The 72,089-nt window shown below is 38.9% G+C and overlaps 2 protein-coding genes across 2 annotated transcripts; both read right to left on the reverse strand.

Moving 5' to 3' along the window:
* Positions 1 to 9,135: 9,135 nt before the first annotated feature.
* Positions 9,136 to 17,902, reverse strand: LOC110302325 (olfactory receptor 1M1). Its single transcript, XM_021173180.2, has 2 exons — positions 17,871 to 17,902; positions 9,136 to 10,087 (listed from the first exon to the last, which is right to left on the reverse strand). Exons 1-2 carry the CDS (start codon positions 17,900 to 17,902, stop codon positions 9,136 to 9,138), a joined length of 984 nt encoding a protein of 327 aa, XP_021028839.2.
* A 50,588-nt stretch (positions 17,903 to 68,490) lies between these two features.
* On the reverse strand, positions 68,491 to 69,438 carry LOC110301844 (olfactory receptor 7G2-like). The gene has a single exon (XM_021172520.1). The coding sequence runs from the start codon at positions 69,427 to 69,429 to the stop codon at positions 68,491 to 68,493; it is 939 nt and encodes a 312-aa protein (XP_021028179.1). The 5' UTR covers positions 69,430 to 69,438.
* Positions 69,439 to 72,089: the final 2,651 nt, after the last annotated feature.

A 72,089-nucleotide genomic window follows, 5' to 3' on the forward strand; every position in this document is an offset into this window, starting at 1 on the left:
CTCTGGGGCATGCCTACTACAGGCATCCATAGCTGCTGTGAGGACAGGGCTGTATTGGCCTTGTTATGCCCTGAACACAACATCTCAAAGTTCTTCTGCCTATCTTTTGTCCTTTACTTTTTTTTTTTTTTTTTTTTTTTTTTGTAGAAGCATGAATTCTGGGGGTACTGGTTAGTTCATATTGTTGTTCCACCTATAGGGTTGCAGACCCCTTCAGCTCCTTGAGTACTTTCTCTAGCTCCTCCATTGGGGGCCCTGTGTTCTATCCAATAGATAAGTGTGAGCATCCACTTCTGTATTTGCCAGGCACTGGCATACACAACTCAACTCTCAACTAGAGGGTGTGTGTGTGTGTGTGTGTGTGTGTGTGTATTTCTTCTTCTGAGACTGTTTTCTTTAGTTCCATGACCCAATTTTCAATTAGAGTGTTTGGTATTTATGTCTGTGTGTGTATGTGTGATAGACACCAATTCTCTGAGAGATTTTAGTATGTCATCCTGTTTGGCTTGGAACTCTCTACATAGACTATCCTTAAACAGACAGAGATCTTTCTGCTTTTGCTTCCTGGGTGCTGGTGTCTATGTATCACCATCTGTGATTTAAGAAATATCTGGAATTGTAGTTTTGAAAATCAGCAATCAGGAGGCAGAGGCAGGCGGATTTCTGAGTTCGAGGCCAGCCTGGTCTACATAGAGTGAGTTCCAGGACAGCCAGGGCTACAAAGAGAAACCCTGTCTCGAAAAAACAAAAAAAAGAAAAGAAAAGAAAATCAGTATAAGTAAAACTGATTTTTTGATATAACTATACCATTCTTATAATTTTATCTTTTATAGACACTTGCAGAATCCAGGCAACATGAACAACATGTAAATATTCATCCACTCAAAGTTGATATTTTGCAATCAGCACACAGAAAAGTATCATCATTCTGTCTTTGATTTCCCCAGACTTACCCCTTTTATAGATATAAGAAACAGCTTTGTATCACCCCCATTAACAATTCCACTGCCTAGAGTAAGAGCTGGTGGAATACATGTTTGTTGAATGAATAAATGAATAAAAATGTATCGATGCTAACAATGGAATTTGATATGGGAGTTCTAATACACACACACACACACACACACACACACACACCCTGTAGTTGAGAGTTGAGTTGTGTTTTTTATTTATTAAAGCAGAATTAGAGAATCTATGGCTGGTAAAATCCCAAGGAAATTTACTATCTCCTATAGCATTTCTTCTTTCACAAGTGTGGAAAGTGTGACTGTTAGGTTTCTCTTTATTTTATTTTTTATTAGATATTTTCTTCATTTACAATTCCAATGCTATCCCAAAAGTCCCCTATATCCTTTCCCCGAACTGCTCCCCAATCCACCCTCTCCCATTCCTGGCCCTGGCATTCCCCTGTACTGGGGCATATAATCTTTGCAAGACCAAAGGCCGTTCCTCCAAATGATGGCCAATTAGGCCAACTTCTGCTGCATATGCAGCTAGAAGCATGAATTCTGGGGGTACTGGTTAGTTCATATTGTTGTTCCACCTATAGGGTTGCAGACCCCTTCAGCTCCTTTAGTACTTTCTCTAGCTCCTCCATTGGGGGCCCTGTGTTCTATCCAATAGATAAGTGTGAGCATCCACTTCTGTATTTGCCAGGCACTGGCATAGCCTCACAAGAGATAGCTATATCAGGGTCACGTCAGCAAAATCTTGCTGGCATATGAGGTTTTTTTTATGCAAGTTCTTAAATGTCTATATTAAATGACCCAGAATCACCTGAAAAGTGCCTTAATTGAGTATCCTGTGGGCATGTCATGGAGGGATTTTCTTGATTGTTAATTTACACACACACACACACACACACACACACACACACACACACACACAAACCAGTCCATTGTGGGTAGCACCATTCTCTGTGCACAAAGTCTTTAAAGGATCTATGTATTTATTTTCTCTGCTCTTGATTGTAGGTCAAGATTGTAGGTAAGAGTTCTGTCCTGACTTTTCTACAATGGTGGACTGTAACATGGAACCCTAGAGGCAAGTCAACTCCTTTTTAAACAGGATATTTTTGTGGGGCTAGCAAGGAGACAGAAAGGGTACACATCACTCTGAATAACTGAACTTGGGGCTTGTCTTAGTTTTTAAATCAATGTTCTATAGATCTGTGTGTGCACACAATAAAACTACTTCCTAGCTTTCAGCCTTGGGTACTGCTACACTTGATCATTTTCAGCAGCACTGTAATGATTTATATTGTCCACTTGACAGAATTTAGAATCACCTATGAATCATGCTTTCTGGGAGATCTGTGAAAGATTATCTGGACTAGATTATCTGAGGTGGAAAAAGGTTACTCCAAAGAGAAAAGTGTGCTAAGTCCAAACACTCGCTGCTACTGCCAGCTTTCTTACTGTGACCAGCTGCCTCAAGCTCCTCCTGAAATGACTTACCTGATGTCATAGACTGTACCCTTAAAATGTGAGCCAAGATAAGCCTTCTCTGCATTAAGTAGACCTTGTGTATTTGTCCCAGCAACAGAAGTAACTAACACCTACTCCAGAAACCTACATAGTAATATAGACACGCCTCTACTTCTGCTTTTAAGAATTCAGACTCAATGGACTGACACTGCAGATATAGAGGGTGAGTCCTCATTCCTTCAGTGTGGCATCTGAATCTAGTATTTTTATTACTTGATTCTTCTACAAGTTTTCTTTCAGACATCTCATTCTAGTCATTTAGGATACATGGGAGGGTTATGTATTTTTTGCACAGGCTTACTTGGTGTCAGATTTGTGTCCCTAGAACCTTGGTGTCAAGTTCTTAGTAAAAGAAAAAAAAATCTATCAACTTCTTCATGGGTCAATATCTTAGGTTGATTTTATTGTTGTTGTTTGTTTTGTTTTGCTTTACTTTTTTTGAAAAAGGTTATCTTGTAATTTGGGTTGGACTTGAAATTACTATACAGTAAAGAAGGGTGGCTCTGAACTTCTACTCTGCTTTTACTTTCTAAGTTTTGGGCCTGTGTAGGTTTAAGTTGTTTTTTAAATAATTTTTATCTTGTGCATTATTATTATTATAGTGTCAGGGGAGGGATGCATACATGTAATCATATATGTTACAGGACGATTTCTTGGGAATCAATTCTCTTTTCACCTTGTTGAGGCAGGATTTCTTCTATTTCTGCCATGTTTTGTGGACATGTCACTTCATGTGATACTACTGTCTCTGCCTTCCATCTTGCTCAGTAGTGCTGGAATTATAACTGTGTGCTGTTGTACCTGGATTTTTAAACATGGATTTTGATGATTAAATTAAGGTTTCTAGGCTTCCTATGAAAGGGGTTTTACCTACTGATCCATATTGCCAACCTATTTTCATTTAAACTAAAGATTTTATTTTGTCAGAAGTGATTTAAGAAAGACTAAGGAAAGCAAGTGAGCTTTTCTCAAGATGGCCTTTCATGGTCTACAATGGGAGAGCTCTGAGGTAAGGCTCCACAAGACTTCCTTCCAGGATTGCTTCTTGTTATTTTTATAGCTTTTCTGTCACTATTATATAGTCTAATGATTCCTGAACATTAGCCCACCCTATTGGGCATATTTTCTGAAGATCACTTAAAATGTTCTTTCATATATAATGCTATGTAGACAAATTGATGATTTCATAATCCTAATAGTGATTCTATAGAATTCCTAAATTTATACAAGTAATTTTGAGCTCTCTATTGTATGAAAGCTGCAATTGGAGCTCAATAAAACTTCATGTATAATGGGATAATGATGCTAGGATAAGAAAGCAGGCTTGGAACAAATTTATACTCTGGGAAAACATTTGTCCTATGTTAGCTGTGAAGCCATTATGTGATAACTAAAGTTTGTAAACTGGGTATAGACAATTTATTGTAGATGCAAGAAGAGAAAATAAAATATTGACTGGCTTATCTATATAGAACTTCAAAATAATAAGACAGTGGACAAATGATTTGTCTCCTGGCAAAACTGTGCTATAAGAATCATTGTTTTAAACTTTTAATGAACTTATGGAGCTCATAACAGATAATGATTTTTTTTTTCAGGTACAAGTCTTAATGGAAATATATGCAAATATTTCTGCTGTACTTCCCTATTGTTTTATGACGAATTAGTGTCTTAAACTTTCTATGAAGTTATGGAATATAAAGATTCTTGAAAAATTATGTGATCAATTAGTGTAAAAGTGTAAGAACGAAGAAAAATAAGGGAGAAGTTTTTTCTTTTTTCAGCAATAAAGGATGGAGCTTCCTTTTCATGCAGAATGAGTGAGGTTTTATTTTTGTGATGATGCTTGCTCATTGGAACTTCTGCTCCATCCACCAAATGTATATATGCATATGTAACTATAGGTGCATATATACAGATATGCACAACACTTGTGAATGATAAGACAGGTGGTCAAGTGGCCAGGCATGAGCAAAATGTGTGTGTGCATGAATGTATGTGTGTGTCTGTGTGAGGTACTTGGGGAAGATACTTTCTTTCTCTTTTTTTCTTTTCTCTCTGGTTCACAAAGAGTTAATGAGTGTCATGCCTCTTTCCTGGCCACTGAGGGGCATTTGAGCCTGGTAACTCAGCTTTGTATCCTAATCCCCTGATACTAACAGAAGGGGTTTATTACTAGAAATCACTGGCATATAGCCATAGAATACTAAGAAACTAGCACTTATTAAAGTACAAAATAGTAAGATAAAGGAAATCAGAACTTATAGCACAAATAGTAAGATTATAAGGCCAGATCATCAGTCTTTAACCTTCATCCAACTCTGTGTCCTGTTTCAGTACCAATTAATAATCTCCAGGCTGGAGCTGAACTCCAGCATTGGTGTTTTATTTCAATTATGTGTATATGTGTATGTCTGCCTTAACCACTATCCACTGCAAAAAGAACCTTCTCTGGCTAAGGCTGAACTAATTTCAAACCTATGGGCATAAAGATAAATACCCATCACATAATAGAACTTAATAAAGAGAGACAGGCAAAGAATATATGACAGTGGAACTATAAACTCATAATGCAGCTAAACTCTTTCTGTAAACTAGGTATAACGTCAGAGTGCAATTATCACTCATAATTAAACAAAACTAAATCCTGCCAGTCATATAAAAGTGCAGCAATACATAGTGAGTGAGACTTTTCTTGAGGATATACAACACGTACCCACTGATCCTCGATAGGGAACTGAGATCAAAGTAATGATTGCTCCAATGATCAAATTCAATGAGCCAATGAGTTTTTATTGGGGTTATGTATAGGAGGAGATATGACTTAAAACAGCTGTGCATCAAAGCCCACCCCAGCAAGAGTGACAAGTCATGGAAACAAATATCCCAGAGCTCTCTCTATGACTTTAGGCACCTAGACAGGTTAGAGAATCTCCTCTTGGTAGTAAGGATGACTGGTCTCCCTTTCCAGCAGTTATTTTCTCTTTCTATATCCTTGGAAAAGGGTCTCCATGAACCTCCTAAGTTTCTGCTTTCTTAGACCTGTGAAGTTTGTTTAGTTCCCAAGCCTCATGAGCCTTTCACTCTTTCCTTGTGGGAATATTTCAGTTCAGCGTGAAACAGTCCACTTGGGACAATTATTAGCAACCATGCTGATTAAGCCAATTAAGAGAAAACAGGTCCTTTAATAATTGATAAACTAACAATAGGCTAATGCCTCCAAAATCTCTTTTGGTCCCAGAACCCAGGAATAAAGTGTTTTTAAAGACCCCCCCCACACACACACACAATTACATCAGTGTTGGAGGATTTACATCAATGAAGGGCTTGAAGTAACCTTGTAATATCTGTTTCTTTCTTTTTTTTTTTTTGAGCATAGCACTATTTCCCAGATACCATATGAGAATTATGAGAATTATTTATAATTTATGTGCCCCTTAGTTACTTTAGCTAAGTTTGCTTATTAATATTAACAAATATTAATTATGGTGATTAATACACCTGTCCCAACTATGGTCAAGGTCAGGTTCTGTCTCAAAGTCACTGCCATGTTGGATATGGCTACTGATGGATGAAAAGCTGAGTTCTGTTCAGTAGGACATAAAATAGAGTTAGGACAAGATAGTATTATCTTAGTGAACTAAAGAGGAAAATGGTATACAACAGTACATTGCACCCAGTACAGAATCTTGGCAATCTAAATAAATGTCCATGTTACTGATTTCTATATTTATTCTTTTTATTGCTATTTTACATTTCTCCTTTGCTGTGTGTATATGTATGATGGTGATGATGATGATGTTTATGTGTGTGTACGTGTGTATGTGTATATATAAATACATGTGTATGAGGAAGGGCACATGTATGCACAGTAAACATGTGAGAACAGAATGTTGGTCATCATTTCACACCTTGTTTAAGACAGGGTCCCTTGTTGTTAAATTGCTGCATATCACAGGCTGGCTGCCTAATGAGCTTGTGGAGATACTTTTGTTTGTAGCTTCCATATTGCTGCAGATATACTGGGATTACAGATGGGTGTTGCCATTTCAGTTCTGAGGAATCCAAATACTGGTCCTTAAGTTTGGGCAGCAAGTGCTTTATTTACCAAGTCCCACTTCCCCTGTCCTTATTTCTGTTTTAAGGATCTCTCTCTCTCTCTCTCTCTCTCTCTCTCTCTCTCTCTCTCTCTCTCTCTCTGTTTTACTATGATATAAAGAATGTTGATAATGTAGTGATATGTTTTATTATTCGTGTCTATCTCTGTCTCTTTATGTCATGCTGTGTTGGAGATGCAGCCCAAGGCATGGTGCATAGTAATCAAGCATGCAACTTATTGAACTACATCTTCAGACCCCTCTAAATGATCAAGATGCTATGTTGAGAAATTGACAAATATACCTTCTGAATATCTATGCTTATACATTATAGACAAAGTCTGCTCCCATCTTTGGTAAGAGAAGAGTCTTCCTAAAATAATGGCAGTGAATGAAGATATTCATGGGGTTATTACTGTAAGCAGTCCAAGATGGAAAAATTAGGAAAGTTTATATGCTTGGCATTAAACAAGACATTTATGTAAGCTCAGGGAACATTGCAGAAGAGAGGTGGTGGCAAGTATGTAAGATTTGGAGGATAAGGAGTGCATCTATGAACAATCATTTTATGGACTAGATATAACAATTACTATTATTAACTCATACTGATTGTAGTTATATTCACTGAATGTACACATCAGAATAACCTTATTAATAATAAATCAGTGGAGAGGGACTTAGTATGTGCAACCTTTTGTCTTAGAATCACTGGCTATTGATAGTCTCTGAGAGAGAGGGAACACTCGTTTTCATTTGTGTACCTGCTGTTCAACCCATCAGGCATCAACAGATAGCTTTGATCCAGTAGACATATAGATGGCCTTGGGTTACAGAAAAATGTCTTACATGAATGTGTGAGACAGATCTGTGTAGAGGATCAGGGCTTTCTCAGGAGTGGTAGGAAGGTGGGAGATAAGAATTGTTGGTATAAGTGTGAACCTTAGATGCTTAGTTGACTCGCGCATATTTGCTCTCGTCTTTAGAAAAGAAAGAAAGAGGTCTCATTCCAATGAAACATTTCTAGAAAGGTGTAATATAAACTTTCATTCCAGAAAGTGTGTCATAAGCAAATAACTCACCTGTCAGATTTTAAATGGTATTGAACACAAAAGAAAGCTGTTGTGTTTTGTTTTGTTTTCATGAAACTGTGATTTTTCAACTTATGAATGCTATAATGTCCCAGTGCAGGAAGCTAACGCTGTGTGAATATCAACTTGTATAAAACAAACCAACTGACCTATACACAAACATTTTTCATAGGCACTGTATAAAGAGAAATGTATGTTTATTGACTCAAATCAGTTTTTCAGAGAGGAAACTTTACTGAGATGAAGAAGCGGGTAAATTGGTTTGTTATTTAAAAAAAAACTTGCATGTTTAAAAAAATGTTGATTGCTTCAAATTTCTGCTATTAACTTCAAGCTATGGGAGTTTGGCGGTAGTCAATTGAGGATTTTTTTCCAATTCTTTTCTTTTTGTTGTTAAAGCTGTACTTCAGTGAACAGAAAAATTGCCAAGCAAACTAATGGCCGTAAAAGTGTAAATTGCATGTGTGGGCATAATTACCAAACCTCATTGCCATGAGGTATGTACAAAGTTTTAATACATTTTGTAAATAAAATTGTAAAGAAAAAAAAAAAGAATTGTTGGTATATCATGTGGAAATATATGAGACTATCTAAAACAAATATAATTAATAAAAACATTGAATTGAGTTATGTACTTATACTAAGTTTATGTAAATACAATATAATATCTCTACAATGCGAAAATCATCAGATGATACATTTCTCATAAGATATTATTGTTAAGCAACCCATGATTGCATTTTCTTTTTTTTTATGATTGCATTTTCTATTTGTTAAAAGGATATTGATGTAGGGAAAATCCAATCTATAATGATAGCCTTATTTTTCTGTGAGGACAATGTGAGACATAGTTAGAATTATTTACCAGGTGCCATATTTGGAGAATCTTCTAATTACCTTTTCTCTTACTGTGAGAAAACACTTTGACAAAACACATTTACTGGAGGAAAGAATCTAATTTGATTTAAAGGTTATTGTCAATCTTGAAAGGACACCAGGGAAGAAGTTCAGTACAAACTTGAAGCAACAATAGAGGACCCTGTTGGCTTGCTGGAAGCCTGCATTTTTATAGTGTTTACCTGGCTTCTTTACACAGCCCAGGATCACAGGCCTATGGATGGTACTAAGCAACATGGGCTGGGCTTTCTTACATCAATTAGTAATTAAGTTAATTCTCCATAACAAGCCCCCAGACCAATTAGAACCAGACAATTTTCCAGTTGAGATTCCTCATCTTCCCAGGTGATCCCAGGCTCTGCCAACCTGACCAAAAACAAACAAACAAACAAACCCACAACTGGAATGGGACGATGGTTAAAAGGCCATATAGAAATTGCCACTTGGATTTCTGTAACTCAGAATTTGAATTAGTTATTCTTTCATTGCAGTAAGTCCCAACTTAATTGAAGAACTCGGGTCTTTAGATTCTGCTGCCTTGAAGTTCCACAACATTCTGATTGATGATCAGGAGGATGTGCTGATCTTTCGGTTAATGATCTTCTTTAGGGCTCCCTTCAGGTCTCTGTTCCTCAGGCTATAGATAAAGGGGTTCAGCATGGGGGTGACTGCTGTGTACATTACTGCAGAAGCCTTCTCCTTCACAGCTGTACGGACAGAGGAAGGACACAGATAGACTCCAATGGTGGTACCATAGAAAAGGGCTACTACAGAGAGGTGGGAGCTACAGGTAGAAAAGGCTTTCTTTCTACCACCTGCAGAGGGGACCTTCATGATTGCCACGATGATGCGAGCATAGGAGGCCAGGATGCAGACAAAAGGTGTGGCTATCACCATTCCTGCCACAATGAGCACAAAGATCTTGTTTACTGTTGTGTCTGTGCAGGAAAGTCGGAGAAGTGGGGTGAGGTCACAGAAGTAGTGGGGGAGCTCATTTTTGCCACAGAATACCAGACGGGCCATGAGGAGGATGTGAGTGAGGGAGATGAAGCAGGAATACACCCATGGGACACCAACCAGCAGCCCACAGAGCCGTGGACTCATGATAGTAGAATAATGTAATGGGTGACAAATAGCCACAAACCGGTCATAAGCCATCACAGCTATTAAGACACTGTCCATGATGCCAAAAAAATGAAAAAAGTACATCTGGGTCAGACAACAAGGATAAGAGATAGATTTGTTCCTAGTTTGAATATTCACCAGCATCTTGGGGACAGTGTTGGTAGCCAGACAGAAATCAACCAGGGAGAGATTGGCCAGGAAGAAATACATAGGAGTATGGAGGTGAGAGTCAAAGCTGATGGCAAGGATGATCAACAAGTTCCCCACAACTGTGATCATGTACATGCAGAGGAACAGAGAATAGAGGACAGGGTCATGATCTGGCTTTTCTGAAAGTCCCAAGAGGATGAATTCAGATGCACTGGTGTGGTTTTGTGGTTCCATGTGTTTAACTCTTTTGAAAGAATTAAAAGTAGAAGTTAAGGAACAGTATAAAGATAGGTTTGGAGGGTAAAACAAATTAACTATCCAGTTCTTGTCTGAGCCAATTACAGTACCTTGAACTTTTGTTTAGTGTTTATATTTTCTTATGCTTCAGATATTAAATATAGAATCTTCTGAATATTCCCATTTCACACAAATATTGAGAAAATGAATAATTCATGGATTTATTTTCTTTTATACTTAACTTTGTTTTTTGAACTTAAAATATAATAACAGTATTTTACACTTTCTATTTCCTTTCTTAAAGCCCACTCATTTATTCTCCTTCCCATCCCCACTCTCTCTTAGATTCATGGTATATGGCTTCTTTTTTTCCTGATTGTTGTTACACATATTTTAAAAATATATTCCTAAACATATAAGTAAACTTTGCTCAGACCATATAATGTTACTTGTCTGTATATCATTTTATAGGTGGGAACATTATGGAAGAAAGATTGGAAAGAATTATGTATGTGTGTGTGTGTGTATATGTGTGTGTGTGTGTGTGTGTGTATGTGAGTATGTGGTTGGTGTGAAAGGTATATGCATGCATGTGGTAAGTACATGATTGTGGAGTCAATGGAAGACACTGAATGTTTTCCTCTATTGCTCCCTTCTCCATCCTTTGTTTGTTTGTTTGTTTGTTGAGACAGCATTCCTTACTAACCCTAGATGTTCCCATTTTGTCTAAGTTGGCCTGGCACTGTGGTCCCAGGATCCTCCTTGTCTTTACCCTCAAACTGGTGTTACAGGCATGTCCAGTCATACCCAGCTTTGATGTGAGAACTGGGGATGTGAATTCCTGTACTCTTGCTTTCACAGCAAGTGTTCTTCCCACTGAGCCATATATTTTCAGACTCCAGTCAAAGGTTTTGAAGGAAGAACTAAGAGGTGAACTAATGAAATCCAGAAGAAAATGATATCCAAGAATTAATGATCATCCAAGAAGTTTCTTTGTAGGTACACATATTATAAAAAAACATTGCATTGCAAATACTTAGCAATACAAGTAGAATGCGTATTATGAAGGTGAACTAAATTATAAAGCAGCCAAAAAATAGAAGGAAAAAATGCTCAAAACTATTAGCTCTCAGGGAAAAGTTAGACAAAACTACAGTGAAATACTATCCTACCCTGGTTATGTAGTTAAAGTATAAAATATGATTGAATAAAAATGTTAGTGAGTTTCCTTTCTGCATAAAGGTACTTGCTACCATGTCTGATGACCTGAGTTTGATCCTTAAGACCCAAAAAGACAGAACTGATTTCTCCAAGTAGTCCTCTAACTTCCACACATGTGCAGTTATATGCATGTTCTCTCTAAATAAATAAGTAAATGTGAAACACATAAAAATTACTTATAAAAGATTTAAAAATGAAGAAAATGAAAAGATTGGCTAGTATTAGACAGACAAGAAAATATAAAGACAAACAAGTAGAAAAGCAAGGAGAAATGGTAGACATAATTTCAGCACTTTGGAGGTAAAGATAAGGGGATCATGAATTTAACATGCACTTTGCATATATATGTATATATAAGTATGTGTATATATGTATATAAGTATATATGGTTTTTTTTCTTGCTAAAAATATCCAGCTACATCACTTTGAAAAACACCTAGAGAAAAGAAAGTGAGAGCACAGAGGGGTCATCTTTATGGCCATGTTTATTATAGCATTAACCACAATAGCTGAGGTACAAAATCAGCCCAGGTGTCTGTTAGTAGGTGAATGTAAAGAAAAATATAGGGAAATGTTTGGCCATAAAAAGAGTCATATATTTTAATCTGCAGCAAAATTGATGGCTTTGGAAAATATTCTAAGTAGATTAAACTAGATAGATATAGAAAGACTAGTATCCTGTATTTGCTCTCATACGTCAAAACTAAAATTAATGTAACATAAAAAGATCAAGAGTAGTTACTTAGGGATAGTAAAAGGTTACAGGGGAGAGAGGAGTCAGGGTAACAGATGGTGAATAGATTTGATCAAAAAACATTGTATGTATGTATGTATGTATGTATGTATGTATGTATGCAAATATCACATTAAAATCTCTCAAGTATGCCTTAATTAAAAATAAAACACATCCTTATGAGATGGCTGAATGGCGAAGGTGTGAATGGAGAAGGTGTTTAATCACAAGCCAGCTGTCTTGAGATTGCCAGAAGCCAGATAATAAAAGGACTTTTTGAAGTTGGTTCTGTCCTTTGCTATGTAAATCTCTGACCAATACAAGTATAAATGGAACAAGAACATGCTCTTTCTTGCTTTCTATCCTATTTCTTTTCTGGCACATAGTGGAGGGTGCTGGATTAATACATTTGTAGAAAAAGTAGCATGAATAAGAAATCAAACATGCATAAGAAATGAGAAGAGATAAGGTGGGGTACAAGATGTTTCAGAGTTTCATAAAGTAACAAACTCAGATTAGGTTTAGGAGATTAAGAGGCACATGGTCTAAGAGTCAAGTTTTAGATTTCATTTTGACTGTTGGAGGCCGATCTGAGTGGAAGTTGGCAGCAAAGGGATCTGAGTTTTGAGTTAGAAGCCCTTAAAGAGGAAACACAAAAATCCCTTAAAGACTTATAGGAAACCACTACCAAAAAGGTGAATGAATTGAACAAAACCATCCAGGATCTAAAAATGGAAGCAGAAACAATAAAGAAATCACAAAGAGAGACAACTAGGAGCTAGGAAAGAAATCAGGAACCATAGATGTGAGCATCAGCAAAGGAATACAAGAGATGGAAGAGAGAATCTCAGGTGCAGAAGATTCCATAGAAAACATGGACAGAACAATCAAAGAAAATGCAAAATGCAAAAAGATCCTAACTCAAAACAGAAAAGTGTTCTGAGGTACATGTATGAAAAGAAAGAACCTACAAATGAAGAACTCTGCTTGGTCAAATGGTTGGGGTTTATACTTATCAGTTGGTACAGCTCTGAGACCTTACTTTAAACTGTTCAGAATATTCAAAATGGAATACTTACTGTGGTTTTCATCAACTTTCAACTTGGAAATAACCATTTGTCTTAGTCAGGGTTTCTATTCCTGAACAAAACATCATGACCAAGAAGCAAGATAGGCAGGAAAGGGTTTATTCAGCTTGCATTTCCACATTGCTGTTCATTACCAAAGGAAGTCAGGAGTGGAACTCAAGCATTTCAGGAAGCAAGAGGTGATGCAGAGGTCATAGAGGGATGTTACTTACTGGCTTGTTTCCCCTGGTTTGATCAGCTTCTTTTCTCATAGAACTGAAGACTACCAGCCAAGAGATGGCACCACCTACAATGGGCTCTCCCACCCTCTATCACTAATTCAGAAAATGCCTTACAGCTGGATCTCATGGATGCATTTCTTCACGGGAGGCTCCTTTCTGTGATAACTCCAGCTTGTGCCCAGTTGACTCACAAAACCAGCCAATACACCACTATACTGGCAGCAGCTGCAGCATAAGCAGCAGCCACAAGTGTCTTTGTAGTAAGGAACAGAGATAGGGGAGGCAAGCTGGAGATGAATAATTACTCCCACCCCACCTGCAAGAGGTCTTCTCAAGATGTCTCAAAATTTAAATCTTTAACCTTTTTCTTGTAGGTCCCTATAAATTATGGAAGTTGCTAAGGAGATAGCTCAGCTGATAAAATACTTGTTGAGCAAAATGAGGGCCTGAATTTGGACACTCAGTACTCAAATAAAAGTTTTCATGTGCTGAGCATATGTCATTTTGATGTTTGAACTGCAGAGAAAAGAGGCTTCCTTGAACTCACTAGGTAGTTAGCCTAGCTGAATCAGTGATCTCTAGATTCAGTGAGAGACCCTGTTTCAAAAGAATAAATAAACCTTCCTGCTCCATTGTTCCTATTTGTCCCTTCACATTACTTTTTTTCTCCACTTCGTCGAAAGCCCCTGTCCTAGCTCCTGATGACTATGCCTATTCCAAATAAGACACATATTATCTGAAAATTCAAATATTAGTATACACAAGTGTGAGAAATCAATGTGATGTTTGTCTTTCTGGATCCGCCCTACCTCATTAAAAGTGATTGTTTCTAGCTCTACCAGTTTACCAGAGAATTTCTTTCTTTCTTTTTTTTTTTTTTTTTTTTTTCATTTCACCATATACAGGAGAGTTGAGTACATAATTGCATTACTAGATAAGGAGATACTAGAACTTTATAGCTCTTGGGAGAAGAATAATCTGAGTTCTTTAAGGGAGTGACCCATGTAAGGTTGAACAAGATTTAATGGATGATCATGCATTTACATGGGTAACAGAATTTTACTTTGGGTTGAAAATCAAAGAGGACACAATGTGACATAGGAAAGGAAGGTAGGAGTGAATCTAGGGGCGGGTGATAAATATGATCAAAACACACTATATAAAATTATTGAAGAACTAATACAAGACAGATAGGTTTAAGAAAGCACTTGATACCCCCTGGCACAGCAGGGGGTATGGAGAGAAAATTACAATTTTTATCTTCTTAGTTGGGTCAAACTCTGAATAATCCGTTTGATTTTTTTGATTTTTTTCTAATTTGATTATCATATGGTGTAACTAAGTACTTAAGTTTCTGTTTTCACAACTATTTTAAATAAAGGATCTTATTAGTTTTGAATTTATTATTTTTAAAGTACTACATAAACATCTACTTTCTTCTCCCCATCCCAATCTGAAAATGATTGCATGTACTTTACCACATCTTCATTTCTATTCCTTTATTCACATCAGGAACATTTATTGGTGATTGACATGTATCAAACTTCAGGCTTACTGATTGGAATGATAACTTAAAAATGCATAGACCCTATACTCAAGACACTTGCAATTAAGACTCTGAATTTTTAAATTTTTGTGGACAGTATCTTGTCTAGGAAATAAAATATCACAGGGACAGTAAAGGCACAGTTAGAGAAGACAGTTTGCTTTTGGTCAAGAGAATAAAATCTCTGGATGAGTTGAAGATATAACATCTATTTCATAGGTCAGTGACCAGGATATAGAACAACTCTTTACAAAGGCAGGATCAACTGTGGGAAGGTGGGTTCAATTTTAATTCATTCTAGAAGAGATAGGAAGTATAGATATTTGATGAGATAGTTTGCTTTTTCTTCACAGAATTCTTGCTTCTTAGCACTATCTCTATAAGCCAGGATAAGGTTCTGTTGTATCTATCAGGTTTTTTGAGGTCAGACTCAGAAAAGTGTGAATTTTTTCTTCTGCCTCTTTCAGGTGTCAGCCAGAACTGATGTATGGTTTGTCCTGTTCATTGATTTTTTTTTTCACTCTTCCGTGAAGCTTGCCTCCTGACCCTATATCTATTTGTCCACAGAGTAGCTGGCTTCCATGCTGGCTTAATGAAAATGGAATGGATTGTTTTGCTTTCTTTTTGCCATCTTCCTCCTCCCTCAAACTAAAGTAGACCCCCCCAATACTAAAATAAATATTGAGAAAAAACATTTTAGATATTTCATAAATTTATACTTTCAGTTAATTACAATTATTACAGTTGTTTTGGGAAATAAGCAGCTTCCAATCAGTCCACTCATTCCTAGCACTTACAGCTTTTAAGTACTTCTATATGCTATAACATCTAATAAAATTCCAACATGACAGCTATTATAACTAACTCATTGCATATATGTTAAATAATATATGGGAATTGTGACCAGCTTTTTTCTTCTTCTGTGTGTGTGTGTGTGTGTGTGTTCGTAGGCTAGAAGTTGACAAAGAGGATGTGTGACTAAATAGTTCCTCCAAATTCTTTTTTTGAGAAAGATTCTTTCACTGAACATGAAGTTTACTATTTCAGGTATTCTAGGGACCCAACAAGGCCCCAATGTGCACCTCACTCAACCTCCAGTTCTGTGATTACAATCATGAGCAACCATGTTTGACTTTTACGTATGTGCCAGGAATCTCAATCAGGGTCTTTATGCTTGCAAAGTAAGCCCTTTATCTATTTAGTCATCTACCTAGGCCCTGTTGTCCACCTTTTAAAAGTTAGATGATTAAGACTTAAAGAAGATGTAGGATGTAAAAAACTTCTTAGAGAATTTTAAGAGTTTAAGCGTAGTTCCCAAACTGTATTTTCCCTAGTCAAAGGCTCATAGGTTTTTCACTGAGTTCTAACATAATACTTCCTTATGGTTTTGGTTTTTTTTGCTGCAATAATTTTATCCTCTACCCCTATGCTTTCAGTTTTCCTTCTACAGAATTCCCATGCCAAATTTCTTTTCTTTTATTCTTTTAGGGTGGTGGTTGGGGGAAGAGGATCTCACTTTGTAGCTCAAGCTGATTTTATAATAATCTTGCCTCACCTTGCTAAGGTATTAGCCACCACAACAGGATCAAATATATTTTATTATTCTATGTTGTGATATTATATTAAGCATTAATGAGCTGTGAAGGAAAGGGAGTTTTAAATACTGTTGATTAGAATGTAAATTATTGCAACAATTGTGATGTCCATATGGAGGTACAAAATGGAAAATGAAATTTTAACATATTATAGCTTATACCACTTCTGGATAAAAATAGCAATACCTGCCTGCCCATGTCTATTATGATTCTGTTCTCAATGGTAATGATGTTGAGTTAGCTTATATTTTCATTAATGAATGAATGGGTAAAGAAAATAACCAGTATATGAAAAAGACTCATTCTCATAAGAAGGACTTGCAAAACTATTACTGAAGGAAAGGGATGGAAATGGAGATTGTAGCACAAACTGAAATAATTAGGGTGCAGGAAGATGTCTTGTTTTCTCTTATGATGTTTTTCAAAAGAAATAAAAGTATAAGGGACACTATTAGAGATATGGGTAAGAGGAAGAGGAGAAGCAAAGAATAAGAAAGTTTAACACTATGTCAATGTAATCAAAGTATTATAAGTATGCATAGAAATATATTTGCAGGTAGATAATGTCACAGTAAGATACTGGAAAACACACCACATTGTAGTACTATTCAACTAAAAGAGATGGAATTTCTTACATACAAAGAAGGATTAAAGAATATAGTTTGATAAAATTAGCAACTGATATAATGAACTTCTAGGAGATTACAAATATTTCTTTCTTTGTTTTGAATGTGTGTGGGTACATGTATTGCATGGTGTGGGTGAAGATGTCAGAGGATGGCTTGGAGGAATTGGTTCTCTCCTTCTACTCTACAGGTTTTGGGGATAGAATTTATATTGTTAGGCTTGGGAGCAAGGATCCTTCCCATTGAGTCTTCTGACTATCCCCAACTTAAAGGATTTTAGAAGAGGTACCCACAGTTTCCAGGAGTTTTCATAGATTCAACAGGAGAATAACTCAAGTTCTGTTGACAGAATAATCCTGAGAGTTCCTTGGCAAGAAGGAAGATCTAGGAGAAGAACTGACTAGGATCTCTACCTATGCCACTCAGACTTGGGTACTATACTAAGAGGCAGAAACAATAAGAGAGATACCATCTTAGCAAGTGGAAGTAATGAAACAACTTAGGGTTGGACAAATATGGCCACACTCATTCCATGGCATGGGTGCACATGTGCGTGCACACATACACAAATACAACTTTCTGAATAGATGAATGATTAAATATCGAAAAATACCATAGTATTATAAACAATGGTTTAAACTGGGTAAAAGTGAGTCAGCATTTATGACACCATAAATACTATTTCATCAATGTTGTCAGTAGATGGCTTGTTTTCTTTTCTTCCTCTCTTTTTCTCTGTCCCAGACACCCCTGCACTTACTTGGATGTTTTTCTCCTTGGGGACACCATCATTCAGGCATTCTTTATACAGACTGTGGTTTTTCCTTTTAGAAGGTATATGAAGTCACTTTTGCTTCTTGGATAATCTTCTTTGGGCCAGAAGGATGCCACAGAGTACACATGTAGGTATCCTTCTGGCCCAAAGAAAAAATGAAGCCAAGGTATATCATAAATTATAATAACTAAGGGAATATTTACAGTTTCATTAAGAAGTTAATTCCCAAGGCCTCTTGTTAGGCAAATTGTCCAATTTCATTTTGGCTCCCTGAATAGCTCAATTTCCTATGGGGTTGGAACATAGTTGTAAGAAACCCACATGGACTATTTTAAGTCTTCAGGAAGTAAAAGATTAAAAAGTGGTAGCTTGTTCACTTTCTCTACACTGTTTTATCTGTGAACACACTCATTTACTCCCAAACCAATTTTTAAAATTTTTACTGACAGGTCACTCCTGGTGTGCTTACAATTACCCCACTCAGTTGCATTTCCAATGTTCTACTCCAGGATATAGCCTACTGGATCTAGGTGTAGTCTCCTGGACCACCCCATCCACTTCTTATCACAATCCATTAACATAATACCATGTCATACATGCAGCGTCTGAGCTAGTCTGACTACCACCATCTATGCTTCAGCCAACCTCTAGATTTCTGCCACTACTTTCCCTACCAGTAGTCACTCACTAGTATATTCTGCACTGCTTGGAATCACCCAAAGCAGCAATTTTTCTTGAACTCTTCTCCTGAATCTATCAAGGTGATTCTATCACATATCCTGTGTCCTGACTTGTCTGGCCTCCGTTGCTTGCATCACAAATGATTCCTAGTTTTTGGCCAGGATCCTTCCTACCTATTTTCAATCCCTGGCCCCTCTCATATCACGTCCAAATTTGCTACCTAACAAAGTTTGCCCCCAAATTTCAGGCTTGAACCAGGAAACACATTTTGTACACCAGACCAGTTTTATTTGTTTTTCTGATTTCATTCTAACAGGCAGGTTCAAATCACCTCCATATTCTTCTTCTTCATTCTATGTCAACAACAGATTTAGAAATAAAAATGTTCGCATGCCAAGATCTCATGCAAAAATATCAAGAATATGAAAGGTCAAGCCAGTATCTTCTTTCCAACTCCTACCAGTTCTGTAGAAATGTTTGTCAGTGAGAATTATGTCTATGAACCACAGGATACAGAACTTAAAACCTCAAAAACTTCATCAAAGAACTCATGGAAGTTATAGATGTAAAGACAGTTCAATGAAATAAAAAAAAAAAAAAGCTTAAGGAGAATAAATGCCTGAGAAATGTCCAGAAAAATGCATACATAAAATTGATGGAAATAACAGTTACAATCTAGGACTTGAGGATGGATTTCAGTAAGTACATAGAAACATTAAAGAGCATACAAACAGAGATGAATGTGGAATTGAAAACATACAGTAACTCAAATAGAAAACGCAAAGAAAAGCAGGACACGTGGAATACAGTAAGTAGAATAAAGAATATCACAACTCCCCTTGGGTAGACACCTCCTGCACAACCATAGGCCATGCCTGCCAGAAGATCAGGCCACATGTACTTGAAGACTAGGTATTCTGCCTATCTTTGGACCTCCTCCACTCACTTGTTGCCCCACCTAAAATGAATCCCAAGTCCCCTTACCTCCTGATTGCCATATCCCAGTCCCCAACTTGTGAGGTGACTCCATACAGGACTAGAGACTACCCCAGTCACCAGAACTCTAGATGTACTGCAATACCTGCAGACTTCCTTTACTCTCTCAATGTGCTCATCAACACTATCCACAAGCTACCTTACTCTCTTTGTCTTTGTGTCCCAGAATCCAACTTGGGCAGAGACTCTCTGCTTTACAAGAGACCATGCCTGCCACCAAAAGTGGCAGCCCAACTGAGGTGGTAATTGCCTACTCTTACAGGCCATACATGCCAAAAGCCCATAGAGCAAATAGAAACTAGACATCCAACTGATAAGGTAAAACCCAGAAATAATTACTGAGAGTTATAATCATCCCAAACCCAGAGGCCTAGATTTCAGTGTAAGAATGCAATCAACAACAGCCAGCCCAATATGTTACCACCACAAACAACCTATCCTACTGGAGAAAACCCTAGTTATTCCAACACAACTCAAGCACAAGGAAAAAAACACACAACCAAACCTTAAAACCAATTTTTAAGTTAATCTTGTATCCTGCTAGTTTGAGAAAGTGTTTATCAGCTGTAATATTTCCCTGGTGGAATTTTTAGGGTTCCTTATATATGCTATACTACCATATCATCTGAAAGTAGCAATAATTGGATTTCTTCCTTTCCAGATTTTATTTTCTTGGTCTCCTTCAGTTGTTTTATTGCTGTAGCTAAAAGTTTAAGTCCTATATTGAATAGATATGGAGAGAGTGTGGACAATCGTGTTTTTTCCCTGATTTTCTTGGAATTATCTTTGAGTTTCTCTTCATTTAGTTTGCTGCTGGCCATAGTCTTTCTGTAAATTGCTCTTATTATATTCATAACCCTTGTATCCATAATCTTCAAGACTTTTATCATGATGAAGTGTTGGAGTGGTGAAAAATCCTTTTCATTATTTAATGGGATTTTTTCTTACAATTTATACGGTGGATTACATTTACTTTAAAAACCTTTATTCTAGTAGATGATGGTAAGGTTGTGGAGAAAGAGGAACACTCCTCCATTGTTGGTGAGGAATATTGAATGGCTGAGAAGCACCTAAAGAAATGTTCAGCCGGGCGTGGTGGCGCACGCCTTTAATCCCAGCACTCGGGAGGCAGAGGCAGGTGGATTTGTGAGTTCGAGGCCAGCCTGGTCTACAAAGTGAGTGCCAGGACAGCCAGGGCTATACAGAGAAACCCTGTCTCAAAAAAACCAAAAAAAAAAAAAAAAAAAAAAAAAAGAAATGTTCAACATCCTTAGTCATCAGGGAAATGCAAATCAAATTAACCCTGAGATTCTACCTCACACAAGTCAGAATGGTTAAGACCCAAAACTCAGGTAACAGCAGATGCTGGTAAGGATGTGGAGAAAGAGGAACACTCCTCCATTGCTGGTGATAATTCAAGCTGGTACAAACACTGTGGAAATCAGTCTGGTGGTTCCTCAGAAAAGTGGGCATAGTATTATCTGAGGACCCAGCTATAACACTCCTGAGCATACACACAAATTATTGCTCCAACACATAACAAGGACTCATTCTCCACTCTGTTCATAGAATGCTTATTTATAATAGCCAGAATCTGGAAAGAACCTAGATATCCTTCAACAGAGGCATGGATGCAGAAAATGTGGTACATTTACACAATTGGGTACTATTCAGCTATTAAAAACAATGAATTTGCCCTTCTGGTCAGCGCAAGTTCCTGTTCACCTTGGGCATGAACTCAGCTGATGGTCCCAAGGTCCCCAGAGGACTCTCCAAGCGATCTTAGGATCACTGGTGAGTGGAACACAACATCTGTTCCAAATCAATTGTGAGGGGACTGTGACAGCAGAAGCAAGGACACGGGAGCCCTGCCTGACCAGAGAGTGGCTCGGGTTCCTTCTGGTCAGTGCTGGTATACATTGGTTTTGAACACACTAGAAAGCCCTAAGATCCCCAGAGGAGACACTATTTCCAAACACTGTAACATGTCCAGGATCTTAGGATTCCAGGATCCCAGGATAACAGGAATTTGGTCACACCAGGACCTCAGGGTCTCAGAGGCAGCTTGACTGCCAAGAACTCTGACACATACAGAATCTCAGGTTTACAGTAGCCCAGAATCACAGGACCACAGAGAAAACTGGACTCTGAGGAGTACGGAATTAACTAGGATTATAGGAAGGATAGGCTACAATCAGATATATTGTGGGCAGCAAGCACTTGAGATAATCAGATGGCAGGAGGCAAGCATAAGAACAGAAGTAACAGAAACCAAGGTTACTTAGCATCATTAGAACCAAACACTCCCACCATAGCAAGTCCTGGATACACCATCACACCAGAAAAGCAAGATATTGATCTAAAGTCACTTCTCATGATGATGATGAAGGACTTTAAAGGAAATAAATAACTCTCTTAAATAAATACATGAAAACTCAGGTAAACAGCTAGAAGCCCTTAAAGAAGAAACACCAAAATCCCTTAAAGAGATATAGGAAACCACTATGAAACAGGTGAATGAATTGAACAAAACCATCCAGAATCTAAAAATGGAAGTAGAAACAATAAAGAAATCACAAAAGGGAGATAACTTTAGAGCTAAAAATCCTAGGAAAGAAATAAGGAACCATAGATGCGAGCATCAGCAACAGAATACAAGAGATGGAAGAGAGAATCTCAAGTGCAGAAGATTCCATAGAAAACATGGACACAACAATCCAAGAAAATGCAAAATGCAAAAAGATCCTAACTCAAAGCACCCAGGAAATCCAGGACACAATGAGAAGACCAAATCTACGGATAATAGGAGTAGATGAGAATGAAGATTTTCAACTTAAAGGGCCAGCAAATATCTTCAACAAAGTTACAGAAGAAAACTTCCCAAACCTAAAGAAAGAGATGCCTATGAACATATAAGAAGCCTACAGAACTCCAAATAGACTGGACCAGAATTCCTCCTGACACATAATAATCAGAACAACAAAAGCACTAAATAAGGATAGAATATTAAAAGCAATAAGGGAAAAAAATGTCAAGTAACATATAAAGGCAGACCTAACAGAATTACACCAGACTTCTCCCCAGAGACTCTGAAAGCCAGAAGATACTCGACAGATATTATACAGACTCTAAGAGAACACAAATGCTAGCCCAGGCTACAATACCCAGCAAAACTCTAAATTACCTTAGAGGGTAAAACCAAAGTATTCAATGACAAAACCAAAATCACAAAATATCTTACCACGAATCCAGCCCTTCAATGGATTATAAAGAAAAAACTCCAACACATGGAGGGAAATGACACCATAGAAAAAGCTAATAGAAGAAACCTAAAAGAAGAGAGCCACAAGAACAGAATCCTAACTGTAACAACAAAAATAACAGGAAGTAATGATTACTTTTACTTAATATCTCTTAATATCAATGGACTCAATTCCCCAATAAAAAGACATAGACTAACCGAATGGCTACATAAGCAGGACACAACATTTTGCTGCATACAGGAAACCCACGTCAGGGACAAAGACAGACACTAACTAAGAGTAAAAGGCTGGAAAACAATTTTCCAAGCAAACAGTCTGAGAAACAAGCTGGAGTAGCCATTCTAATATAAAATAAAATCAACTTCAAACCCAAAGTTATCAAAAAAAAAAAAAAAAAAAAGACAGGGAGGTGCATTTCATACTCATCAAAGGTAAAATCTTCTAAGATGAACTCTCAATTCTGAATATCTATGCTCCAAATGCAAGGGCAGCCACATTCATTAAAGAAACTTTAGTAAAGCTCTAAACACACATTGCACTACACACAATAATAGTGAGAGACTTTAAAACCCCACTCTCATCAATTGACAGATCCTGGAGTCAGAAACTAAATAGAGACACAGTGAAACTAACAGAAGTTATCAAACAAATGGATTTAACAGATATCTACACAACATTTTATTCTAAAACAAAAGGATATACCTTTTTCTCAGCACATCATGGTACCTTCTCCAAAATTGACCATATAATTGGTCACAAAACAGGTCTCGACAGATATAAAAATATTGAAATTATCCCATGCCTCCTATCAGATCACCATGGACTAAGGCTGATCTTCAATAATAACAAAAATAAAAGAAACCCAACATTCATGTGGAAGCTGAACAATACTATACTCAATGATAACTTGTTCAAAGAAGAAATAAAGAAATAAATTAAAGACTTTTTAGAGTTTAATGAAAATGAAGCCACAACATACCCAAACTTATAGAACACAATGAAAGCAGTCCTCAGAGGAAAACTCATAGAACCGAGTGCTTCCAAAAAGAAACTGGAGAGAGCAAACACTAGCAGCTTGAAAGCACAAATAAAAGCTCTAGAACAAAAGGAAGTAAATTCACTCAAGAGGAGTAGATGGCAAGAAATAATCAATCTCAGGGCTGAAATCAACCAAGTAGAAACAAAAAGAACTATACAAAGAATCAAGCAAACCAGGAGCTGTTTTTGTTTGTTTGATTTTTTGTTTGTTTTGAGAAAATCAGCAAGATATATAAACCCTTAGCCAGACTAACTAGAGGACATAGGGACAGTATACTAATGAACAAAATCAAAAATGAAAAGGGAGACATAACAACAGAACCTGAGGAAATCCAAAACATCATCAGACCCTACTACAAAAAGCTATACTCAAAAAAAAAAAAAAACTGGAAAACATGGACAAAATGGACAATTTCATAGTCAGATACCAGGTACCAAAGTTAAATCAGGATCAGATTAACAATTTGAACAGTCCCATATCACCTAAAGAAATAGAAGCAATCATTAATATCCTCCCAACCAAAAAAATCCAGGACCAGATGGATTTAGTCCAGAGTTCTTCTATCAGACCTTCAAAGAAGATCTAATTCCAATTCTCCTCAAACTATTTCACAAAATAGAAACAGAAGGTACTCTACCCAATTCATTCTATGAAGCCACAATTATTCTGATACCTAAACCACACAGAGATCCAATAAAAAGAACGTCAGACAAATTTCCCTTGTGAATATTGATGTAAAAATACTAAATAAAATTCTAGCAAAGTGAATCCAAGAACACATCAAAATGATCACGCATCATGATCAAGAAGTCTTCAACCCTGGGATGCAGGGATGATTTAATATATGGAAATCCATCAACACAATCCACTATATAAACAAACTCAAAGACAAAAGAACAAAAAAAAAATACATGATGATTTCTTTATATGCTGAGAAAGCATTCGCCAAAATTCAACACCCATTCATGATAAAAGTCTTGGATAGATCAGGAATTCATGGCCCATAAGTAAACATAATAAAAGCAATATACAGCAAACCAGTAGCCAACATCAAACTAAATGTTAGAAACTTGAAGGAATCCCACTAAAATCAGGAACTAAACAAGGCTGCCCACTTTCTCCCTACCTATTCAATATAGTACTTGAAGTACTAGCCGGAGCAATTAGACAGCAAAAGGAAATCAAGGGGATATAAATTGGAAAGGAAGAAGACAAAATACCACTATTTGCAGATGGTATGATAGTACATATAAGTTACCCTGAAAATTCTAACAGAGAACTCCTAAACATGATAAACAGCTTCAGTGTAGATGCTGGATATAAAATTAACTCAAATTATTGGTCTTTCTTTACACAAAGGATAAACAGGCTGAGAAAGAATTTAGAGAAACAACAGCCTTTTCAATAGTCACAAATAATATAAAATACCTTGGTGTGACTCCAACTAAGGAAGTGAAAGATCTGTATGATAAGAATTTCAAATCTCTGAAGAAAGAAATCAAAGAAGATCTCAGAAGATGGAAAGATCTCCCGAGCTCATGGATTGGCAGGATTAATATAGTAAAAATGGCTATCCTGCCAAATGCAATCTACAGATTCAATGCAATCTCCATCAAAATCCCAAATCATTTCTTCACAGTGTTAAAAGGGGTGTTTTGCAAATTCATCTGGAATAATAAAAAAGCATAGTATAGCAAAAATATTTCTCAAAAATAAAACACCTCTGGTGTAATGACCATGCCTGACCTCAAGCTGTACTACGGAACAATTGTGATTAAAAACTTCATGGTACTGGTACAATGACAGACAGGTAAATCAATTGGAATAGAATTGAAGACCCAGAAATAAACCCACACACCTATGGTCACTTGATCTTTGACAAGGTAACTAAAAACATCCAGTGGAACAAAGACAGCATTTTCAACAAATGGTCCTGGCACAAGTGGCAGTTATCATGTAGAAGAATGCGAATTGATCCATTCTTATCTCCTTGTACAAAGCTCAAGTCTAAGTGGCTCAAGGAACTCCACATAAAACCAGAGACACTGAAACTTATAGAGGAGAAAGTAGGGAAAAGTCTAGAAGATATGGGTACAGGGGAAAAATTCCTGAACAGAACAGCAATGGCTTGTGATATAAGGTTGAGAATTGATCAATGAGACCTCATAAAATCTCAAAGCTTCTGCAAGGCAAAAGACACTGTCAATCAGACAAAAAAGGCCACCAATAGATTGGGAATGAATCTTTACCAATCCTAAATCAGATAGGGGACTAGTATCCAATGTATACAAAGAACTCAAGAAGCTGGACTCCTGAAAATCAAATAACACCCTCCACCCCACCCCCCAAAAAATGGGGTAGAAAGCTAAACAAAGAATTCTCAACTGAGGAATACCAAATGGCTGAGAAGCACCTGAAAAAATGTTCAACATCCTTAATCATCAGGGAAATGCAAATCAAAACAACCTGAGATTCCACCTCACACCGGTCAGAAAGGGTAATATAAAATATTCAGGTGACAGCAGATGCTGGCGAGGATGTTTAGAAAAAGAAACAGTCCTCTATTGCTGGTGGAACTGCAAGCTGGTACAAGCACTCTGGAAATCAGTTTGGTGATTCCTCAGAAAATTGGACATAGTACTACTGGAAGATCCAGCAGTAGCTCTCTTGGGCATATACCCAGAATATGTTCCAACTTGTAATAAGGACACATGCTCCACTATGTTCATAGCAGCCTTATTTATAATAGCCAGAAGCTGGAAAGAACCCAGATATCCCTCAACAGAAGAATGGATACAGAAAAGGTGGTATATTTACAAAATGGAGTACTACTCAGCTATTAAAAACAATGAATTTTTGAAATTCTTAGGCAAACGGTTGTATCTGGAGGATATCATCCTGAGTGAGGTAACCCAATCACAAAAGAACACACATGATTTGCACTCACTGATAAGGGGATATTAGCCCAGAACTTAGAAAACCCAGATACAATTTGCAAAACACATGAAACTCAAGAAGAAAGACCAATCTCTAGATGCTTCATTCGTTCTTTGAATGGGGAACAAAATACCCAAGGAAGGAGTTACTGAGACAAAGTTCAGATCAGAGTCTGAAGGAAGAACCATCCAGAGACTTCTCCATCCAGGGATCCATCCCATAAACAACCACCAGACCCAGACACTAGGCAATTATCAAAAAGCGACTGCTGACAGGAGCCTGATATAGCTGTCGCCTGTGAGGCTCTGACAGTGCCTGGCAAATACAGAAGTGCATGCTCACAGTCATCCATTGGACGAAGCATAAAGTCCCTAATGAAGGAGCCAGAGTGACAGGGACCTGAAGGGGACTGAAGCCCCATAGGAGGAGCATCAATATGAAGTAACCAGTACCCCCCAGAGCTCCTTGGAACTATATCACCAATCAAAGGAAATACATGGTGGAACTTGTGGCTCTAGCTATATATGTAGCAGAGGATGGCTTAGTTGGTCATCATTGGGAGGAGAGGCCCTTGGTCCTGTGAAGGTTCTATGCCCCAGTATAGGGGGATGCCAGGACCAGGAATGGGAGTGGATGGTTGGGGAACAGGGGGAGGGGGTGTTAGGGGTAGGAGGTGTTCAGAGGGAAAACTAGGGAAGGTGATAACATTTGAAATATAACTAAAGAAACTATCTATTAAAAATAAGTAAAAATAATAAATAAACATTAAAAAAAACCCAAAAAACAATGAATTCATTGGTTTTTGAAATTATTAGGCAAATGGATGGAACTTGAAAATATCATCTTGAATGAGGTAACCCAATTACAAAAGAACTCACATGGTATGGCACTCACTGATCAGTGGATATCAGCGCAAAAGCTTGTCATACCAAAGATTCAATTAACAAACCACATGAAGCTTCAGAAGTAGGAATACCAAAGTGTGGGTGCTTTGGTCCTTCTTAGAAAGGGAACAAAATATACATGGGAGCAAATAGGGAGAAAAAGTGTGGAGCAGAGACCGAATGTAAGGCCATCCAGAGACTGCCCCATCTGGGGATTCTTCCCATATACAGTCACCAAACCCAGTCACTATTGTTTATGCCAATAAGTGCATGCTGACAGGAGTGTGATATAGCTGTCTCCTGAGAAGTTCTGCCAGAGCCTGACAAATGCAGAGGGGATACTTGCAGCCAACCATTGAACTGAGTGCAGGGTCTCCAATGAAAGAGTTAGAAAAAGGTCTGGAGGAACTGAAAGGGTTTGCAACCTCATAGGAAGAACAGTATCAACCAACCAGACCCTCAGAACTCCCAGGGACTAAACCACTAACCAACATACCTGACAGTTTTAGAACAAAAAGAAGCAAAAACAGCCAATAAGAGTAGAGGGCAGGTAATAATCAAATCCAGGGCTGAAATCAACCAAATAGAAATAAAAATCTATACAAAGAATCAACAAAGCCAGGAGCTAGTTCTTTGAGAAAAATCACCAAGATAAACCCTTAGCTAGACTAACCAGAGGGCACAGAAACAGTTTCCAAATTAATAAAATCAGAATTGAAAAGGGATACATGACAATAAAATATATCTTAAAATAATTATTCTGTCTGTTGAATATTAGCAGTTGAAAATATTAAAATCATGTTCTATAAAAATGTTTCAATAAGCTCTAGTGTGTTCCCCTTTTCTCCTATTTACTTTTAACATTTTAGGTCTTATCCTGAGATATTTGATCCATTTGGAGTTGAGTTTTGTGTAAACTGTGAGGTGGATATCTAGTTTTATTCCTTTATATATGAATTCCCAGGTTGTTTATTTTTGAAAATATATTTGATTTCACCAATAGGAATTGCTGGCTTATCAGGTGCCTGATTAAATTGAAGGCCCTCTCCATGAATTGTAGTCTCTGAGAGCTGCTAAAGCTCCAGGTTAGTAGATTCTTTCTATGGAGTTCCTAAACTCTCAGAGCCTTCAATCCTCCCCAACCCTTCCATAAGAGTCTCTGAACTCCATTAAATGTTTGACTGTGAGTATATACATCTGCTGGGTAGAGTCTCTCAGAAGACAGTTAAGCTAGAATCCTGTCTGCAAGCATAACCAAGTATCATTCATAGTGTCAGGGATTGGTGCTTGCTTGGTCTCAAGGGTGCCTGGTTATTACTTTGCTATTCCATTATTTCTTTGTTCCCGTATTGCTTTTAGACAGAACAAAGTTTGTACCTTGATTTCTGTTTCCAGATTTTGGAGGGTGTGATAGCTTTGTATTGCTTTTTTTTTTTTTTTTTTTTTTTTTCTGGCCTGCTTAGCTGGTGTGTTCACAGGAATGCTTGCTGTTGTTGGCGATTGGTATGCTAGAAGGAGTTGGTGAAAGGAAGGTTGGGGCAGGGGAGAGTTTTTGATACATTAGAAATTTAGTCAGATAGGAAAGGGAGACCACGGAGTATTTTGAGTTACAGAGTCAGGGATTAGACTTGGAGGTGGGGGTGGGAATTAGATTTTAGGAGTAAGAGAAGTGTGAGTTTTCTTTCAGCTTACTTGTTCCCCTGGTAGGAGAGGTTTTTGGGTTAGATGGACTTTTCTGTTAGAGTTGGGGATGGGAAAAGCAAGGAAGTCAAGGAAGGATATTAGGAGGAGATCCATTGTCAGTTCTGCAGAGATGTGGCCAGAGAAGAAGGAAGGCTATACCTCGTTTTGTTTTTCAGTACTGTCACTGAGTTATCGACTTAGGATTTAGAGGGTTAAAGAAAAGAGAATGTCTTTGGGCAGTCTACTTGATTTTCTCTATTTTTATAATTATAAATATATTTTGTAACTGCAAATTTGGTATTTTGATACCTTCAGACAATCTTTTCTTATTTAGGATTGATTTGTTAATCCTGAGTCTTTTATGCTTCAATATGAAATTTAAGATTGAATTTTGAGTTTCTGTGAGCAATCACATTGGAATTTTGATGAGGACTGTATTTAATATGTTAAATGATTTTGGTCGGATTTCTGTATTCAAAGTATTATATTATATTATGAAAAGAAGATAACTTTTGCATTGCCAAATGGTTATATAAATTACTGTTTGTATAACTTATCTCAAATGAGTCTTTAAACAATTAACTATGAAACATTAAATCTTATAGTTTATCTTCTATGAAAAATCATGTATTTTGTTGGTATGGTCATTTATTTCATCATTATAACTACTTATTATTTCTGTATACATGATCTTTTGCTATTCTTTACAAACCAAAATAATGTTAGAACCCTGACATGTAAGTTTTTCATTTGTTTCTTTTGATATATTCAATAGGTGGAATTTGCAGGTAGGCTCAATGCAAATTATAAATGTTTCACCCTTGAGACTTTTCTTCTAATATTTTTTTTTTTTTTTTCCGAGACAGGGTTTCTCTGTGTAGCCATGGCTGTCCTGGAGCTCACTTTGTAGACCAGGCTGGCCTCAAAGTCAGAAGTCTGCCTGCTTCTGCCTCCCAAGTGCTGGGATTAAAGGTGTGCGCCACTACTGCCTGGCCTAATATGGCTTTAATTCACACAAAAAATACCTTTTTAGCTATGTGATTTTCTTTTTTTTTTAAATGGTAGAGTTTATTTTTTATTTCCTCCATACTCTCCTCCTAATCCATACCTTTCTTCTCCCTTCCCCTGACCCCACTAACTTTGTTCTCAGAAAAGGGTAACCTTCCATATCTTGTTATATCAATGTGTCTTGGCATAAGAAATTGTAGTAAAACTAGGGGCATCCTTTCCTTTTGAGTCTAGACAAGGCAGCCCAGTTAGGGAAAAAGGGTCCAAAGGCAGCCAACATAGAAACAGCCCTTGCTCTATTTGTTAAGGGTGCTACATGAAGACCAACCTGTGCATCTGTAACTTACATTGTATGTGTTCTAGGTCCATCCTATGCATGGTGTTTGGTTGATCAGTCTTTGTGAGCCTCTATGGGTCCAGGTTAATGGATTCTGTACATTTTCTTGTGTTGTCCTTGATACCGCTGGGCCCTTCAATCCCTCTTCCACCTTCCACAAGATTCTCTGAGCTCCACTTAATGTTATACTTTGGGTGTCTGCATGTTTCCATCAGCTGTTGTGTGTAGCCTCTCAGTGGACAGTTACACTACCTTCCTGTCTACAAGTATAGGAGAATATCATTAATAATGTTACGTATGGGCTCTCTCTTACACCGTGTCTCTCAAGTTGGGCCAGTCATTGGTTGGCCAATCCCTCAATTTCTGCTCCATCTTTATCACTCCACATCTTGTAGTCTGGACATTGTATGGGTCAATGGTTTTGGGGGGAGTTGGTATTCCCTCCCTTCATTGGAAGTCTTGAAGTTATAGGAAGTGACCATTTCAGGTTTAATATTCTCTATTGCTAATAGTCTTAGATAGGGTCTCTGTCATAGGTTCCTAGGGGTTGTTTTTATTCTAGGTTTCTAGTTCATGCCAGAGATGCCCCCTCAACTGATTCCAGTTCTCTCCCAAGGTTTCTCTCTCTCCATTCTACCAACACTTGATCCCTTCTGCTCCCTTCCCAACACTCTCTCCCACTCATTTTGAAGAAAGGCAGGTAACCTGCCCCACACCCACTCTGTGCATCAAATCCTGCACTCTCCTGTTCCTGCACTGAGCCAGAATATTTAGTACTCCCTTTCCATAACCCCTCCTCCCACCACTCAAATTTCTTGGCCTTTGAAGAGGGTAGACAAAAGGAAGCCCAACCTGGTGCCTGAATATTGCACTCCCTTTTTTCTTGATAGCACTTTCCCAGTGCAGATGGCTCCTGCCTTTGGAGACAGAAGTTAGTATCCTTAATGTGATAACCCACTCTTGAGCTATGGGAAACATGAAATTAAGTATTCCCAGGCAACTGTGACCAAGTTATAAAAACACAGTGATCTCTGATAGTGGAATAAGTTATTTTTTCCCAGGACCAAAAGGTCTTTCTCCAGCTGTACTATTCTGCCTCCCTGTCTGAACAAATGCTATCCAGTTTGAAGGATAGCACTCCTTTTTCCCTACCCAATCATGTAACACCAGGGGTCAAGAGCCCCAGCTTATGCATCTTCATATATATATATATATATATATATATATATATATATATATATCTCAAACACATAGTCTTGAGGGTTGCTTTGCTAATCTGTGCAGTGGGAGAGACAGTGGGCCCAGGCTCACATAATAATACCTCTCTTTGTTTATTACATCAGTATCACAATTTCTGACAGTCTCCTGGAGTTCTTTTTTTAATATTTTTTATTAGGTATTTTCCTCATTTACATTTCCAATACTATCCCAAAAGTCCCCCATACCCTCCCCACCCACTCCCCTACCCACCCACTCCCACTTTTTGGCCCTGGTGTTCCCCTGTACTGGGGCATATAAAGTTTGCAAGTCCAATGGGCCTCTTTCCAGTGATGGCCGACTAGGCCATCTTTTGATACATATGCAGCTAGAGTCAAGAGCTCTGGGGTACTGGTTAGTTCATAATGTTGTTCAACCTATAGGGTTGCAGATCCCTTTAGCTCCTTGGGTACTTTCTCTAGCTCCTCCATTGGGGGCCCTGTGATCCATCCAATAGCTGACTGTGAGCATCCACTTCTGTGTTTGCTAGGCCCCGGCATAGTTTCACAAGAGACAGCTATATCTGGGTCCTTTCAGCAAAATCTTGCAAGTGTATGCAATGGTGTCATCGTTTGGAAGCTGATTATGGGATGGATCCCTGGATATGGCAGTCTCTAGATGTTCCATCCTTTCGTCACAGCTCCAAACTTTGTCTCTGTAACTCCTTCCATAGGTGTTTCGTTCCCAATTCTAAGAAGGGGCAAAGTGTCCACACTTTGGTCTTTGTTCTTCTTGAGTTTCATGTGTTTAGCAAATTGTATCTTATATCTTGGGTATCCTAAGTTTCTGGGCTAATATCCACTTATCAGTGAGTACATATTGTGTGAGTTCCTTTGTGATTGGGTTACCTCACTCAGGATGATGCCCTCCAGGTCCATCCATTTGCCTAGGAATTCCATAAATTCATTCTTTTTAATAGCTGAGTAGTACTCTATTGTGTAAATGTACCACATTTACACATGGGCTGGCAAGACGGCTCATCGTGTAAGAGCACTGACTGCTCTTCTGAAGGTCCTGAGTTCAAATCCCAGCAACCACATGGTGGCTCACAACCATCCGTGATGAGATCTGATGCCCTCTTCAGGTGGGCTGTCTGAAGACAGCTACAATGTACTTAGATATAATAATAAATAAATCCTAAAAAAAAAAAGTCTCCTGGAGATCTCATGAACTGGGCATAACAATTTCCTTCCCTTTGTCTACCTACAATGTCTATTTTACTTCCCCTTCTCAGTGAGATTGATGAATCCCCAATTAGGTCCTACTTGCAACTTAGCTCTTTTGGCTCTGTGAATTGTAGCATGTGCTTTATGGCTAGTATTCACTTATAAGTGAGTACATACTATGTGTGTCTTTCTCTGTCTGGTTAACTCATTCAGGGTAATATTTTTTTAGTTCCATCTATTGGCCTGGAAAATTCACGATGCCCTGGTTTGTAACAGGCAGTATTCCATTGTGTAAAAGTACCACCTTTTGTTTTTATCCATTCTTCAGTTAAGGGACATTTAGGTTGCTTCTTTTTTATGGCCATTACAAATAAAGTTTCTATGAAAATAGATGAGCAAGTGCCCTTGTGGTATAGTGGAGTATCTACTGTGTATATGCCAAGTGATAAATTGGGACTCGAGGTAGAACAATTCACAGTTATCTGTGAAACCACTAAACTGATCAACAAAGCCTTTGTACAAGTTTGTACTCCCACCAGCAATGGAGGAGTGCTTCCCTTGCTTTATGTCCTCAACAGAACATTTTGTTACTTGAATCATTGATCTTAAAGATTTTGACAGGTGTAAGATGGAATCTTAGAGTCATTTTGTTTTGCATTTCCCTAATGATGAAGGATGTTTAACATTTCTTTAAATGCTTCTCAGCCAGTAGAGATTCCTCTGTTGAGAATTTTGTTTAGCTTTGTACTCCATTTTTATATTTTGTTTTTTATTTTTTAAGTTGTGATGGTTTGTGACATCATTTTCTTTTATTCATTCATTCCTATATATGTCTTTGTGTGTGTGTATGTTTTTAAATTTAATTAGTGTAAATTTAAATTTACACTGCAGATATTATCCCCCTCTAGGTCCACCCTTTGTTCCACATCACATACCTCCTCCCCCTATTTCCACAGGGTTGTCCCAACCCCCCAACCTCCCACCCCACCAGACTTCTCCCCTCCCTGGTGCCTCCAGTTTCTTGAAGGTTAGGTGCATCTTCCCTGATTGAAGCCAGACATGGCTGCTCTATTGCATATGTGTTGGGGGCCTCATAGCAGCTGGTGTATGCTCCCTTGTTGGTGGTCCAGTGTTTGAGAGATCTCTGGGATCCAGGTTAATTGAGGCTGCTGGTCCTCCTACAGGGTCTCCCTTCTTCTCAGCTTCTTCCAGCTTTTCTCTAATTCAACCACAGGGGTCGGCAGCTTCTGTCTATTGGTTGAGTGCAAATATCTATATCTGACTCTTTGTGCTGCTTGTTGGATCTTTCCGAGGGTAGTCATAATAGGCCTCTTTTTGTGAACACAGCATAACATCACTAATAGTGTCAGGCCTTGGGGCCTCTGTTGGCATCAGGACATTCCAAACTTATGACATCACATAGGCAACTGCATGACCTGCGACCTGCAGACCGGTTGCCAAGACAATGGCCACCATATTCCCAGCATTCACTTGGCTTACCTCCCACCCTTACTTGTGTTACATCATTTTCCATATAAATAAGAACACCTCCTCCTCACTCTCTCTTTCTCCTCTCTCCCCCTTTTCTCTCTCTGACATTACTTTGTCTCTCCCTTCCAATAAAATCTCTTCCACATGGAACTGTTCTGGCCTAGTTTGCTGTTTAGATGCTACCCGCCATTCTAACACATCATTTCGTGCCCAATCCCGGGAAAACTCAGCAGGAACACCAACAGCCACTGTGGAGCTCCATGGCAATAGGACCCTGGCAGAGGCGGCGAGACCACGGCCCTGTGGGCCAGCGGCCTGCTGTTGCAGCTGCTGTAAGAGCCTTGTCGCTTGGAGCAGCTGTGCCTACTGCCTGGATCTCTGCATAGCCGCCACCACCCGCAATGCCAGCCTCGACTGAACGCTGCAGACGGCCAGGGCAACCACCGCTGCGTGGGACTTGGCTGCTGCTTCCGGGGAGGACACACATGTTGCACCACCAAGTCCAGCTGCTGAGCCGGAGCTGCCAGGCCCACACAATGACTGGTGGGGGAGCGCTGTGGGCCTGGAAGCCATGCTGAGCCAGGTGGCACAGCGGGGTTGGGGGTGGAACTCCACCACGTGACCTGCCACTGCTGCCACCGCAGGGCATAGGAACTTCAACCACTGAGCGGAGCTATCTGGTTCATCTCACAGGCCTGGTTTCCATGCTTCTATTTACCAGTTAGCCAAAATTCCGCACAGACACAGGCATATTAATTGGTAGGGTCGGTCAACTGGAGGGCCTCTAATTTCCCAGATAGGGCCTGGCCAGCCTTTTCTGGGGAATAAGGGCTTGGCATTTTATAGTCACGCCTCCAGCTGACATATGAGTTAAGACATCGACCATTTGGGTGACCCCTCTCCCTCAAAACTCGCTCTCCTTCCCACGGGCTTGTGCAGCCTGTTGAAATCCCTGGATCCAGGGTAGAACATGCTCCACAGTAAGCTTATTAGGTGGCCACTAAAGGTTCTCGTGACGACTTGGGCATCTAGCCTGGCTGATTTCCTTTTTGGTTTCTGGATTGTTATTGGGACACCGGTAGAAATAATCCAGTAACCCTCCAAATGGGTAATACGATGTCTTCGCTGTATCCTACTGGGATGTCTCCTTGAAAATCTCAAATCTTTGAAGCTAACACCTCCCTTGAAGGCATCAAAATTAATATATCTCTGCAATAAGGTCTGGAGTCAGTACTCACTAGATAATGGTTCCAAATGGCCACTTAAATGGCACCCTAGATCCAATTATTTTAAGATACTGTCAGCAAACTGGTAAATAGAAAGAGGTCATCTATACTAAAACCTTCATTTATCTTTGCTCCAATAATTCCATGTGTTTTCCTTGTTCTTCAACCCTACTCCTCTTAGATGTGGAACTGACTCAACTTCCACTAGATGACACCACAATGTTAGATCCAGCCAATGAGCCACCTCCTTTCCGCCGCAGACCTGTTTCCACACTGCCAAAAACCCAAACTGCTGCCTCAGTTTCTCCTTACTGAGATACCCCAGAGCCTGCTACCTCTAACTCTCCTTCTTCTGTGCCAGATGCAGGTCCCTCCAAATGTTCTACATTGGCTCCTACCTTCACCCAGCCTATCACTTGCTCTAAGGCCAATCCTCCAAGACCTACTCCTTCCAGGGACATCTGACCCAGCAATGGTCTTCCTCTAAGAGAATTTGCTTGGATAGATGGGCTTGTCAGTGTTCATGTTCCTTTCTCACTGAGTGAACTTTCTCAGATAGGAAAGAGGCTGGGTTCTTATACCTCTAACTCCTTGACCTTTATTAAAGAATTTGAATATATTACTTAATCTTACAGCTTGACTTTCCATGATATACATATGATACTTACTAATAACTTACTTCCTGAGGAACATGGGTGAGTTTGGGAGCAATCAAGAGTGTGTGCAGACAAAATTCATCAAACAGATAGACTGTATCCAATCGAATCAGATACAGTGCCTGACTAGGATCCTCAATGGGATTATAATTCTGCACATGGTATTTTCACTAGAGACAGGTTTATTACATGCCTTTTTGGTGGGCCTAAGAAAGGCAGCCTTAAAGCTGATAAATTTTGAAAAACTCCAAGAGCTTTTCAAGATAGGCAGGAAAATCCATCGCAATTTTTAGAACACTTCAAAAAGGCTTTATTGCAGCATATCAATCTGGATCCTGAAAACCCAGAAGGTAAGCAACTTCTGATGACCTACTTCTTTTCCAGAGCTACCCCGACATAAGAGATAGAGTTAAAAAGCTGGAGAGGGGACCCCTAACTCCAGGCAGAAGACCTAGCACTGGCCTTCAAAGTGTACCATGGGAGAGATGAGAAAGTCTGCAAACAAAAATACCATATTGTCTTAGTCAGGGTCTCTATTCCTGCACAAACATCATGACCAAGAAGCAAGTTGGGGAGGAAAGGGTTTATTCGGCTTACACTTCCATACTGCTATTCATCACCAAAGGAAGTCAGGACTGGAACTCAAGCAGGTCAGAAAGCAGGAGCTGATGCAGAGGCCATGGAGGGATGTTCTTTACTGGCTTGCCTCTCCTGGCTTGCTCAGCCTGATCTCTTATAGAACCCAAGAATACCAGCCCAGGGATGGTCCCACCCACAAGGAGCCTTTCTCCCTTGATCACTAATTGAGAAAATGCCTTACAGTTGGATCTCATGGAGGCATTTCCTCAACTGAAGCTCCTTTCTCTGTGATAACTCCAGCTGTGTCAAGTTGACACAAAAATAGCCAGTACAATTGACCCCTTGTCAACTTGACACACAAACACATCACTAGTAAGCCTCAACCCTTACATTCTTACTCATCCCCAAGATCTAAATAACTTTAAAAGTCCCACAGTCTCAGTCTCTTTAAAATGTCCATCTCTTTTAAAATCCAAAGTCTTTTTACAATTAAAAGTCTCTTAACTGTGGGCTCCACTAAAACAGTTTCTTCCTTCAAGAGGGAAAATATCAGGGCACAGTCACAATCAAAGCAAAAATCAATCTCCAACCATCCAATGTCTGGGATCCAACTCACGATCTTCTGGGCTCCTCCAAGGGCTTGGGTCACTTCTCCAGCCATGCCCTTTGTAGCACACGCATCATCCTCTAGGCTCCAGATGCCTGTACTCCACTGCTGCTGCTGCTCTTGGTGGTCATCTCATGGTACTGGCATCTCCAAAACACTGCATGACCCCTTCAGTCCTGGGCCATCAATTGCAACTGAGGCTGCACCTTCACCAATGGCCTTCCATGGCCTCTCACAGTGCCGAGCCTCAGCTGCTCTGTGTGACCCCTTCATGCCTTCAAAACCAGTACCACCTGGGTGACCCTTACACATTACCAAGTCCCACTGCAGAAGGAGTACTACCTTGCCTATCTCTGGAACACAGCCTCCTTGTGCTTTCAGAAAACACTTCCCAGAAGATGTCACCTCAACGATGCTGGTCTCTTCTTAATCACCGCTAATTTCTTGGCTCCAGCTAACCAGCATCAATAGTCCCAGTAATGCAAAGTTTTTGCTTTAGTAGTTCTGGTATCTTGTTAATCACAGCTGATTCTTCAGCCCCAGCTAACCAGAACTACAAAATCTTCACAATAAAAACAGCAATGGCCCTGAAGAGAGTCTTTAATTTTCCCTCTGAAATTTCACAAGCCAGACCTCCATTTTCTGCACTGTTCTCAGCATTATCTTCCAAGCTCCTACACAACATCTGACAGAGCTCTTAACAACAAATGGATCTTCAAGCCCAAAGTTCCAAAGTCCTTCCACAGTCCTCCCCAAAACATGGTCAGGTTGTCACAGGAATACCCCACTCTGCTGGTACCAATTTGTCTTAGTCAGGGTCTCTATTCCTGCACAAACATCATGACCAAGAAGCAAGTTGGGGAGGAAAGGGTTTATTCGGCTTACACTTCCATACTGCTATTCATCACCAAAGGAAGTCAGGACTGGAACTCAAGCAGGTCAGAAAGCAGGAGCTGATGCAGAGGCCATGGAGGGATGTTCTTTACTGGCTTGCCTCTCCTGGCTTGCTCAGCCTGATCTCTTATAGAACCCAAGAATACCAGCCCAGGGATGGTCCCACCCACAAGGAGCCTTTCTCCCTTGATCACTAATTGAGAAAATGCCTTACAGTTGGATCTCATGGAGGCATTTCCTCAACTGAAGCTCCTTTCTCTGTGATAACTCCAGCTGTGTCAAGTTGACACAAAAATAGCCAGTACACATATGCTGGCAAAGGCTGTCCAATCAGCCCCAGCCACTGCCCCAGAATCATGGTCTTCTAAGACCCAGAGACCACCAGGTACCTGCTATACATGTGGTCAACAAGGTCACTGGGCAAAGCCTTCCCTAACTTTTGCAAGCCAAGAAGCCATGCCCTAGGTGCCATCAAGAGGGACATTGGGCTGTCGATTGCCCTCATGTTACACAGAACAGAGGGACATCACCCCCAGACAACCCTCCAACCGAACTCCTAGGCTTGGCTATGGCCGACTGACAAGGCCTGAGCTTCCCTGAAAGGACCGCTGCCATCACTAGCAAGAAGCTCCGGCTAGATATCATGGTATATGGGTGGCCCATCTCCTTCCTTTTGGACACTGGAGCCACTTACTCAGTTCTGATGGAGTTTTGGGGACCCACTTTTCCTTCTCACTTTCCTATTGTCAGGGTAGGAGGACAGCCTTACTTCCCTCATTAGACCCCACCACTTAGTCACATTTTTAGGGGTGTACCTCTCATCCATTCCTTTTTGGTAGTGCCAACATGTCCTGTCCCCTTATTGGGAAGGGATCTTCTAGCTAGGCTGTGAGTCTCTATTTCCTTTGCTTCCCCCATTTGCCTAAACCCAAGCTTGCCAGCAGTTCCTCTGCTCCTTCTTTTAGCCAGCCAACCTACTAACAATTCCATGTTATTTCCTTTACCAGCTTCTCAGGTAGATATCCAGAACCCCTCTGTTGCTAAACACCATTCTCCTGTGGTCATCCAATTACTGGACTCTACCAGGTACATAATCCAAGCTCAGTATCCTCTCTCTTCAGAGCCACAGGGACGTAAGCCTATCATTTCTGACCTCTTGAGAAAAAAAAACAAAAAACAAAAAACAAAAAACAAAAAAAAACCAAACTCCTTTGCCCTACCCCTTAACATACCTATACTAGCAGTTAAGAAACCTAATGGTACCTATCGTTTAGTTCAATTAATTCTGCAGTGCAGTGGTACTTCTCCATCCTGTTGTGGCTAACACCTATATACTTCTTTCCACTATCCCCTTGGAGACTTCCCATTTCTCAGTCAGTCCTAGATTTCAAGGATACATTTTTCTCTATCCCTCTAGATGTCCAGTCATAGAATATATTTGCCTTTACCTGGACCGATCCTGATACCCACTTTTCGACCCAACTTACCCGGACTGTTCTACCTCAGGGATTCTGGGATAGCCCACACCTCTTTGGTCAGGCCCTGGCTTCTGACTTATTATCTCTGTCTATCCCTAAATCTAAGATCATACTTTATGTATATTAAGTCCTTCTCTGTATCCCCTCTCTAATAATTAGCTAAGCTGATACCTCTGCTCTTCTAAATTTCCTCTCCAGTAGAGGCTACAGGGTCTCACCTTCTAAAGTCCAACTGTCCACCCCTTAATTCACCTATTTGAGACTAACAATTACCCCGACCCACAAGACTATTACCTTAGATGACAGGAACTTTAGCATACCAGGAACTAATCCAAATTTCTATCATCCCTGTTCTGTTATCCCATCTAAATATTATGATCTCTATGCTTGCTTTCTCTTTGATCAGACAAAAGATTATTGTAGAAAATGGCCTGACGAATATGGGGGCTGCCCATATTGATCTTGTCAGATTCATATGCTAGGATCATGGACCAATCATTTCTCCTATCAACACTGCAAGACACTCTTTTTCTACATACAAGACACATGGGATTCCAGGAATTGTTGGTAAGCTTTACTACAAAATTCAGCCCAGTTTCCCAGTAAGAACCATCCACATCCAGAGAAAATATGTTTCAGTCCCCCAACCCCTTAGATATAGGAAAAGTAGAAGAGATAATCAAACACTCCTCTGAGGTCCTTACCTCTTTGACTTCTCCCCTCATAAATAGTACTAACTTGTCATTTCACCTTTTGCTTCAGACTTTGACCTTGGCCTACCAACTCCTTAATGTCACTAGGCCTGAATGCTTTAAAGATTGCTGGTTATGTGTACCCCCTGGTACTAACTCACAATTGTAACTAACAGCGTCTCCGGTGATACAGCCAAGTACTTACCTCACCCTTTGTCAGCTGCCCTGAGTCAAATGTTGCCATGACTCCATACCTTACCTCTGTTCCTCTTTTTTACATGGCAAACTGTTTTAAGACCTCCAGGACTTGTTCTATAAGAACACTGAGCTCCCTAGACTGCAATAAAACCATAATCCTTGACATATCATCTCTGCCACAATGCCCTGCAGTCCAGAACATGTCAATTTTCTGTGCCACTCAGGCATATCATTTCATACCAGCCGGCTGGTCAGGAGTTTGCATGTTAGTACTCCTTTTCTCTGAACTGTGAGTAATCCAGGGAAACAAGCCCTTGCCAGTCCCAGTTGTAGCTATGATAGCTGCTCAACATAAGAAGGCAGTTCAGGTCATGCCACTCTTGGTCTCTACAGGAATAGCCATAGGTGCTGGTACTGGAATTGCAGGGATAACAACTTCTATGACCCAATATAATACATTCACTTCCCAGTTTAAACGTGATCTTCAGGAAATGACTGAAACTGTGCTTACTATCCAGAAACAAATTGATTCTTTGGCAGCTGTGGTATTTCAAAACTGACAGGGGCTAGATGTCCTAATATCTAAAGAAGGTGGTCTTTGCCTGTTCCTCCAAGAAGAATGTTGTTTCTATGTCAAGCAATCCGGAATAGTGAGAAATAAAATCTAGGAGCTACAGTCAAATATCAAGAACTTCAGAGACCACGAGACCTCCAGTTCTGGGATTTTTGAAAATCATATATGGAAGTGGATACTCCCTTTTGTAACACCTGGTGCTATTATTTTTGCCTTGCCCCATTAATCTTGTTTCTACATTCCTTCAATGACAAATAAAAAAATTCTAATCAAACTATTAATCAGCTCCTGTTACAGGATTACCAGCTGCTGCTCACAGAAGAGCCACTGTCCACAGAGGAACCTGAAGTAAATGTTTATAAAGTGGATCCCGATGGTGAAAGCCAGCTACACCCCAAAATTGACAATGCCCTAGGCAGCAGGAAGCAGCTTAAAAGACAGGAAGCCCTTGTTCCCTTTTCCCCATCGGCTTCCCTCTCCCTTTTCCTTCCCTTCTCTTTCTAATAACAAGAAGGGAGGTATGTTGGCTTCAGGACATTCCAAACCTATGACATCACATAGGCAACAGCAAGACCTGTGACCTGCAGACCAGTTGACCAGTTGCCAAGACAACAGCCACCATATTCCTGGCGTTCACTCAGCTCACCTCCCACCCTTATTTGTGTTGTCATTTTCCATATAAATAAGGAGAATGCCCCCTCCTCACTCTCTTTTTCTCTCTTTCTCCTCTCTCCTCTTCTCTCTCTGACACTACTTTGTCTCTCCCTTCCAATAAAACCTTTTGAAATGGAAATGCCATTGTCTAGTTTGCTGTTGAGATGCTACCCACCATTCTAACACATAAGCCTCCCTTGAGCTGGATCCCACTTTGGGCATGCCACTTGACCTTCTTTTCCTCAGGCTCTTTCACAATTTCTGTCCCTGCAAATCTTTCAGACAGGAACAATTTTGGGTCAGAGTTTTTGACTGTGGGATGGCAACCTGATCTCTGTCTTTCTGCTGGAGGTAGCCTCTACATGTCCACTGTAGGGCATTTCACCTAAGGCCAGTCCATTTGAGTCCTGAGAGTCTGTCACCTCCCAGGTCTCTGGGACATTCTGGAGCACCCCCCCCCCCCCCGCCTTACCTCCCAAGGTTGCCTGTTTTGATTCTTTCTGTTGGCCCTCAGGGATCAGTCCATTTCCTCCATCCAATACCTGATCATGTTTCCCTCTTCCCCTGCTTGTCTGCTTCCCCACCCAGGTCCCTTCCTTCCTCTTCCCTCCCATGTTTGCTTTCTTTTACATCACAAGTGGGATAGAGGTGTCCTTACTTGGGCTTTTTGGCTTGTTAACCTTTTTGAGTTCTGTAGATTGTATCCTGGCTTAGTCTGTACCTTTTTTAAAAAAACTAATATCCACTTTTTAGTGAGTACATACCATGCATGTCCTTTTGGGTCTCAGTTACCTTGCTCAGGATGATATTTTCTTTTTTTATGTAATTTATTTTTTTAATTAGGTATTTTCTTCATTTACATTTCAAATACTATCCCAAAAGTCCCCCATGCCCTTCCCCCCTACTCCCTTATCCACCCACTTCTTGGTCCTGGTTTTGCCCTGTACTGAGGCATATAAAGTTTGCAAGACCAAGGGGCCTCTCTTCCCAATGATCGCCGACTAGGCCATCTTCTGATACATATGCAGCTAGAGACACAAGCTCCAGGGGTACTGGTTAGTTCATATTGTTCCACCTATAGGGTTGCAGACCCCTTTAGCTCCTTGGGTGCTTTCTCTAGATCCTCCATTGGGGGCCCTGTGGTCTTGCAAACTTTATATGCCTCAGTACGAGGGAACAAGGGAGCGCCAGGGCCAAGAAGTGGGAGTGGGTGGGTAGGGGAGTGTGTGTGTGCGGGGGAGGAGTGTCTGGGGGACTTTTGGGATAGCATTTAAAATGTAAATGAAGAAAATACCTAATTGAAAAAAAATAAATTATATAAAAAAAAAAAAGAAAATATCATCCTGAGCAAGGTAACTGAGACCCAAAAGGACATGCATGGTATGTACTCACTAAAAAGTGGATATTAGTTTTTTTTAAAAAGGTACAGACTAAGCCAGGATACAGTCCACAGAACTCAAAAAGGTTAACAAGCCAAAAAGCCCAAGGACACCTCTATCCCACTTGTGATGTAAAAGAAAGCAAACATGGGAGGGAAGCGGAAGGGAAAGACCTGGGTGGGAAAGCAGACAAGCAGGGGAAGAGGGAAATATGATCAGGTATTAGATGCGGGAAATGGACTGAGTCCTGAGGGCCAGCAGAAAGAATCAAAACATCCAGTAGCTGACTGTGAGCATCCACTTCTGTGTTTGCCAGGCCCTGGCATAGACTCACAAGACACAACTATATCAGGGTCCTTTCAGCAAAATCTTGCTGCTGTATGCAATGGTGTCAGCATTTGGAGACTGATTATGGGATGCATCCCTGGGTATGGCAGTCTCTAGATGGTCCATCTTTTCTTTTCAGCTCCAAACTGTCTCTGTAACTCCTTCCATGGGTGTTTTTTTTTTCTCAATTCTAAGAAGGGGCAAAGTGTCCACACTTTGGTCTTTGTTCTTCTTGAGTTTCATGTGTTTTGTAAATTGTATCTTGTATCTTGGGCATTCTAAGTTTCTGGGCTAATATCCACTTATCAGTGAGTACATATCATGTGAGTTCTTTTGTGATTGGGTTACCTCACCCAGGATGATATCCTCCAGATCCATCCATTTGCCTAGGAATTTCATAAATTCATTCTTTTTAATAGCTGAGTAGTACTCCATTGTGTAAATGTACGACATTTTCTGTATCCATTCCTCTGTTGAGGGACATCTGGGTTCTTTCCAGCTTCTGGCTATTATAAATGAGGTTGATATTTTCTAGTTTAATTTTTTTTACATGCCAAACTCAGGATGTCCTTGTTCTTAATACCTGAGTAGTATTCCACTGTGTAAATGAACCACATTTTCTTTTTTTTTTTTTATTACGTGTTTTCCTCAATTACATTTCCAATGCTATCCCAAAAGTCCCCCATACCCTCCCACCCACTTCCCTACCCACCCATTCCCATTTTTTGACCCTGGTGTTCCCCTGTACTGGGGCATATAAAGTTTGTGTGTCCAATGGGCCTCTCTTTCCAGTGATGGCCGACTAGGCCATCTTTTGATACATATGCAGCTAGAGTCAAGAGCTCCGGGGTACTGGTTAGTTCATAATGTTATTGCACCTACAGGGTTGCAGATCTCTTTAGCTCCTTGGATATTTTCTTTAGCTCCTCCATTGGGGACCCTGTGATCCATCCAATAGCTGACTGTGAGCATCCACTTATGTGTTTGCTAGGCCCCGGCCTAGTCTCACAAGAGACAGCTGTATCAGGGTCCTTTCAGCAAACGCTTGCTAGTGTATGCAATGGTGTCATACTTTGGAGGCTAATTATCCACTATTCTGTTATGGGACATCTGGGTTGTTTCCTGCGTCTGATTATCACAAACAAAGCTGCTATGAACATAGTGGAACAAGTACCCCTGAGGCATGGTGGCTCATCTTTTGGATATATGCCCAAGAACTGTATAGCTGGATCTTCAGGTAGATTTATTTTCAATTTTCTGAGGAATCTCCAGATTGATTTCCTGAGTGTTTGTACTAGTTTGCAATTTGATGTTGGCTATTAGCTTTACCTTTATTGCCTTTATTATGTTTAGATACGTGACATGTATCCCTGATCTGCTCCAGACTTGTAACATGAAGGGATCTTGAATTTGGCAAAGATTTTTTCACTATCTAATGAGCTGAATATGTGATTTTTTGTTTGTTTATATGGTGAATTACTTTGATGGATTTTTATATATTAAACTTTCTTTGGATCCCTGGTTTAAAACCTACTTAATAATGGTTGATGAAGTTTTCCAAGTATCCATGGATTTGATTTGTGGGTATTTTTGCATAAATGTCTTCAAGGGAGATTCATCTAAAATTCTATTTCTTTGTTGAGTCTTCAGGTATCAAGGTGACTTGGCCTCATAGAGTGAGTTTGTCAATCTTCCTTCTGCTTCTCTATTGTGATGTAGGTTTAGGGGTTGTGGTATTTAGTCTTCTTTGAAAATCTTGTGGAATTTTGAGCTAAAAAATCTGGCTCTGGACTTATTATTAATTATTATTATTTGATTGGGAAGCTTCTAATGACTGCATTGCTTTCCTTAGTGTTGATAATAATATTTAGATAGTTTATCTGATCTTGATTTAATTTTGGTAAGTGATATCTATCAAGAAAATCACCCATTTCATTTAGATTTTCCAATTTTGTAGAGTGTAGGCTTTTGACATAACATCTAATGATTTTTAAAAAAAAATTCCCCCAGTGCCTGTTGTTATGTCTTCCCTTTAATTTATGATTTTGCTAAATTTGGTACTGTCTCTCTGTCTTTAAATTAGTTTGGCTAAGGGATTTTAGAAAATCTTGTTGATTTTCTCAAAGAACCAATTCCTGTTTTTGTTGATTCTCTGTATTGTTTTCTTTGTTTCTAAATGATTGATTTCAGCCCTGAGTTTGTAGTTTGATTATTTTATGCAGTCTACTCCTCTTGGATGTGCTTCTTTTATTTTATTTTATTTATGTTTTTTTGTTTGTTTGTGAATATGCTCAGTGCTATGAACTTTCCTCTTAGCATTGTTTTCATTGTATTCCATATGTTTGGGTATATTTTCCCTTTATTTTCATTGAATTCTGGAAAGTCTTTGATTTTTGTTATTTCTTCTTACCCCAGTGGTCTGTGGGTAGAGAGTTCTCCAGTTCTATGAGTTAAAAGGCCTTCCGTTGTTTATCTTGTTCTTGAGGTCCACCTTTAATATATAGTGAGCTGATAAAATGTATGGAGTTTATTTCAAACTTTTTATTCTTTTTTAAATTTTAAAAAGTTTTTAAAACTTATTCATTTATTTTAAATTTCTTTTTGTCTTTACAGTGTACTCATTGATCCCCTCCCACAGTTCCTCATTCCATTCTTCCTCTGCTCTATCTTCAAGAGGATGTCCCCCAATGCCTCCTCATTTCCTGGGGCCTCAAGTCTCTTGAAGATTAGGTACATCTTCTCTCACTGAGGTCAGACCAGGCAGTCCTCTACTATATATGTGTCAGCAGCCTTGAAATAGCTCATTTATGCTGCCTGGTTGGTGACTCAGTATCTGAGAGATCTCAGGGGTGCAGGCTAGTTGAGACTGTTGGCCTTCCTATGGGGTCACCCTCCTCTTCAGCTTTTTTCAGCATTTCCCTAATTCAACCACAGGGGTCCCTGACTTCAGTCCAATAGCTGGGTGTAAAAATCTGCAACTATCAGTCAGCTGTTTGTTCAGCCTTTCAGAGGATATCCATATTAGGCTCCTGTCTGAAAGCACAACACAACATCAGTAATAATGTTTAGTTTCTGTTTGTTGACATATCCATTGGTGATAGTGGAGTGCTGAAATCCCCCACTTTTAATGTTTATGATTCAATGTGTGATTTAAGCTTTAGTGGTATTTCTTTTATGAATGTTGGTGCCCTGGAATTGGGATATGCATATATATATATATATATATGTATATATATATATATATATATATACACACACACACACACACAGACACACACACACACACAGATTTGGTGAATTTTTCCTTAGATGAGTATGGTGTCTTTCTCTGTCTCTTTTGATAATTTTTGCTTGAAAGTCTATTTTATGAGATATTAGAATGGCTACTCGAGCTTGTTTATTGGGTCCATGTGCCTGGAAGAAGTTTTTCTATCTCTTTACTCTGAGCTAAGGTCTCTTTATTGATGAGATTTGTTTCTGCTATCCAGAAGAATGATGGATTCTGTTTTCACATCTGTTCTGTTGGCCTGTGTATTTTTTTTATTGAGGGATTGAGTCCATTAATGTTGAGAGATATTAATATCAAACAAATGTTAGTTCCAGTTGCTTTGATATGGGTGGTATTAGTATGTATGTGTGTGTGTTTCTATTCTTTTGGTTTTACTGTAAAATTATTATTTTTGTTTTCTATGGTGTAGTTATACTTTATGTATTGCAATTTTCCTTCTAGTATCCTTTGTATGGCTGGATTCATGGAAAGATATAATTTAAACTTGTTTTTGACATGGAATATCTTGTTTTTTCCATCTATAGATATTTTAATTAATTATTTTATTTATCTGCATCCCAAATGTTGCACCGCTCCTGGGCCCCCTTGCAAAGTTCTTTCTTTGTGCCCCCTTCCCTTCTCCTTTGAGAGGGTGCTCCCCTAGTACCTTCCCACATTGGGACATGAAGTCTTACAGGATTAGAAGCATTCTCTCCCACTGTGGTCAGACAAGGCAGCCTTTTGTTTCATATGTGCCAGGGGTCTTGAACCAGCCTGTGAATGCTTTTGGTTGGTGGCTCAGTCTCAGGGAGCGAGCTCTAATGGGTTCAGGTTAGATGACATTGTTGATTTTTCTGTGGGGTTTTCATTTCATTCAGTTCCTTCAATCTTTCCCCTAGCTTTTCCATAGAGGTCTCCAACATTTGTTCAGGGCTTGGCTGTGAGCATCTGCATGTGTCTCAGTTAGCTGCTAGGTAGAACCTTTCAGAGGGCAGCCATCCTAGACTCCTGTCTGCAAGCACAACATAGCATCAGTAATAGTATCAGGGACTAGTGCCCACTGCTGAGGACAGAATACAATGACAGGGACTACCTGCAGTAGGCTGAGATGGAGACATCTCGGTAGCCTTCATCAGCTCTTCTTCAGTTGTTTCCATTTCTCCTAACCTTAGACAAGGGCTGTATTTCATTTGTGTGTGTCTGTTTTTCAATTGGCTTTGGTGTGCATAATTATTTTATTTGATTTTCTTACTTCTTTCTCCTTCTGCTCTGGTGAATTATGTGAAACTAGATGTTCCTTGATGTAATGATTCTTAAACAATTAAAAAATTGAGGCAAGGGGAACAGCACAGCACAGTCCTAATGGCCCAGGTGTATGCTGTGTGTTCTCATTTTGGAAACAATGTAATAACTGCACAAAGGTAGTTCAAGATTAATTCTTGACTTGCAAAGAAAGTTTGAAGAAATTACTTGAAAATGAAATTCAGCCAACATTAGGACCCCAAGAAAGGGAAAAACCATTAAAGTTATGAAATAAGTTTTGCCCAACATTTGACAGCAGTTCTTGGATAAACAATATAGAATATGTATAATCTTATATTAGTAAAACTAAGTCAAAACACTGGGACTCTTAGGAGAGTCATTGTGTGCAATGTGCAGAAATAGAATTGAGTTGAGGGTTTACTTGGTTCTTTCTGGCTACTGCCTGGCAGCTTTGCCCATGTCATTTATCATTAGAGCTTTACAAGAAAATGCATGTAGCTGACCTCGGAGCTCTGAACTCTGAAGTATAATAAGTTAAAATTTAAATAATGACAACTTTGCAATTATTATTATTTTGGCTATAAGCTTGGGAGTTGGGAATCTTGAAACTTTGGGGTACAATTGTAATTCTTGATTCTTTGTGGGACATGGTTATTCTTTTGAGTTTGATTTGAAAATGACTATAGGATGTCTTTTTATTTTTACCTGCTTTTGGAGTATCAATAAAAGACTGGGGCAAGAGAAAGGCAAGAGAGCAAGTAGTGAGCAAGTAGAGAGTGAGTGAGGAACATGTGAGGTAAATGTAGAGAATAAATGAAGAATGAGAGAGGGTGAGCATGAGAAGAGAATGTGAAGAGTGAGTGAAGAGAGAATGTGAGGTGTGTATGGACATTGTGTTTGTGATTGAAAGGAGAGGTCATGTGCTGTGTGTGAGAGATGTGTGTAAACAGTGTGTGTGAGAGTAAAAAAGGAACACACAGAGGTGTGTATGAGTGTGAGATTTCAAGAAAAGAAAAGTTCACAGGAGAAAAGCAGAGTACACAGGAGAATGCAGTGTGTGCAGCCTCAGACTGCAAGAGAATGAGTGAGAAAGAGCAGAGAATGAGAGAGAAGAGAGAGAAAATTTAAGCCTTGAAAAATTGCCTGTCAGCTTGAACCCAAAAATTAGTTCATGTATATTTACTTTGAACCTTTCAGATATCCCTGATTCCAGTTGAGAACTCAGATCCTGTGTCAAGGCTGGACCCTGACAGTCCACCAATGTGATGGGTGCCAAGTTGGATAGATCACTGTATTTCTATTTCTTCAGTTTCTGCTCCATTTTTTCCCTGCATTTCTTTTTCACAAGAGCAGTTTTGGGTGAAGTTTTGTAGGTGAGGTGATGTCTCCTTCTATGTGGGTCCTGTTTGACAACTAGAGATGGTCTCTTCAGGTTCTATATCCCCACTATTGGGATTTTGGCTAAGGTCAACCACCTTGAGTCCTGACAGTTTTCTCCATCTTTGGTCTGTGGACTTCTTAGTTGTTACCCCCATGCCCTACGCCTGGCACTTGCCTATTTCCATTCATTTTCCTCGGTATCTGGGTCACTCTCCTGTCTCTCCCCATACCATATCCTGAACTCCACCCCCATTCCATTCCAGTACAAGCTTTTCTGATATAGTGGAACATCTTTTGGGTATATACCCAGGAGCATTAAAGCTGGGTCTTCAGGTAGAACTTGCTCCAATTTTTGAGGGATAGCCTGATTGATTTCCAGAGGCATTATAGAAGTTTGCAATCCCACCAGAAATAGAAGAGTGCTCTCCTTTCTCCACATTGTCACCACCATGTACTGTTGCTTGAGTTTTGGTTATTAGCTCTCTGTCAAGTGTAGGGTTACTGAAGATCTTTTCTTAACCTCTAGGGTGCCATTTTGTCCATTTGACAGTGTCATTTGCCTTACTGAAGCTTTTTAGTTTCCAGAGGTCCCATTTATCTGGTGTTAATCTTAAAGCCTGAAACATTTGTACTCTGTTCAGGAAATTTTCTTTTTCTTTTTTTTTTTTTTAATATTTTTATTAGGTATTTTCCTCACTTACATTTCCAATGCTATCCCAAAAGTCCCCCATACCCTCCCCCCGACTCCCCTACCCACCCACTCCCACTTTTTGGCCCTGGTGTTCCCCTGTACTGGGACATATAAAGTTTTCAAGTCAATGGGCCTCTATTTCCAGTGATGGCCAACTAGGCCATCTTTTGATACATATGCAGCTAGAGTCAAGAGCTCCGGGGTACTGGTTAGTTCATAATGTTGTTCCACCTATAGGGTTGCAGATCCCTTTAGCTCCTTGGGTACTTTCTCTAGCTCCTCGCCAACAACTTCTGTCACCTAAATTTTTAATCTTAGCCATTCTGACTGGTGTGAGGTGGAATCTCAGGGTTGTTTTGATTTCCATTTCCTTGAAGACTAAGGATGTTGAACATTTTTTTCAGGTGCTTCTAAGCTATTCGATATTCCTCAGTTGAGAATTCTTTGATTAGTTCCGTACCCCATTTTTTAATGGAGTTATTTGTTTTTCTGGAGTCCATCTTCTTGAGTTCTTTATATATATTGAATATTAGTACCCTATCTGATTTAGGATTGTTAAAGATACTTTCCAGGTCTGTAGGTGGCCTTTTTGTCTTATTGACAATGTCTTTCGCCTTACAGAAGCTTTGCAATTTTTAATATTTTTTTATTACGTATTTTCCTCAATAACATTTCCAACGCTATCCAAAAGTCCCCATACCTTCCCCCTACCCCCCACTTCCCTACGCACCCATTCCCTTTTTTGTTGGCCCTGGTGTTCCCCTGTACTGGGACATATAAAGTTTGCAAGTCCAATGGGCCTCTCTTTCCAGTGATGGCCGACTAGGCCATCTTTTGATACATATGCAGCTAGAGTCAAGAGCTCAGGGGTACTGGTTAGTTCATAATGTTGTTCCACCTATAGGGTTGCAGATCTCTTTAGCTCCTTGGGTTCTTTCTCTAGCTCCTCCATTGGGAGCCCTGTGATCCATCCAATAGCTGACTGTGAGCATCCACTTCTGTGTTTGCTAGGCCCCGGCATAGTCTCACAAGAGACAGCTATATCTGGGTCCTTTCAGCAAAATCTTGCTAGTGTATGCAATGGTGTCAGCATTTGGAAGCTGATTATGGGGTGGATCCCTGGATATGGCAGTCTCTAGATGGTCCATGCTTTTGTCACAGCTCCAAACTTTGTCTCTGTAACTCCTTCCATGGGTGTTTTGTTCCCAATTCTAAGAATGGGAAAAGTGTCCACACTTTGTTCTTCATTCTTGATTTTCAAGTGTTTAGCAAATTGTATCTTATTTCTTGGGTATCCTAAGTTTTGGGCTAATATACACTTATCAGTGAGTACATATTGTGTGAGTTCCTTTGTGATTGTGTTACCTCACTCAGGATGATGTCCTCCAGGTCCATCCATTTGCCTAGGAATTTCATAAATTCATTCTTTGTAATAGCTGAGTAGTACTCCATTGTGTAAATGTACCACATTTTCTGTATCCATTCCTCTGCTGAGGGGCATCTGGGTTCTTTCCAGCTTCTAGCTATTATAAATAAGGCTGCTATGAACATGGTAGAGCATGTGTCCTTCTTACCGGTTGGGACATCTTCTGGATATATGCCCAGGAGAGGTATTGCTGGAACCTCCGGTATAGTACTATGTCCAATTTTCTAAGGAACCGCCAGACTGATTTCCAGAGTGGTTGTACAAGCTTGCAATCCCACCAACAATGGAGGAGTGTTCCTCTTTCTCCAAATCCTCACCAGCATCTGCTGTCACCTGAATTTTTGATCTTTGCCATTCTGTTTGGTGTGAGGTGGAATCTCAGGGTTGTATTGATTTGCATTTCCCTGATGATTAAGGATGTTGAAGATTTTTTCAGGTGCTTCGGAGACATTTGGTATTCCTCAATTGAGAATTCTTCGTTTAGCACTGAGCCCCATTTTTAAATGGGGTTATTTGATATTCTGGAGTCCACCTTCTTGAGTTCTTTATATATATTGGATATTAGTACCCTATCTGATTTAGGATAGTTAAAGATCCTTTCCCAATCTATTAGTGGTCTTATTGTATTATTGACGGTGTCTTTTGCCTTGCAGAAACTTTGCAGTTTCATGAGTTCCAATTTGTCAATTCTCGCTCTTACAGCAAAAGCCATTGCTGTTCTATTCAGGAATTTTTCCCCTGTGCCCATATCTTCAAGGCTATTCCCCACCTTCTCCTCTATAAGTTTCAGTGTCTCTGGTTTTATGTGGAGTTCCTTAATCCACTTAGATTTGACCTTAGTACAAGGAGATAGGAATGGATTAATTCGCATTCTTCTATATGATAACAACCAGTTGTGCCAGCACCATTTGTTGAAAATGCTGTCTTTCTTCCACTGGATGGTTTTAGCTCCCTTGTGGAAGATCAAGTGACCATACGTGTGTGGGTTCATTTCTGGGTCTTCAATTCTATTCCATTGGTCTACTTGTCTGTCACTATACCAGTACCATGCAGTTTTATCACAATTGCTCTGTAGTAAAGCTTTAGGTCAGGCATGGTGATTCCACCAGTGGTTATTTTATCCTTGAGAAGAATTTTTGCTATCCTAGGTTTTTTGTTATTCCAGATAAATTTGCAGATTTTTCTCTCTAATTCGTTGAAGAATTGAGTTGGAATTTTGATGGGGATAGTATTGAATCTGTAGATTGCTTTTGGCAAGATAGCCATTTTTACAATGTTGATCCTGTCAATCCATGAGCATGGGAGATCTTTACATCTTCTGAGATCTTCTTTAATTTCTTCAGAGACTTGAAGTTCTTGTCATACAGATCTTTCACTTCCTTAGTTAGATTCACGCCAAGGTATTTTATATTGTTTGTGACTATTGAGAAGCGCGTTGTTTCCCTAATTTCTTTCTCAGCCTGTTTATCCTTTGTGTACAGAAAGGCCATTGACTTGCTTGTGTCAATTTTATATCCAGCTACTTCATTGAAGCTGTTTATCTGGCTTAGGAGTTCTCTGGTGGAATTTTTAGGGTCACTCATATATACTATCATATCATCTGCAAAGAGTGATATTTTGACTTCTTCTTTTCCAATTTGTATCCCCGTGATCTCCTTTTGTTGTCTAATTGCTCTGGCTAGGATTTCAAGTACAATGTTGAATAGGTATGGAGAAAGTGGACAGCCTTGTCTAGTCCCTGATTTTAGTGGGATTGCTTGAAGCTTCTCATCATTTACGTTTATGTTGGCTACTGGTTTGTTGTAGATTGCTTTTATCATGGTTAGGTATGGGCCTTGAATTCCTGATCTTTCCAAGACTTTTATCATGAATGGGTGTTGGATCTAGAGATGGTCATGTGGTTTTTGTCTTTGAGTTTGTTTATATAATGGATTACGTTGATGGATTTCTGTATATTAAAACATCCCTGCATCCCTGGAATAAAACCTACTTGGTCAGGATGGATGATTGCTTTAATGTGTTCTTGGATTCGGTTAGTGAGAATTTTATTGAGTATTTTTGCATCAATATTCATAAGGGAAATTGGTCTGAAGTTCTCTATCTTTGTTGGATCTTTCTGTGGTTTAGGTATTAGTGTAATTGTGGCTTCATAGAATGAGTTGGGTAGAGTACCTTCTACTTCTATTTTGTGGAATAGTTTGTGCAGAACTAGAATTAGATCTTCTTTGAAGGTCTGGTAGAACTCTGCACTAAACCCATCTGGTCCTGTGCTTTTTTTTGGCTGGGAGACTATAATGACTGCTTCTATTTCTTTAGGGGATATGGGACTGTTTATACCGTTAACTTGATCCTGATTTAACTTTGATACCTGGTATCTGTCTAGCAATTTGTCCATGTTTTCTAGTTTTGTTGAGTATAGCCTTTTGTAGAAGGATCTGATGGTTTTTTGGGTTTCTTCAGGATCTGTTGGTATGTCTCCCGTTTCATTTCTGATTTTGTTAATTAGGATGTTGTCCCTGTGTCCTCTAGTGAGTCTAGCTAAGGGTTTATCTATCTTGTTGATTTCCTCAAAGAACCAACTTCTCATTTGGTTAATTCTATGAATAGATCTTCTTGTTTCCACTTGGTTGATTTCACCCCTGAGTTTGATTATTTCCTGCCGTCTACTCCTCTTGGGTGAATTTTCTTCCTTTTTTTCTAGAGCTTTTAGATGTGTTGTCAAGCTGCTAGTGTGTGCTCTCTCTAGTTTCTTCTTGAAGGCACTCAGAGCTATGAGTTTCCGTCTTAGAAATGCTTTCATTGTGTCCCATATGTATGGGTATGTTGTGGCTTCATTTTCATTAAACTCTAAAAAGTCTTTAATTTCTTTCTTTATTCCTTCCTTGACCAATGTATCACTGAGAAGAGTATTGTTCAGTTTCTATGTGAATGTTGGCTTTCCATTATTTATGTTGTTATTGAAGTTCAGCCTTAGTCCATGGTGGTCTGATAGGATGCATGGGACAATTTCAATATTTTTGTATCTGTTGAGGCCTGTTTTGTGACCAATTATATGGTCAATTTTGGAGAAGGTCCCTTGAGGTGCTGAGAAGAAGGTATATCCTTTTGTTTTGGGATAAAATGTTCTGTGGATATCTGTTAAGTCCATTTGTTTCATGACTTCTGTTAGTTTCACTCTGTCCCTGTTTAGTTTCTGTTTCCACGATCTGTCCATTGATGAAAGTGGTGTGTTGAGGTCTCCCACTATTATTGTGTGAGGTGCAATGTGTGCTTTGAGCTTTACTAAAGTGTCTTTAATGAATGTGGCTTCCCTTTGCATTTGGAGTATAGATATTCAGAATTGAGAGTTCCTCTTGGAGGATTTTACCTTTGATGAGTATGAAGTGTCCCTCCTTGTCTTTTTTGATAACTTTGGGTTGGAAGTCGATTTCATTCGATAGTAGAATGGTTACTCCAGCTTGTTTCTTCAGACCATTTGCTTGGAAAATTGTTTTCCAGCCTTTCACTCTGAGGTAGTGTCTTTCTTTTTTCTTTGATGGGTTTCCTGTAAGCAGCAGAATGTTGCATCCTGTTTACATAGTCAGTCTGTTAGTCTATGTCTTTTTATTGGGGAATTGAGCCCATTGATATTACGAGATATTAAGGAAAAGTAATTGTTGTTTCCTTTTATTTTTGTTGTTAGAGTTGGCATTCTGTTCTTGTGGCTGTCTTCTTTTTGGTTTGTTGAGGGATTACTTTATTCCTTTTTCTAGGGTGTGATTTCTGTCCTTTTATTGTTTTTTTTTTTCTGTTATTATCCTTTGAAGGGCTGGATTCGTGGAAAGATAATGTGTGAATTTGGTTTTGTCGTGGAATACTTTGGTTTCTCCATCTAAGGTAATTGAGAGTTTGGCCGGGTATAGTATCCTGGCCTGGCATTTGTGTTCTCTTATTGTCTGTATAACATCTGTCCAGGCTCTTCTGGCTTTCATAGTCTCTGGTGAAAAGTCTGGTGTAATTCTGATAGGCCTGCATTTATATGTTACTTGACCTTTCTCCCTTACTGCTTTTAATATTCTTCCTTTATTTAGTACATTTGTTGTTCTGATTATTATGTGTTGGGACGAATTTCTTTTCTGGTCCAGTCTATTTGGAGTTCTGTAGGCTTCTTGTATGTTCATGGGCATCTCTTTATTTAGGTTTGGGAAGTTTTCTTCTATAATTTTGTTGAAGATATTTGCTGGCCCTTAAGTTGAAAATCTTCATTCTCATCAACTCCTATTATCCGTAGGTTTGGTCTTCTCATTGTGTCCTGTATTTCCTGGATGTTTTGAGTTAGGATCCTTTTGCGTTTTTTATTTTCTTTGATTGTTGTGCCAATGTTCTCTATGGAATCTTCTGCACCTGAGATTCTCTCTTCCATCTCTTGTATTCTGTTGCTGATGCTCACATCTATGGTTCCAGATTTCTTTCCTAGGGTTTCTATCTCCAGCGTTGCCTCAGTTTGGGTTTTCTTTATTGTGTCTACTTACCTTTTTAGGTCTAGTATGGCTTTGTTCATTTCCATCACCTGTTTGGATGTGTTTTCCTGTTTTTCTTTAAGGACTTGTATCTGTTTGGTTGTGTTTTCCTGTTTTTCTTTAAGGACTTGTAACTCTTTAGCAGTGTTCTCCTGTATTTCTTTAAGTGAGTTATTAAAGTCCTTCTTGGTGTCCTCTATCATCATCATGAGATATGCTTTTAAATCCGGGTCTAGCTTTTCGGTTGTGTTGGGGTGCCCAGGACTAGGTGGGGTGGGAGTCCTGTGTTCTGATGATGGTTAGTGGTCTTGATTTCTATTAATAGGATTCTTTCGTTTGCCTTTCGCCATCTGGTAATCTCTGGAGCTAGTTGTTATAGTTGTCTCTGGTTAGAGCTTGTTCCTCAGGTGATTCTGTTAGCCTCTATCAGCAGAGCTGGGAGACTAGCTCTCTCCTTTGTGTTTCAGTGGTCAGAGCACTCTCTGCAGGCAAGCTCTCCTCTTGTAGGAAAAGTGCACAGATATCTGGCCTTAGGACCTCCCTCCTGGCTGAAGATGAAGGCCCAAAACAGGACCTGTACAAAGCTGAGTTGCTTTGGCCTCTCTCAGGAGCTTTTAGCTTCTGTATTCTACCCTCTCACCTGTGCAGAATACTCTCGGAGGAGTTCTGGAACCAAGATGTCTGCATCTGATGCTCAGGCCAAGTGCTCCCGGCCAGTGTGGACCCCTGTCCTCTGGCCAGGAAAGTGGCCAGCTGTCTGGGGCCCGAAAAGGGGGCTGCCTTAGAAGCTCTGTGGCTCCCGCCTGTCCCAGAAGCTGTTAGCTTCTGTATTCCGTACTCACACCTGTGCAGAATACACTGGGTGGGATCCCGGAACCAAGATGTCTGCTGCCAATGCTCAGGCAAAGTGCTAGCGCACTGGGTGGACCCCTTTCCTTTGGCCGGGAAAGTCTAAACTTTGCATTTTTATGAGGTCCCATTTGTCAAATCTCGATCTACACCAGAAGCCAATGCTGTCCTATTAATGAATTTTTCCCCTGTTCCCATATCTTCGAGCTTTCCCCCACTTTGTCCTCTATCCATTTCAGTGTCTCTGGTTTTATGTGGAGTTCCTTGATTCTCTTACACTTGAGCTTTGTACAAGGAGATAAGAATGGATTAATTTGCATTCTTCTACATGATAACTGCCAGTTAGGCCCGCACCATTTGTTGAAAATGCTGGCTTTTTTTCCACTGGAAGGTTTTACCTCCCTTGTCAAAGATCAAGTGACCATAGGTGTGTGGGTTCATTTCTGGGTCTGCAATTCTATTCCATTGGTCTACTTGTGTGTCACTATACTAGTACCATGCAGCTTTTAATCACAATTGCTCTGTAGTACAGCTTTAGGTCAGGCATGGTGATTCCACCAGAGGTTCTTTTATTGTTGAAAAGAGTTTTTGTTATCCTAGGTTTTTTTGTTTTTCCAGATGAATTTGCAAATTACCCTTTCTAACTCAGTGAAGAATTGAGTTGGAATTTTGATGGGGATTGCATTGAATCTGTAGATTGCTTTCGGCAAGAGAACCATTTTGACTATATTGATCCTGCCAATCCATAAGCATGGGAGATCTTTCCATCTTCTGAGATATTTTTGATTTTTTTCTTAAGAGATTCGAAATTCTTATCATACAGATGTTTCACTTCCTTAGTTCGAGTCACACCAAGGTATTTTATATTCTTTGTGATTATTGTGAAAGGTGTTGTTTCCCTAATTTCTTTCTCAGCCTGTTTATCCTTTGTGTAAACAAAGGACACTGATTTGTTTAAGTTAATTTTATATCCAGCTACTGCACTGAAGCTGATATCAGATTTAGTAGTTCTGTGGTGGAATTTTTAGGGTCACTTATATATACTATCATATCATCTGCAAATTGTGATATTTTGACTTCTTCCTTTCCAATTAGTATTCCCTGACCTCCTTTCATTATCGAATTGCTCTGGCTAGGACTTTAAGTATTATATTGAATAGGTAGGGAGAAAGTGGGCAGCCTTATTCTAGTCCATGATTTTAGTGGGATTGCTTCCACTTTCTCTCCATTTACTTTGATGTTGGCTACTGGTTTGCTGTAGATTGCTTTCATTATCTTTAGGTATGGTCCTTGAATTCCTGATCTTTCCAATACTTTTATCATGAATGGGTGTTGGATTTTCTCAAATGCATTCTCTGCATCTAATGAGATGATCATGTGGTTTTTGGATTTTGAGTTTATTTATATAGTGGATTACATTGATGGATTTCCATATATTAAACCATCTCTGCATCCCTGGAATGAAACCTACTTGGTCAGGATGGATGATTGTTTTGATGTATTCTTGGTTTGCGAGGATTTTATTGAGTATTTTTGCATCAATATTCATAAGGGAAATTGGTCTGAAGTTCTCTAACTTTGTTGGGTCTTTATGTGGTTTAGGTATCAGAGTAATTGTGGCTTCATAGAATGAGTTGGGTAGAGTACCTTCTGTTTCTATTTTGTGGAGTAGTTTGCGAAGCATTGTAATTAGATCTTTGAAAGTCGGAGGGATCTTTGCACTAAACCCATCTGGTCCTGGCCTTTTTTTTTTTTTTTTTTTTTTGCTAGGAGACTATTAATGATTGTTTCTATTTCTTTACAGGATGTGGGACTTTTCAGATTGTTAATCTGATCCTGATTTAACTTTGGTACCTGAAATCTGTCTAGAAAATTGTCCATTTCATCCAGGTTTTCCTGTTTTGTTGAGCATAGGCTTTTGTAGTAGGATCTGATGATTTTTTGGATTTCCTCAGGTTCTGTTGTTATGCCTACCTTTTCTTTTCTGATTTTGTTAATTAGGATACTATCTCTGTGCCCTCCAATTCTGGCTAAGGGTTTATATATCTTGTTGATTTTTCCAAGGAACCTGCTTCTGGTTTGTTTGATTCTTTTTATAGTTCTTTTTGTTTCCTCTTGGTTGATTTCAGTCCTGAGTTTTATCCTGCTCTCTACTCCTTCCTGGTGAATTTGCTTCCTTTTGTTCTAGAGCTTTTATTTGTGCTTTCAAGCTGCTAGTGTATTCTCTCTCCAGTTTCTGTTTGGAGGCACTCAGAAGTATGACTTTCCTCTCCACCTGCTTTCATTGCTGGGTATGTTATGGTTTCATTTTTATTAAACTCTTAAATTTAATTAAATTAAATTAACTCTTTTCATTAAAGTCTTTAATTTCTTTCTTTATGTCTTCCTTAACCAAGTTATCATTGAGTAGTGTGTTGTTCAGCTTCCACATAAATGTTGGGTTTGTATTATTTATGTTGTTATTGAAGATCAGCATTAGTCCATGGTGATCTGATAGGATGCATGGGATTATTTCAGTATTTTTGTATTTGTTGAGGCTTATTTTTAAACCAATTATTTGGTTAATTTTGGAGAAATTAACATAAGGAGCTGAGAAGAAGGTATATCCTTTTGTTTTGGGATAAAATGTTCTATAGATATCTGTTAAATTCATTTGTTTCATAACTTCTGTTAGTTTCACGGTGTCTCTGTTTAGTTTCTGTTTCCAGGATCTGTCCATTGATGGGAGTGGAGTCTTGAAGTTTCCAGCTGTTATTGTGTGTGGTACAATGTGTGCTTTAAGCTTTACTAAAGTTTCTTTAATGAATTTTGGATGCCCTTGCATTTGGAGCATAGATGTTCAGAATTGAGAGTTCATCTTGGTAGATTTTACTTTGGATGAGTATGGAGTGTCCTTCCTTGTCTTTTTTCATAAATTTAGCTTGAATGTTTATTTTATTTGATATTAGAATGAGTATTCCAGCTTGTTTATTGGGACCATATGCTTGGAGAATTGTTTTCCAGGCTTTTCCTCTGAGGAAGTGTCTGTCTTTGTTCCTTAGGTGTGTCCTAGATGCAGCAAAATGTTGTGTCCTATTTACATAGCCAGTCTGTTAGGCTATATGCCTTTTTTATTGGAGCACTGAGTCTATTGATACTAAGAGTTATTAAGAAAAAGTCATTGTTGCTTCCTGTTATTTTTGTTGTTAGAGGTGGAATTTTTTTCATGTGGCTATCTTCTTTTAGGTTTGTTGAAAGATTACTTTCTTGCTTTTCCTATGGTGTCCTTGTGTTGGAGTTTTCCCTATATTATCCTGTGAAGGGAAAGATTTGTGGAAAGATATTGTGTGAATTTTGTCATGGAAAACTTTGGTTTCTCCATCTATGGTAATTGAGAGTTTTGCTGGATATAGTAGCCTTGGCTGGCATTTGTTTTCTCTTAGGGTCTGTATGACATCTGTCCAGGATCTTCTGGCTTTCATAGTCTCTGGTGAGAAGTCTGGTGTAATTCTAATAGGTTTGTCTTTATATATATGTTACTTGACCTTTGTCCCTTACTGGTTTTAATCTATCTTTGTTTAGTGCATTTGTTGTTTAGATTGTTATGTTTTGGGAGGAATTTCTTTTCTGGTCCAGTGTATTTGGAGTTCTGTAGGCTTCCTGTATGTTTATGTGCATCTCTTTATTTAGGTTAGGGAAGTTTTGTTTTATAATTTTGTTGAGGATATCTACTGGCCCTTTCAGTTGAAAATCTTCATTCTTATCCTTACATTTGTCCTTGATTTCCTGGATGTTTTGAGTTGGATCTTGTGTCCATGTTTTCTATGGAATCTTCTGCACCTGAGATTCGCTCCTCCATCTCTTGTATTCTGTTGGTGATGCTTGCATCTATGGCTCCTGTTTTCTTTATTTTTTTAAAATTTTTTATGAGATATTTTCTTCTTTTACATTTCAAATGCTATCACAAAATTCTCCTATACCCTCCCCCCGCCCTTCTTCCCTACCCAGCCACTCCCACTTCATGGCCCTGGAATTTTCCTGTACTGGGGCTTATAAAATTTGCAAGACCAAGGGGCCTCTCTTCCCAATGATGGCCGACTAGGCTATCTTCTGCTACATATGCAGCTAGACACACGAGCTCTGGAGGTAGTGGTTAGTTCATATTGTTGTTCCACCTATAGGGTTGTAGACCCCTTCAGCTAATAGGGAACTTTCTCTAGCTCATCCATTGGGGACCCTGTGTTCCATCCAATAGATGACAATGAGCATCCACTTCTGTATTTGCCAGGTACTGGCATAGCCTCACAAGAGACAGCTATATCAGGGTCCTTTCAGCAAAATCTTGCTGGCATATGCAATAGTGTGTGCATTTGGTGGCTGATTATGGAAGAAGTCAAAATATCACTATTTGCAGATGATATGATAGTATATATAAGTGATCCTTAACTTCATTGAAGTAGCTGGATATAAAATTAACTCAAACAAATCAGTGTCCTTTGTCTACACAAAGGATAAACAGGATGAGAAAGAAATTAGGGAAATGACACCCTTCACAATAGTCACAAATAATGTAAAGCACCTTGGTGTGACTCTAAGCAAGTGAAAGGTATGTATAATAAGAACTTCAAGTCTCTGAAGAAAGAAATTGAAGAATGTCTCAGAAGATGGAAAGATCTCCCACGCTTATGGATTGGCAGGATCAATATAGTCAAAATGGATATCCAGCAGAAAGCAATCTACAGATTCAATGCAATCCCCATCAAAATTCCAACTCAATTCTTCACTGAGTTAGAAAGGGCAATTTGCAAATTCATCAGGAATAACAAAAAACCTAGGATAGCAAAAGACTATTTCAACAATAAAAGAACCTCTGGTGGAATCACCATGCCTGACCTAAAGCTGTACTACAGAGCAATTGTGATAAAAGCTGCGTGGTACTGGTATAGTGACAGACAAGTAGACCAATGGAATAGAATTGAAGACCTAGAAATGAAACCACACACCTGTGGTCTGTTGATCTTTACAAGGGAGCTAAACCATCCAGTGGAAATAAGACAGAATTTTCAACAAATGGTGCTGGCACAACTGGTGGTTATCATGTAGAAGAATGCAAATTAATCCATTCTTATCTCCTTGTACAAAGCTCAAGCCTAAGTGGATTAAAGAACTCCACATAAAATCAGAGATACGGAAATTTATGGAGGAGAAAGTTGGGAAAAGCCTCGAAGATATGGGCTCAGGGGCAAAATTCCTAAACAGAACAGCAATGGCTTATGCTGTAATATCATGAATCGACAAGTGGGACGTCATAAAATTGCAAACTTCTGTAAGGCAAAAGATACTGACAGTAAGACAAAAAGGCCACCAACAGATTGGGAAAGGATTTTTACCAATCCTAAATCTGATAGGGGCCTAATATCCAATGTAGACAAAGAGCTCAAGAAGCTGGACTTCAGAAATTCAAATAACCCCATTAAAAATGGGGTACAGAGCTCAACAAAGAATTCTCTTAGAAGCACCTGAAGAAAAGTGTTCGCTGGTGAGATGGCTCAGTGGGTAAGAGCACCTGACTGCTCTTTCAAAGGTCTAGAGTTCAAATCCCAGCAACCACATGGTGGCTCACAACCATCTGTAACGAGATCTGGCGCCCTCTTCTGGAGTGTCTAAGACAGCTACAGTGTACTTACATATAATAAATAAATAAATCTTAAAAAAAAAAGAGAGAGAGAAAAGTGTTCAACATACTTAATCATCAAGGAAATGCTAATCAAACAACCCTGAGATTCTTCCTCATATCAGTCAGAATGGCTATGATCAAAAATTCAGGTGACAGCAGATGATGGCATGGATGTGGAGAAAGAGGAACACTCCTCCATTGCTGGTGGGATTGCAAGCTTGTACAACCACTCTAGAAACCAGTCTGGTGGTTCCTCAGAAAATTCGACATAGTACTACCGGAAGATCCAGCAATACCTCTCCTGGGCATATACCCAGAAGATTTTCAAACTGGTAATAAGGACACATGCTCCACTATGTTTATAACAGCCTTGTTTATAATAGCCAGAAGTTGGAAAGAAACCAGATGTCCCTTAACATAGGAATGGTTACAGAAAATGTGGTACATTTACACAATGGAGTACTACTCAGCTATTAAAAACAATGAATTTATGAAATTCTTTGGCAAATGGATGGATCTGGTGGATATCATCGTGAGTGAGGTAACCCAATCACAAAATAACTCACTTGATATTCACTCACTGATAAGTGTCTATTAGCCTGGAAACTTAGAACACCCAAGATACAATTTGCAAAACACAAGTAAATCATGATTAAGGAAGACTAATGAGTGGATGCTTCATTCCTCCTTCGTATGTGGAATAATATAACTACGGAAGGAGTTACAGAGACAAAGTTTGGATCTGAGATTAAAGGATGGACCATCCAGAGGCTCCTGATTTCTTTCCTAGGATTTCTATATCCAGAGTTCTCTCCCTTTTGGTTTTCTTTATTGTTTCTACTTCCATTTTTTAGATTCTTAAAGGTTTTGTTCACTTCCTTCACCTGTTTGTTTGTGTTTTCCATTAATTCTTTAAGGGATTTTTGTGTTTCTCCTTTAAGTGCTTCTACCTGTTTACCCGTTCTTCTGTAATTTTTTAATGGGAATTTTTTGTTTCCTCTTTAAAGGCTTTGATCTGTTTGGATGTGTTCTCTTGAATTCCTTTAAGGGAGCTATTAATGTCTTTTTTAATATCCTCTACCAGCATCCTGAGATATGATTTTATATCCAAATCTTGCTTTACCAGTGTGTTGGGGTATTCAGTACTGGATGTGATGGGAGTACTGGGTTTTGATGATGCCAAGTTTTCTTGGTTTCTGTTGGTAAAATTCTTATGTTTGCCTTTCACCATCTGGTAATGTTTGGTGTTATATGTTCTTGCTGTCTTTGGCTGGTGCTTGTTCCACCTGTGAGTCTCTAAGCTTGTGTCATCCCTCCTGGAGACCAGTTTACAGAGGGCTACAGAATAGCTCTACCTCTTGGCTGCAAGTAGACCCTTAGGACCCCCTCCCAGCTGTTCTGCTGCTTCTGCAACCTGTGCACTCCTGAGTGGACCAACCATAGAGAGTCACCAGAGAGAAAATGGCGATCTTTCCTGAATCCTGGGGTTAGAGCACTCCCTAGAGCCAAGCTCTCTTCTGGTAGGAAAGGTACACAGAGGACTGAGGATCAGCTCCACCTCCTGGCTGCAGACGTAGACCCAAAGGACCATGTTCCAGAATCTCTGCTGCTTATGTGGTCTGTGCTCTCCTTAGTAAACCCACCTTAGTGAGATACTGGGGAGAAAAATCTATTCTCATTATTCTTATGTTGGGTCTTTTCTAGTGTTCCAAAATGTACCTAGTTTCTATTTTTAGGTCTTAAACAGTTCTGGTCATTTCCTTTACCTGTTTAATTATATTTTCCTGTGTTTCTTTATGGGATTTGTTTCCTCTTTAAGGGATTCTACCTATTTGCTTGTGTTTTCCTGTATTTCTTTAATGGAGTTATTATATCCTCCTTAAAGACCTCTATCATCTTCAGGAGACAGAATTTTTTGCCAGAATCTTGCTCTTCAGGTGTGTTAGCTTGTCCATGTCTTGTTGTGGTTCGAGAAATGCATTATGATGGTGCCAAATTATATTGGATTCTGTCACTTATGTTCTTGGACTAGCTTTTCACCATTTGGTTATCTCTGGTTTTAACTGACCTGTGTGTCATAGATTAGAGCTGACCTCCAAGGAGGTACATAGAGCATTGTGAACTGCATTGGAGCAGGGACTTTTGGATGTAGGCAGTGCTGTTGTCGGTTAGGGCAGGCCTCCTGTGTCCATGGTTAGAGCAGGCCTTTGGTGTCTCTGGTTATAGAAGTCTTCCTGTGTCCCTTTTTAGGGCAGACTTTCTGGGAGACAAGCAGGCTGTGGTATATGGTGGAGAGGGCAGGCATGCTAATCTGCCACAGGTGCAAGTGCAGGTATAGCCCAGAAGAGCCATTAGTGTTTTGATTTTATGTGGTGGGAATATTTTAATTTTTTGGTTCAATGTTTTTGGTGTTCTGTAAGTTTCTTATATGGTTATAGCCATTAGTTTCTGTAAGTTAGGAAAATTTAATTAACAGAATTGGAGAAGCTACATAAAGAATAGCTTTGATGCATATCAGCAGAATCGGGAAGGGCATCAGGAGACTTGGTAGAAGCTCAGCTTTCCTTATCATTTTTTAGTGTATTTCAAGAACGTGAACTTCTAGAGGTAGGTCTAGATGAATTCTCTATGACCACTCTTGACTTGGATCCATAGAGGCCAGAGTGTGGATGTGGTATATCAATACCATGATAGCTGCAACTTTAAATTCTGGGGGTCTGGTAAAGTTTGGTCAAATTTTTATGAAGTGTCAGCCACCATTTTTAAGAAACACTGGATACACATGTATCCATACTTCAGATCCTAGAGTCTAGGAGGCATATTGACTCCTTTGAAAGATGTGGAAATGGATGGCTAAACATGATCTCAAAAAAGATTAACTATAATTATAGGGTGTGAAGCATGCTCTACACAATACAAACAGGAAAATTCTGGCCAATGGAGTTCTGTTTTAGGACAATATTTGGGTAGTGCTATTTTTAAAGTCTTTGTTTTCTTCACCTGGCTTAAAGAATGGACTATTACTATGTGTGCAAGTTCAAAGTTAATTGTCTGTGTTGTAGAAAAAACATCTATACACTCTGAAAAGTTCACACCTTAACTAGTAAGTATTAGTACCTTCTGATGGGTTAAATGTCTATTTATAGATGGATAGAACCCATGTTTCTATATCAGCATTGGACTCTTGTTCCCCTAATTGTGATTGTTTCAAGCTGACTCCAAACTGTCCTTGCTAGCTTGTTGGGTAAGTGTAGGTCATGTTGACACTAACACATATTTTTGTAGTAATTCTAGTAGGGCAGTTTTTTCCAGATGAATTGCTTCATAAGTTTGTGGGCCTAGGCTGGAAGCTGTCATCTGTGGAATTATTATTTTCCTATCTGTGGAAATATCTGGATTTTCATTAACCTCTTCATTATTTGTTCTTCTTTTTGGTTATATGTGGGGACTCTGGGGAATACAAGGAAGATAAAATAAAAAATTCTGTGGAAATAATTGTTGGAGACTACAGGGCTTGGCTATGTATTCATACAGGGCAGCCTGCTTGGGTGCCTCATCTACCAATTGGTATTTCAAATTCACTCAACATTAGCTCTTTGTTTGATCCTGTCATTGTATAAAAAACAAGGGTAGGCATAGCTTGGGGATACAGATATCTTCTAGGAGTTTAAGCATGTAGCTGTGGGGCAGTGGGCTGCACACAGACAGCCTGTTCTCCAGTTGACCATAGGTCTTGAACCCCGAGAGACTCGATGGGTGATGATTTCCGCCTACATGTGATGGAAGGAGATCATGTCTCTTGGACCCCTGTCTCCTGTCGAAGTTACAGCTCACCCACCACCCAACAGCCCCGACAGGAGATGTATGTGACTATCAGTCACTCAGACAATGTCCAAAGCTTCTGGTATTCTGGCTAGATTCCACCTCCACAGTTACCTGATTATAAGCAGGCATGCTCGTTCCCACAGTTACCTTATAGCCCAACCCACTATAAAAGGGACTGTTTGGCCCCTCCTCATTCTTTTTAAGCTCTCACCTTTCTTACTCTCTAGCCTCTTCTCTCTCTCTCTTCCCCCCTCCCCCCAACCTGGCCTCTCTCTCTTTCTTTCTACCTTCTCTCTTTCTCCCTGCCTTTTTACAATAAAGCTCTAAAACGATAGACTGTCTCTGTTCATCAAAGTCTGTTGTGCTTGAATGATGGGATAGACTTTCCCCTAACAAGTCACATCTAATCTCTCACCAGAAGGCCTTCCTGTGCTCTAGCCACTGGACCAAGGACTCTTGCTGGCATGAGAACCATCTAGTGGCCCCTCTCCCCCTGTCCTCTAATTCCTTCGGCCTGGGGCTGACTGAGCCACCCCGGGGGTCCCCATTCTGTTCTCAGCTCTTCCTTCATGTCCAGAAATGTCTGAGATGCCCGAGGCTGAGAACCTGGTACCTAGGACTGCCCCTTGTCCACCACCCACTGAGCTGGGGTTTAGTGGCTTCCCACAGCCAGACACCTACCTGGTGCTTCATAGAAAGTGTGCAGCAGTTCTGCATCTGCCTGCCAAGAGCACTGGAACTCTGGTGGGACATTGGTTTTCCCCCATCGCCTTTATTCCCCTGGTGTCCACTGCCCTGCATGTAGTCTCCATTTTTAATTTCTTTTGTCTTAGAGGTAAACAGTCAATTTCTTTGTATACTGTTGTTGAACCAACATAAGATATAGCTAAGAACTTTCTAGGGAAAAGTGCTGGTTACTGAACACTATACTGAAAAACTGTACAAGTAGGTAACACTGTAAAACTGTTTCTGATCTTTGAGGCATAATAGAACTAAGCACACCTTATTGTCATTTTGTTGAAAGATGAAAAACAACAGCAACATCTAGAACTCAAACAATCAAACAGGAACACCTATCTACACAGAATGCAGTGACAAATGCAACAACAAGAACATTTCAGGAAAAAATATGTATTTTTCAGTTTTCTTAAACAAAATACAGGTATCATCAAGGCAAATAAGCTATAACTACAAATCACATGAAGAAAAATTTACATTGATTTTGTGTGCAGTTTGTGGGAGAGTTAATATCTACTGTTCTATTAAATAGCAGTATTATAGAAGCTGGTAACAATTAATTGTAGTTTTCACAACAAATGTTTAAAATCTTTAACAAAAGCAAGTTATGCGTGTTAAATATTAAGTTTATATATAAATTAACATAATTTGTTTTATGAAAAAATTAAATGTCAAATTAACCTTTTACGTCTGTATCATTGCTGTCAATACATTGATATTTCTGTATTGTTCTTTGACATCATTGCTAAAACTATGACACTTAAGCAAAGATTTATCTATGATATAATCAAGCAAATTGTTCTCAGATAGTCAAAGTAATTATTCAATCATGAGATATTTCTAGAGCTCTAGAAAAGAAAGAAAACCACAGAATATAATTTTAGATTGTAAGTTATTTGTGAAATTTAAAAGATTATAATAATAAAAAGACAAATGTTTGTTCTGATTAAGAATCCTTCCCCCTTGGTTTAGTTCAGAAATCCAAGTTTACAGCAAATGTCACATCAGAGTAAACACATTGCCCTATTGATGTGTTTCCTCAAGGCTACCTCCATGTCTCTGTTCCTCAAGCTATATATAAAGGGATTCAACATTTGTGGGACCAATGTACACATCACATAAGCAAATGCAGTATTTGTGACTGAGGCAGTGAATAAAGAGCTGATATAAACACCCAATGCTGTACCATAGAATAATGAAACCACTGAAAGATGAGACCCACAGGTAGAAATTGCTTTATACTTTCCTTTCACTGAAGACATTCTCAAAACAGATGAGGCAATTTGAGTATAAGAGAAAATTATTCCAGAGATTGGAATGCCATTAAGTATGATTGTATCAAGATATATCAGAATATAATTTACTAGGGTGTCAGAACAAGCTAGCTTGATGACTTGAGCAAGTTCACAGAAAAATAGGGGGATTTCTAAGTTTGTGCAGAAGGACAACCGCAGCACCATCAGTCCAAGCAACCCACTATTCACAAGACTTATGATTAGAGATAATAGAATTAGCAGACCACAGGTTTGAGGATTCATGATCGTTGTGTAGTTCAGGGGATGACATATGGCAACATAGCGGTCATATGCCATTACTGAAAGAAGACAACTTTCAAAACTACAAAAAAGCAAGGTAAAGCAGATTTGTGTAAGACAGCCAGTATATGTGATGCTCTGATCCTGTGCATGAATGTTCACCAATGTCTTTGGAATTATGGTTGTGCTTAAGCAGATATCATTAAACGACAGATTAGAGAGAAATATGTACATGGGTGTTTGGAGATGGGAGTCAGAACACACAGTTAGAATGATGAGCAGATTTCCCAAGATGGTGATCAAGTACATGGAGGTGAACATGCTGAAGATGAGGGGCTTCAGTGCTATATCATCTGTTATTCCCATAAGAAAGAATTCTGAAACATCTGTTTGGTTTTTAGATTCCATTTTATGGGTGAATCTGGTGGAAATATGGAGAGAAACCAAATGTAGTGGCAAAGAGTAGCACTTATAATAATGTTAGAAATATAAGTCTGTTCTCTGTTATATTCCTTATTAACTATTAATATTATGGTTTTTATCCTACAGTTTAAATCATACTTCAGGTGGTTTTGTTATAAAATGAATCATGAGGAAGCATGCATTTATGAAAAAGTCTTTTTCATCTGAGTTTTAAAGTCTGATGGATTTTGTTTTGTTTTATTCTGCTAGTCTCTCCATCATTTGGTTCCAATCTTGTTTTTATATGATTTATTATTTTTTATAAATTAACTTGTTTTTTAATTGTTCTGAGCACTAAGTTTAAACATATTAGAATAAAATGAATTTTAAATTAGAAATACCCAATAATTAAACTATAGAAAGAAAAGTTAAAAAGTATGAATACATAAGTATAAAATGTTTATCAAATATTGGCTTGCTTCTCAGACATATGTTATTATATCAAATTATTATTTCATGTATTCACCCCCTTTACCCAATTATGCCTTTAGGAAATCTAAGATTTCCTTGTTAACATGAAAAAAGACAGACAGTGATTGGAAGAGTCAGGGTTATAAGTTTAATTAATTGTTGTGAAATTGACTTTTTAACCAATGTTTCTGTATCTGAATTACACAAAATCAATATTCTTGGATTATAACTATGATCTCCACGTTCTATTAAACATTTCAAATGCTTGGTATTGTTGGAAGTTGGTATGCTAGAATGAGTTGTTGAAAGGAAGGCCAGAGGGGAAAGTGTTTGTGATACAATAGAAATTTTGTCAGATAGGAAAGGGAGACCACAGAGTGTTTTGAGTTACAGAGTCAGGGATTAGACTTGGAGGTGGGGGTGGGAATTGGATCTTAGGAGTAGGAGATGTGTGAATTTTCTTTCAGCTTACTTGTTCCCCTGGTAGGAGAGGCTTTTTGGGTTAGATGGACTTGTCTGTTAGGGATGGGTATGGGAAAAGCAAGGAAGTCAAGGAAGGATGTTAGGAGGAGATCCACTGTCAGATACACAGAGATGTGGTCAGAGAAGAAGGAAGGCTACACCTCATTTTCTTTTTCAGTGCTGTCACTGAGTCATCCACTTTGGATTTAGAGGGTTAAAGAGAAAATGTCTTTGGGCAGTCTACTTGATTTTCTCTATTTTTGTAATTATAGATATATTTTGTAACTGCAAATTTGGTATTTTGATACCTTCAGAAAATCTTTTCTTATTCAGGATTGATTTGTTAATCCTGAGTCTTTTATGTTTCATTATGAAATTTAAGATTGAATTTTGGGTTTCTGTGAGCAATCACATTGGAAATTTGATGAGGATTGTATTTAATATGTTAAATGATATTGGTAGGATTTCTGTATTCAAAGCATTCTATAATATTATGAAAAGATAATTTTTCAATTGCCAAAAGGTTATATAAATTATTATCTGTATAACTTATCTCAAATGAGTTTTAAACAATTTATATGTGAAATATTGAATCATAGTTTATCTTCTATGAAAAATCATGTATTTTGTTGGTATGGTCAGTTATTTCATCATTATGGGTACTTATTATTTCTGTATACATGATTTTTTGCTATCCTTTACAAACCAAAATAATATTAGAACACTGATATTTAATTTTTTCACTTGTTTCATTTGATATCTTCAATAGGTAGTATTTGTAGGAAGGCTCAGTGCAAATTATAAATGTTTCACCTTTGAGATTTTTCTTCTAATATGGCTTTAATTCACACACACACAAAATCCTTTTTAGCTGTATGATTTTCTTTTTAAAAAATGGTAGAGTTTATTTTTTCTTTCCTCCATTCTCTCCTCCTAATCCCTACCTTTCATCTCCCTTGCTCTGATAAGTTTAATTATGTGGTTGTGCAATTGACTTTTTAACCAATGTCAGTTTATGTATCTGAAGTACACATAATCAATATTCTTGGATTATAACTATAATATCCAAGTTATCTTCATAATTTTAAAGTTTTTACTAGAAAAATGTATAGCCTTTCCATTTAAAAAGAGTATACTTACAGTAATTAAATTAGGTTCAATAATTAAAATTCTTCCTTCTTGGTAGAACTGAACAGAGATTAGAAAACTGTTTTATATATATGTTTTCAAACTCATGAGACCCCCCCATGAAAAGAAACTCATAAGTTTTAGAAGTTAATTTTTAGGAATTTGGAATGTTACTATCAAATTATCTGTTAAGATAAGTGAAATCTTTCCATAAGAGAAAGGAAGAGATGGCTTTGCAGTTTTAAGAAAAACTTAAGATAAAGGATGGAATAAAGAGAATTTTACAGATAAGAAAGAGATTTAAGTATTTAAGTTCTTTAGTCATTAGAAAACACGAACCTTCTACATAATAGTAAAATGTTTTATTAATCACAGAATAAATTTTTTATATGATAGCCACTGTGCTAAGACAAGATACATGTTCATTTTAAGGCTGTGGATGGTAGCTTTATGGTGATACAAAGAGTTTATAAGATATACTACCTAATTTAACACCTGGCACATAAATTCTCAATGTAATCCACAGTTCTGCACATACTTTGTGAATAAAGAAAATTGTTGATAAGAGAAACATACCTGTACAGTGGGGAACTTATGCATATAAT

Source organism: Mus caroli, unplaced genomic scaffold (assembly GCF_978045245.1).
Source record: "Mus caroli unplaced genomic scaffold, Mus_caroli_1 scaffold_11, whole genome shotgun sequence".
Classification (NCBI taxonomy): Eukaryota; Metazoa; Chordata; class Mammalia; order Rodentia; family Muridae; genus Mus; species Mus caroli.

Excerpts from the sequence above, each read along its gene's own strand:
- LOC110301844 (XM_021172520.1), bottom strand. The coding sequence starts at position 69,429 with ATGGAATCTAAAAACCAAACAGATGTTTCAGAATTCTTTCTTATGGGA.
- LOC110302325 (XM_021173180.2), bottom strand. The coding sequence starts at position 17,902 with ATGATGGTGTCCCCAAGGAGAAAAACATCCAA. Across the intron at positions 10,088-17,870 it reads CCAAGGAGAAAAACATCCAA|AGTTAAACACATGGAACCAC; the intron begins GTAAGTGCAGGG and ends TTCTTTCAAAAG.